The sequence below is a fragment of the Heloderma suspectum genome, chromosome 7 (genome assembly GCF_057233095.1).
Source record: "Heloderma suspectum isolate Gila_16-S chromosome 7, 16-S_ref, whole genome shotgun sequence".
NCBI classification, from domain to species: domain Eukaryota; kingdom Metazoa; phylum Chordata; class Lepidosauria; order Squamata; family Helodermatidae; genus Heloderma; species Heloderma suspectum.
The window spans coordinates 69,364,068-69,435,910 of NC_139464.1; the positions used below are offsets into that span (position 1 = coordinate 69,364,068).

A 71,843-nucleotide genomic window follows, 5' to 3' on the forward strand; every position below is an offset into this window, starting at 1 on the left:
CCTGAAAAGGGGAAATTGTTGTCAACATCAGCAGGGGGAAACTAGGTGGTTGACATATTACCATCAAGGCATATTAAGGAAACCCAGCTGGTGTCCAGTAAGCTACCTGGACAGGTGAGATGGTTGAAATGGAGCCTCAAGGACCTGGTGTTAAAATATCCAGTGCAGGATGCTAGTGCGGTAATCTAGTATTTCACTGTGCCAAATGCATATAAGGAATATCACTATGCTATTAGAAAAGACCCTCAGGTCTTTAATGTCTGTATTATGCAATCACCTGACACTATACCTTAACATGTCATGCAATCGACACTGTCAAAGTCTACTATGCACAGCCAGAATGCAGTGTAAATACAGTATTCAGTTCTACATACTGGTGGTGACTTATAGTTGATTCACACACCCAGGCACAATACTTGATCACTTATCACTTGATTTACAGTTGAACAATTGAACTGCCTCCATTGAAAAAGTGTTTGAAGCGTTTGTCAGGTAATATGAAAGCTGTCTGTGACATGTGGTGTCTCTTACACCTGTAATGGTGTTCCAGTTTATCAAGTGATGAATATGCTTGTGTGAACACTCCCTTAAGGTCATGGCAGAAAGTTTGCCTGAACTGCTTACTGAGTTCTGTGGACATTATGGCGGGCTGCATCATGGAAGAATTTGTCTATTTGCTCCATTACACAGACTGAAAATCTTTACTTTGATGCTGAAAATATTCATTTTTGGTGAAATGGCCATCAAACATGCATACTTGTGACACACAGAGAAAACAGCTAATAAAAAAGATCTAGTTATGATACTTATGTTGCAATTCCCAGAAGGCCATATAATACCAGCAAACCATTTTAACAGTGGATTGTACTTTGTAGTTTCGCTATAAAGAACTGAAATGTAGGAAATAAAATAGGTACCTTAAATACGTTATACCTTGATGCAATATTCTTTGAACTTGTTCTAGATCAGTTTTTAACGTCGGTACTGAATATATATATATACACACACACATATACATACATACATATATACATACATATATATACACATACATACATATATACATACAGGTTTATTTTAAACCATATAGCACAATGTATTGTATTGATAGCCTGCCACCTACTGGCAACAGTTCATATTCTGTTTATTGTGCTGATTTAAATTGATCAATAGCAGTTCCTCACTTTGGAGGAAGACGGGAAAGCAAAGTTCGTTTGAAGACTAGGTAAAACTCCTGTGCACTAATTTCAATAGGAACATCCAAGACATACATAGGAATTATGCAAGCATGATGTACTTCCAACACTTTTCATAGACTTGAAGGTTATACAGGGTGTTTCAAAAAGATGGATCCGATTTGAAATCGCTATATCTCTGCAACCACGAACTGCCCATGAATGAAACTCTTACCACTTGAAAGGGTGGGGCAGAGAGTTTCAAATGATCACCGCTAGATGCCTCTCTCAGCACACAAACTGCCCCTAGCCTCAGTCATTCGCAAGATGGCAACCCCTCAATACAAGGTGTTTTGCGTTCTGCAGTTCAGCAAGACTGAATCCGCAATTGCGGTGCAGCGTGTGTTTCAACAGCATTTTGGCATTGATCCGCCAATGCCAAAGAGCATTCGTCATTGGTACTGACAATTTGAGGAAACAGGCTGGTTATGTAAGGGGAAGAGCACAGGGCGACCACGCACTTCAGAGGAAAACGTGAGAAGAATTCAAGAGAGTTTTCAGCGTAGCCCGCACAAGTCTACTTGTTGTGCCATCCGAGAACTTGTGATCTCTCATACGACTGTCTGGCGTGTGTTAAGACAACGTTTAATCATGAGGCCATACCGGTTGCAATTGATACAGGCCCTTCGTGCAGCTGACAAAGGAAAGCATGTAGAATTTAGTGATGCGATGTTACAGAACATGGAGGATGACAGCTTCTTACTGCTTTTGATTTTTGATGAAGCAACGTTTCATCTAAGCGGTAAAGTTAACCGTCACAATGTGCGCATATGGGGATAACAGAATCCACACGAAACGATAGAGAATGAGCGTAATTCCCTGAAAGTGGACGTGTTTTGTGCTGTTTCTCAAAAAAAGGTTTATGTCCCTTTCTTTTTCACGGGAAACACAGTTACGGGGCAAACGTATCTCGAAATGCTGCAGAACTGGCTCTTTCCACAACTTAATGAAGATTCCGATGACTTCATTTTTCAGCAAGACGGAGCACCGCCACATTGGCGCCTGCCGGTTCGACGTTTTCTAAATGACACACTGCCTCAACGTTGGATAGACTGCACGGGACCCCAAGACTTGGCGCTACACTCTTGGCCCCCAAGATCTCCAGACATTACACCCTGTGACTTTTTCTTGTGGGGATACGTCAAAGAACGTGTTTTTGTGCCACCATTAGTGGCTAACCTGGATGACCTCAAAAACAGAATCATGGCAGCAGTGACTTCAGTGGAAGAAGACACTTTGAGAGACGTTTGGGATGAATTCAACTATCGTCTCGATATTGTCTGTACAGAGGGAGGGCACATAGAGCATTTATAAAATGGTTAGTAAAACTTGATAACTCATTAAACCATTTGTAACTTTTGGTGTAATTGTAACATGTTGCCATTGTGAAATATACTGTTTTGAAATTGGGTCCATCATTTTGAAACACCCTGTATTGGAACAAGCCCCCAAAGGAAGAAAATTTTACTCCTTTTCAAATTCCTAGTAATTTTCATGTGGCAAGGTCACGAGATAGCAGTTCATACTCTAAACATTAATAGTTATTTCTTAATATTTATTTTAATGTACACAGTTTCATTTACACTAGGGCTGTCATGTGACTGAAGAAATCTTAATTAATTGTATGAGTTTTAGAGCACAATCCCCACTGAAATTAATAAGGCTTACTCACAGGTAAGTGGTATAGGATTACACCCTAAGTTGAATAGTTAATTGATGGATGGAGCAATCCTACTGGGATAGGCGGCCACCTCCAAATTCGGGGACGACTGCCTATCCAATGCAGGGCGCCCTGCATTTGCGGTATGACAGCCGATTTCGGCTGTCTAGCTGCAGGAAGTTGAAGCATGAGAAGTGGCTGCCGGATGACATGTTGGATGTGTTGTACCAGATTTCCGAGTTCCCTGCCCTGGCACACTCCCAGGAACGCTCTGTTTTCACCGCTCCGCACTCCTCTTCCAAGCACAGGGCCATTCCGCGCTGCCTATGAGGCAGTGCCAGAGGGGGTGAAGGTTGGTTCTCAGAGAACCAACCTATCCTATGGCTGTCTAGCTGCTAACCAGCGGTGATAGGATCACGCCCTTAGTGTGAAATCCTATGCATGTTAAGACAGAAAAAAAGTCCTACAACTTACGGCATGCCCCAGCCAGCCATACTAGCTGGGGCATGCTGGGAGTTGTAGGACTTTTTGTGTGTGTCTAAACTTGCATAGGATTGCTATGGCCACAGGAGTAGAAATCCACTATGTCCTATGGCCCTGGGGCTGTTCTCCCAGTGTCTTTGCAATTGCTGTGCCTATTGGCCTATGTTAAACATTACAGTTCAAGCAAGAACCTTTATTTTTTGACAATGCATGTATCATAGCAAGCATCATCTGAGAAGAGGCATTCCCTCTCTGTGTGAAACAAGAGGGAATGCCTTGTTTAAGATAGTGCTTATTCAAATTTTGCAATAACTACTGGTATTAATAATATATTTTTAAAAGATCTGCTGTTGGATTAATCAAGAGGCTTGTTCTGTTTGTTTGTTTATTTATTTATTTCCAGTATTACAATACTGCCTTTCAGGGCATACAGCTTAACACATTTTAAATCAGTTGATATAACCAACTAATTGATCAAATGCTGCAGCCCTAATTTAAACTCATATGTCATAATAGTCCTATGATATCTTATATTCCACAGCCATGGGAACTGCACAGATTACAGTCATGGTATTTGCCATGGATTGCAGCCATGATATTTCTGTTATTGATACAATAAATGCAATGACGTAATAACTAGTGAATACAGAGGTGGGGAAACGTTTCCCACCTAAAGGGCTGCATTTCCTCAAGGGAAAGTGGTCAGGGCCTGCCTACTGGTGGCGGTGGGTGGTATCAAAACAAAAAGTGGATTGGATTAAAACATAAACATCCCCAATATACACACACACTCCTACATATGCACACAGCCCACTTACACATACATCACATTCTCTTTCTCTGTCTCTCCACCACAATCATTCATTTTCTCTCACACTCACTAGCCACAGATGGATGGCACTGCAGACTCTAATCAAACATTCCTTCCAATGCACCAAATGCACTTAGAATTCCACATCCTGTCTGATGTGGCCACCATCACACACGCCTTAGTTACATCCTGCTTGCGCTACTGTAATGCATACTATGTGGGGCTGTCTCCAAAAACTGTTCAGAAACTTTAGCTGGTCTAGAATACTGCGACCAGGCTATTGACCGGGGCCTGTTACAGAGTGGATGTGATTCTTTTCTTACCAGTCTGCTTCTGGGCACAATTTAAAGTTGTGGTTACGATCTATACAGCCCTATATGACTTGGGACCAGGCTAGTTGAAAGACTGCCTTCTCCCATATAAGCCTGCCTGGATCTTATGATCTTCAGAAAACGCCCTTCTTTTGGTACTGCTGTCTTCAGAGGCATGTTTGGTGGCAAAACAAGAGAAGGCCTTCTTGGTGGCTGCTCCTAGGCTGTGGAATTCCCCATTGAGGGAGGCTAAGTTAGCTTCTTCTTAGCTGTCTTTCCATCAGCAGGCAAAGATCTTTCTATTCATGCAGGACTTTGGCATGTAAGCAGATCTGCTGGGCTGGGTGCTGCTTTTATTATTATTGTTGTGTTTTTACTTGTGTTTTAATGTATTTGTTTTGTTACTGTTTTAAGCAAGTTTTATTTATCTATGAATGTAAGCCACCTTGAGTGCTATTTTCTTGGTAGACAGGCAGGGTACAAATCAAATGGATGAAATTAAAAATGTTTGGCTTCTGTGCTGTGTGATGAGAAGGGGAGTCCCTTCCTCACTTTGTAGCTCAGAAGCAATGCAATCTGCCCACAGAGATTACTTGCCTTCTGTGCTGTGTGGTGTAGTGAGGAGCCCCCTTACCACCACTAGCACAGAAATGTAACAAGCTCCCTCTTTCTGGCTGCTACAGCAAAGAGGGAATTGCTCTGTTGGGAGCCCCTGTCTCAAGCATTCTTGGTGCCTTAAGGAGGTTGCTCCCAATGCAGCAGGCTTCCCTCATTCCTTGCCTTACCTGTTGGGAAAGGAGAGAGATGAGGGAAGCCTTCTTGAACGAGTGTCTGGAGGCTGTTTGGGATAGATGAGGGTGAACAAGCTGAAACTTAATACAGACAAGATGGAGGTACCGTGGGTTGGGAAACCAACTACTTTGGATGGAGGTTTACAACTGGCCTTAGATGGGGTTGCATTCCCCCTGAAAGACCAAGTGCGCAGTTTGGGAGTCCTCCTGGACTCTGAACTAAATGGGGAAGCCTAGGTGGCTGCGGTGTCCAGGAGTGCTTTTTACTAGCTTAGGCTGGTACACCAACTGCAGCTGTATCTGGAGAGGACGGACCTCACCTCAGTTATCCATGCATGAGTCACATCCAGACTGGACTACTGTAATGTGCTGTACGTGGGGCTGCCTTTGAAGACGGTTCAGAAACTCCAGCTTGTGCAGAATACGGCCGCCCGAGTATTGGTGGGGGCGAGGCGATTTGATCATATAACGCCTATACTGCATCAGCCGCACTGGTTACCAGAGCGTTTCCAAGCTCAATTCAAAGTGCTGGTTTTGACCTTTAAAGCCTTAAATGGTTTGGGACCAAGTGTCAGGATTCCCTTAGCCCCTAGTTCACTTCAGTGCCCAAACATACACAGAGAAGCTTCAGTCTACAGCTTTTAATTCATTACTTCACAGGGTCATACAGATGCAAATTCCCTGAGAACTCTCGTCTACAAAGGAATGCCTTCAGGGGAGCCGTTTGAAGAGGGAGGCAATCTCGCTAGCCTAACTTAAGCAGGGGGAGGTCCCTCCCTTGTCGTGAGGCCTCTAAGCGTAGCTTTTCACACAAGGCCAATCGGGTAGACCATCTAAGTTCCACCCCTGCCTTCTCTCTCTTTGCTCTACGCCTGGCATCTATTAGGTCAACCTCCTGTTCACTGCCTCTCAGAGGGCGGGGTGAGGAAGGACCCTCAAGCTCAGCCATCTGTACATTTGTAACCTGAGAAGCAGGCTTTCTCATATCTGGACTAGCCTGGGAAAACACCTCCCCCATGTCTGATGGTTCTCCCTCAGAATCTGCACTGCTATCCCACTCCCTGCACTCAGAAACACCCCTGACATCAAGTTACTTGAAGGACCACCTTCACCCATATCAGCCTTCCCACACTTTATCAGAAAGAGAGGCCCTTCTCATTTGCCCACCCGTGAGAGCAGTCAGGTGGGTGAACACACATGAGAGAGCCTTCTCCGCAGTGGCCCCACAGCTTTGGAACAAACTGCCATTGGAGGTCTGCCATGCTCCGTCACTGCAGACTTTTAAGAAGACCTTGAAAACATATTATTTTACCTTGGCCTTCTATTGATATGACTCCTGGTGTTGCTGCTGTTAATATCATTGTTGGTTTTATTGTTGGTTTTAATTGTTGGTTTTTAGCATTTTTAATATTTTAACTGTTTTTATGTATTTTATTGTTGTAAGCTGCCTTAGGAGGGCTTCTGCTCTGAAAGGCGGACAAGAAATATTTTAAATAAATAAATAAATAAATAAACTGCTGCTTGAAGGTGCTCCAGTCTTCTTGAGGAACAGTTCCCAACTGAGCCAGCTTCCCTCTCCCCTTGCCTTTCCTGAGGGGGAGGCTTCAGCGAGGGGTGGGGTCTTGACCGAGTCTTGGCAGGCTATATGGGGTGGCCTGGTGGGCCATTTCCAGCCTATGGGCAGGAGATTCCCCACTGCTGATCTAAAGTTTTAAATTCAAAACTATACCACTTTTTTTTTTTTGGACAAGTTGAAATTGTTTGATCAGAGCTGGATAGTTTTTCTGATTAGGTAAAAACATCATTGCTCAAAATCTATTATAAAATTTAGGCTGCAATCACATACTCACCTGGGATTGTTGTTGTTCAGTCATTCAGTCATGTCCGACTCTTCGTGACCCCATGGACCATAGCACGCCAGGCCTTCCTGTCCTGCACTCTCTCCCAGAGCGTGCTCAAGTTCATATTCATTGCATCGGTGATGCTATCTAGCCATCTCATCCTCTGCCGTCCCCTTCTCCTTTTGCCTTCAGTCTTTCCCAGCATCAGGGTATTTTCCAGTGACGTTTCTCTTCGCATTAGGTGGCCAAAATATTTGAGCTTCAGCTTCAGTATCTGTCCTTCCAATGAGCAATCAGGGTTGATGTCCTTTAGGATGGACTGATTTGACCTCCTTGCAGTCCAGGGGACTCGTAAGAGTCTTCTCCAGCACCACAGTTCGAAGGCATCAATTCTTTGGCGCTCAGCCTTCCTTATAGTCCAGCTCTCACAGCCATACATTACTACTGGGAAAACCATAGCTTTGATTAGACGGACCTTTGTCGGCAAGGTGATGTCTCTGCTTCTTACTATGCTGTCTAGGTTTGCCATAGCTTTCCTCCCAAGGAGCAAGCGTCTTTTAATTTCATGGCTGCAGTCAATGTCTGCGGTGATCTTGGAGCCCAAGAAAATAAAATCTGTCACAGCTTCCATTGCTTCCCCTTCTATATGCCAGGAAGTGAGGGGGCCAGATGCCATGATCTTAGTTTTTTTAATGTTGAGTTTCAAACCAGCTTTTGCACTCTCCACTTTCACCTTCAATAAGAGGCTCTTTAGATCCTCTTTGCTTTCTGCCATTAGGGTGGTGTCATCTGCGTATCTGAGGTTGTTGATAATTCTCCCAGCAATCTTAATTCCGACCTCTGATTCATCCAACCCGGCGTTTCTCATGATGTACTCTGCATATAAGTTAAATAAGCAGGGCGACAATATGCAGCCTTGTCGTACTCCTTTCCCAATTTTGAACCAATCGGTTGTTCCATGTCTGGTTCTTACTGTTGCTTCTTGTCCCTTGTACAGGTTTCTCAGGAGACAGGTAAGGTGGTCTGGTACTCCCATCACTTTAAGAATTTGCCACAGTTTGTTGTGATCCACACAATCAAAGGCTTTAGCGTAGTTAATGAAGCAGAAATAGACGTTTTTCTGGAATTCTCTTGCTTTCTCCATGATCCAGCGAATGTTGGCGATTTGATCTCTCGTTCCTCTGCCTCTTCAAAACCCAACTTGTACTTCCGGTAGTTCTCGGTTTGCATACTGCTGAAGCCTAGCTTGTAGGATTTTGAGCATCACCTTGCTGGCATGTGAAATGAGCGCAATTGTGCGGTAGTTTGAACACTCTTTGGCGTTGCCCTTCTTTGGAACTGGAATGTAAACCGACCTTTTCCAGTCTTGTGGCCAATGCTGAGTGTTCCAAATTTGTTGGCATATTGAGCGCAGCACTTTGACAGCATCATCTTTTAGGATTTTAAATAGCTCAGCTGGAATACTGTCATCTCCGCTAGCTTTGTTGTTAGTAATGCTTCCTAAGGCCCACTTGACTTCACTCTCGAGGATGTCCGGCTCAAGTTCTGTGACCGCACTGTCATGGCTATCAGGGACATTAAGATCTTTCCTGTATAGTTCTTCTGTGTATTCTTGCCACCTCTTCTTAATCTCATCTGCTTCTCTTAGGTCCTTGCCTTCTTTGTCCTTTATCATGCCTGTCTTTGCACAAAATGTTCCCTTGAGATCTCCGATTTTCTTGAAGAGATCTCTAGTCTTTCCCATTCTGTTGTTTCCCTCGATTTCTTGGCATTGTTCATTTAAGAAGGCCTTCTTGTCTCTCCTTGCTATTCTCTAGAACTCTGCATTCAGTTGGATATATCTTCCCCTTTCTCCCTTCCTTTTCGCTTCCCTTCTTTCCTCAGCTACTTGTAAAGCCTCATCAGACAGCCACTTGGCTTTCTTGCATTTCTTTTTCTTTGGGATGGATTTAGTTGCTGCCTCCTGAACAATGTTACGGACCTCCGTCCATAGTTCCTCAGGCACTCTGTCTATCAGGTCTAATCCCTGAAATCTATTCCTCACCTCCACTGTATATTCATAAGGGATATGATTTAGGTCATACCTGAATGGTTTAGTGGCTTTCCCTATGTTCTTCAATTTAAGCCGAAATTTTGCAACAAGATGCTCATGATCTGAGCCACAGTCAGCTCCAGGTCTTGTTTTGACTGACTGTATGGAGCTTCTCCATCTTTGGCTGCAAAGGACATAATCAATCTGATTTCGATATTGACCATCTGGTGATGTCCATGTGTAGAGTCGTCTCTTGTGCTGTTGGAAAAGAGTGTTTGCTATGATCAGTGTGTTCTCTTGGCAAAACTCTATTAGCTTTTGTCCTGCTTCATTTTGTACACCAAGGCCATGCCTGCCTGTTATCCCGGTGATTTCTTGACTTCCTACTTTAGCATTCCAATCCCCTATGATGAAGAGGACATATTTTTTTGCTGTTAGTTCTAGAAGGTGTTGTAGGTCTTCATAGAACCGATCAACCTCAGCTTCTTCAGCCTCAGTGGTTGGGGCATAGACTTGAATTACTATGATGTTGAATGGTTTGCCTTGGATTCGTACTGAGATCATTCTATCGTTTTTAAGATTGTACCCCAGTACTGCTTTTCCCACCCTTTTGTTGACTATGAGTGCTGCTCCATTTCTTCTAAGGGATTCTTGCCCACAGTAGTAGATATAATGGTCACCTGAATTAAATTCGCCCATGCCTGTCCATTTTAGTTCACTGATTCCCAAGATGTCGATGTTCAGTCTTGCCATCTCATGTTTGATCACCTCCAGCTTACCTTGATTCATTGATCTGACATTCCAGGTTCCTAAACAATATTGTTCTTTACAGCATCGGATTTTCTTTTCACCACCAGACACACCCACAGCTGAGTGTCCTTTCGGCTTTGGCCCAGCCGCTTCACTCTTTCTGGCGCTCCTTGGAAATACCCTCTGCTCTTCCCCAGTAGTATATTGGACACCTTCCGACCTGAGGGGCTCATCTTCCAGCGTCATCTCTTTTATCCTTGTGATACGTTCCATGGGGTTTTCTTGGCAAGAATACTGGAGTGGGTTGCCATTCCTTCTCCAGTGGACCACATTTTGTCAGAACTCTCTGGCATGACCTGTCCGTCTTGGGTGGCCCTGCACGGCATAGCTTATGGCTTCACTGAGTTACACAAGCCCCTTCGCCACAACAAGGCGGTGATCCATGAAGGGGATTAAGTCCCATTAAATTTAATGGGGCTTACTTCTAAGAAGACATGTATCAGATTGCACTGTACATGACTAAATCCTCACTATTGAATACTTATTCCAGACAGAATGCCCAAACCCCTTTCCCTGACTTATGAGCTATGTATAGACAATTTGTTTGCAAGGAGGAACATTCAATAATGAATCGGAAGTATTATAGTTCCCCACTGTTTGCAAGCCATTCTGGATATTTATTGGTAGATGAGCAGACCCACAGAAATAAATCATGACTAACTTAACTCCCATTGATTTCAGTGGGTCTACTCTACATATTATTGGTCTGCACCCAAACCAATAATGATGATGATAAGAATAATAATGTGAACCTCCTCCTGCAAACTGATATAATGGAGCCCAAACACAGGTTTACAATCTCAGAGAGAATGGGGCAAATGTTCATAATACCTTGTGTGTGTATTATATATGTTTGTGTGTGCATTCCATCTCCCACACTTGTGCAGGGCTTAATTGTGACAGGCCTCCTGGTTTTGTTCTCTTGTTATAATGTTCCCACTTGGATGGAGCAAAAGCTTGCCAACATCACTTAACAGTCTCAGAACTTGTCATAACCTGTTATTTGTGGCAACCCTCAGTAATTTTACTATTGTGGGTAAAATTGACTTATTTTATTTAAAAGATTATAATTACATTATGAGGCATCCTGTGAATAGGTAATGGGAGAGCATGCAGGGCTGTGTGAATAGTATAATTTAATAACCGAGACCCCTGACCAGAGCAGTGATTGCATATTTACAGCTACAAATTGTATATATACTTATTGAATAAATGGCAAGCAGCTGCTGTTTTGCTGCAGCCCAGAAGCAAACGTTAACACAATAAATGGCTCATCATTTTTGTTCTGCTCAATTTTACTTCTCTTCTTGAGTAATTTGAAATGCAGCCAGATACTAGCTCCTTTCTATAGAGACATACTGTACTCTAAATTTGACTGATACATTATTGAATAACAGTAAATGATCATAATTCCTAAAAGAGTTGAAGTAAAACATGGAAAGGCATTGCTATCCCTCATATTTCTTCAGTAGTTCCAGTTTAATACTTATGTTTATCAGTGTTCTTTTTGATTCAGTAGCTGGTTGACTGAAAAGCGATTGCCAACAGAAAAATGTTCCAAAGAAAAGAGATACACCAAGGTCTGCTGTTTCTAGGAAGTGGTAGGAGAGGTTACAGAATTGAGAGAAGAGAACAGCCAACAAAGGTGAAAGACTTCACAAAAGTATGTAATTTTTTCCTTTTGACCACCAGCCTGTTTCCTAGTAGGGTTGCAGCCATATGCTCACTTACTTAGAAGCAAGTCCTATTAATTCAGAACTAGTTTCTGAGTAAACATGCAGACGTCAGGCTGCAAGTTTTCTTAGAATTGCAGCTGAAGGTTACAATCCTATGCAGCCTGACTTGGGTGTAGGCCCCACTGAGAAAATCAGTATCCATAGTGGCTCTGCTGGACTATGACTAGGGAGATACAGGGAAGCATCCAAAGGAGCACTCCCACAATTGCCATTGTGCTAGTGGAAACCAATGCTTGCACAACATCAATAGCGCTTGTGGAAACGCACCATTGGATCTTTCCCCCAGGTTTAAATCCATGGTAGCCATGAAGCTTACTGGGTAATCATGGGCCAGTCACCATCTCTCAATCTAACGTAGCTCACAAGGTTGTTCTAAGGATAAACGTTCATCACCATGAGCTCTTTTGAGTCAGGGTGGGATAAATTTAATAAACACTGAATTCCGTGGGGCTTACTTTGACATAAACATGCGTAGGACTGCGCTGCAAGTGTTGCTTAGAATCTTTGTACATTTTTCCCCTGTGTCCCACAAGAGCTAGTGACACATCTTCCAACAGCTGTAGGCAGTGAGGAAAGGCAAGGTATTTATTACATGTCTACCCTCTCCCTCCTCCTCCAAAGAGCACAGGCAGACGTACGTAGCCCCCCCCCCGGGGGGGGCAGGTTTGGCTGAGTGAGTATGACTAGCCCAAGTTCATCCAGTGAACTCCACGGCTGAGCAGGGATTTGATTTGGACCTGGGTACAAACACGGCCCCCCGCAACTCCGGCCAAACCTTAACTCCAGCCGTTGCAACATCCTCCCCACGCCGCAGGAACGGCGGAGGATTAAAATCATCCCTGCACGAAGGAGAGAGAAGAACCCCTTTTCCTCCCTCTCGGTTCCGCCGGCCCGCAGGCCGAGAGACGCAGCCGCAGGCGGGCCAGCTGCACGTAGACGAGCGCCTGTTTCCCCCCGAAGCTTCGGCAGCGGCGAAGGGAAGCTGGGGGGAACGAGGCGAGCACCTCACACGCCCCCCGCCCTGAGGGCGAGGGGGAGAGCCGAGGGGCCGGAGAGCGGGAGGCAAGCCCGCCCGCAGGCTGTGATTGGGTGGCTCCTCGCGCAGGCGTGGGAGGAGGCGAAGCCAGAAAGCCAGGCCCCGGCTGCGCGCGTGTATTTTCGTCAAGGAGACGGGGAGTGTTTACAGCTACCGCGTCCTCCATACTGCCCCCATCCCAGCCCCGTAACCGTCCAGGAGAACATCGCTGCCCGGGTCCAGCTCCAGCTAGGCGGGGAGTCATGCCCGTGCGCTGGAAGGTGAGATGGAGGGGCCGCCGCCGCCGCCGCCGCCGCCGCCGCCGCCTTCCCCTCAACCAGCGACTTCTCCCCTCATCCCCTCAGAGGCTTCTAGCTAGGACAAGCGCTCGACTTCCGTTCGTACTCCCCCCCCCCCCCGCGCCCCAGTCGTTGGTTCTGTCTGTTGTGGCTCCAGCAGTTTCAAGGGGAGAGCCCATTGTAGTCACCTCAGGGGTCCACCGCGGGCAGCCAATCGGGTCCTGCTGCTGGCTGTCACTCAAACGGTGCCCCAGCCCAGCCTGGGATTAGGGGATGAGGGGCGCTGGGAGAGCCCCAAAGGAACTGGGATGGCAATATGCCCATTTGGGGCTCTGAATTAGTATGTGGGCACCCGTTGGGATGAGCTGGCACGGGAAGTTGGGACTGGGGGTAAGTGTTGGGACTGGTGTTTCTTTCACAGCCAGGGCTTCAGTATCTTTAATAGCTGTGTGCCAGGTAAAAATTCATCAGGCAGTGCTCTACCTAGGATAGAGATGGATTAATGGATAGTGAAAGTTCCACCCATTGAAAATGTGTCTGTAAAGCAGCATTTAAAGGTATCAGAGCCATCCAGGGGGAAAAAGAAATACTGTATAAGGAAGGCCTCGGGCAGGAGAATCATGGGTGGGCAACTTGTGGCCCTCCATCTGTTTTAGCCTTCAACTCCCATTAACTCTAGCCAGCATAGGCAATGGTGAGGGATGATGGGAGTTGTAGGCCAAAACATCTGGAGAGCCACAAGTTGCAGCAGATTTTAGGAACCACTCGGAGTGGTTGATGGGAGTTGTAGGCCAAAACATCTGGAGAGCCACAAGTTGCAGTAGATTTTAGGAACCATTCAGAGTGGAAGATAGACATTTCTGGATGCAATCCACTGGAAAGTTCTTCTGTGCAAGCCTCACTGAAATAAACTGTGTAAGTGTAAGGGTGCAATCCAATCCAGATAGGCGGCCGCCTCTGAACTCGGAGCCAACTGCCTATCCAAAGCAGGGCAGGGGAAGCATGGAGGGGATAATTCCGTCCACGCTTCTCCTGCCCTGCATTTTTGGCTAGACAATGAAGATGGCAGTTCAGAGTGTACCCATTATGAGAGGTACATGATAAAGATAAATTAGGATATATACTCGGGACTGCAGCGGTTCAGACAAATGATGACATGTGCTATTAAATCAAGAAAGTGTAAAGTGAAAACAGGGTATCTTTTAGGAAGTAGTAGAAAAATAAATGTTCAGACCAATGAAGTATATCTGTATTGCTGTTGTATTTTCTCTTTGACGGCTGCTTCATACACTGTTAAAATCCTGCATAGGAGATATTTGCCATCTCATGTAGGAATTAGTGTGTAGCCTGCATGTAGATTATTCATGTTTGATTATTTTATGCATGAGGTTTTCATTCCCGCTGGTAGCAGTCAATTGTGGCTTCTCAGCGCGTGTATTACGTGTGTAAAATAATCAGGCATGTCCACCTATGTGTAGGTTTCATAGTTCCTGCCTAGAAGTATCTTCCTTGTCTGAATATCATAATATGTGAAGTAATCCCTATCTTCTCAAAAATTAAGGGGAGCTTCTTTCAAAAGTATGATCTAAAGACTTGGATCTTGCAGTCCTGGGATTCAACTTCCTTCCTACTGGTGACTTACTGTGTGGCCTTGGGCAAGTCATTATTTCTGTTAGTTTGCTATCAGTAAAACGGAAATAACGGTGGTCCAGCACATAGGATTGTTGTGAAGGCAATGTACAAAGACTGCAAAGCACTTTATAAACAAAAAATGCTCTTTGTGCCATCGTACTTCAGCCTTATATTTAAGTATTAGCCTGGTAGCTATAGGCTACTAGGAACTCTGTTGTAGTGTTGGATTGGGACTTGGGAGACCTAGACTCTAGCCCCCACTTGGCCATGAAGCTCACTGAGTGACTTTGGGCCAGTCACTGACTCTAAGCCTAACCTACCTCACATGGTTGTTGTGAGGATAAAATGGGGAGGAGGATCATGTAGTCCACCTTGGGCTCATTGGAGGAAAGGTGGGATAGAAACATAACAAATACATGCAGATGAGTGAGCAGGCTGATGGAGATGGAGCACTCTGTCCCTTGGCACTCTGTACCAAGCAGGCTGTGAGAAGAAAAAAGTTGCCCCCACCCCCTGCACCCAGCATAGAAATGTAGCTCCTTCCCTCCTCTGCCATTCTCCACCAGCCTAGTAGCATTTTTGTAGAGTAGTAATTTTGGGTGGTGATGGCATATTTACAAGACTGTTCTACTTGATGGTCCTTTGTTCTTCAGCTGGGAAGTAAAACAGGGCTTTCTGCAGACAAAGGCTCCCAAGTAGGCATAAAAATATAGGGCTGTAAATTAGAGAAAAGAAGAAAAAAGGGGGATAGCAAAACAGCTGAGGAGAACTGAGCATGCTGATTGGCTTCCAGGAACTGTTGCATGTTGAGAGCAGTTGGGTGTCAGTTGAAGAGTGATCTTTCGGGGTAGATACTAATATCCAAAACTGAGTTAGGAACAGACTTTTGCAGGAATCTCAAAGAGAATCAAATTTTATTTCCAAGAGAAGAATGCGTTATTACAACATAGACATTTCAAAGTCTTTGAGTGGAATGAGGACAACGATTTGGAGAAAGATGCAAGAAGTCACCACCGCAAACTCCCATGCATGAAAATTGAATATTAGAAAGAAAATAGGATGAGGCAAAGGAGGGAACTGGACTAGTATTCAGATCCCAGACAGCTTATAGTATTCTGGAGGGAGGTGCACACCTGTTAGGGGCTGGGAATAGACCACATCTTGTTGAGTAACCCCTTTGTTATATATAAAGCCAGTTCCCAACTTTCTAGCCTGTCTTTACAATGGTATTCTGGCCCTTAGTAGTATCCATCAAACAATTTATCTTTAAAACGACTATAGTTCCCTTCAGTTAAAAAAATTCAGGACAGTTTATAACAATAGGGGTTTTACTCTCTCCCCCTGCCCTTTTCCTTAAAAGTGATAATGAAGTGCTTTGAAATCTGAAGGAAGGGTTTTACAGCCTCAGAATTGTTGTGAAGATAAGTCCCATGAGGACTGTGCTGAAATATGGCATCAATCACTGTTGCACATTTTGTCTTGCTGTAGGGATTGAGTGAGTACAAGAGGAACTTCAAATGGAGAAAATCAAATCAGTCTAAGCTTTGTAGCCCTACACGTGAGCAAAAATGCCAGTGGGCTGGACTTCGATCAGATGAACTTGGTAAGCCAAGCTAAGTCTTCTGTCATTTTCTAACTCTGCAGTGCTTTAGAAAATAGTTACTATGGTTATTGATTTTATGTATTAATTATACAGAGTTTAGTGATAAGGGGTAAACACAATTTCTTTTTTCATAGTCTTGGTGCATGTTTCATATGGCAATAAGATTATGATAGTTACTGCTTCCTTCAATTAAAAAATACTTTCAGAATTTATGATGGGAAGTGCAGAGTCGCAGGGTGAAGTTCAGCGATTAAAGGGAAGTGTATATGGGCATGAAAGAGGATACAGTGATGGAAATGGGAGGATCAGAAGAACTGAGAGAGACAGAACCCGAGAGGCAGAGCAATCCTATAATCCCTGCTATGACCTTGGGAGGGGAAAATCCAAATGGGGTCCCCCCCCGCAGCCTCCAAGGAAAGCGCCATGTCAGCTCTTCTTCCGAGGTTGCTGTTGTGACCACGAAGATGGTCAAAGAGGGAGAAAAGCAGGCGGGACAGTATGGGGGTGGGGGAAGGGGAGACGTGAATGCACTTGATCCACATGCCTCTCATTCGCCATCCACTGAGAGGTAAGGAAGGTGGATGGGCTTAGAGCTCCACCTAGCTTAAATTGCATTTAAGGTGGAACAGGAGGCTGTAAAAGCCTCCATCATTCCACCCACGCTGACTACCCCTTGCTAGCAGGGCACTGGATGAGCAGAGGGTTCTGAAGTGGCAGTCCTTTAGGACTGTGCTCCTAATTGGTTTTGAAATACTAACTTTCAGTATGGAACAAATGGTATTTATGAACACTTGTAAAGGGTGATCTGTTCGTACTAAGCTTGAAAACTCTTAAGTTATATAATGATTCTAAATACATGGTTAATCCTGTATAGCAATTAAACTCTTGGTCAGCATATTTAATGATCACCCCATATTAGATGTGCTGTTGCTTCTACTGTGTGTATGATTGCATTGTGTGTATGTACAGGGTTCTGCTGTACAGCTGCAGTCCTATGCACATGTATTTGGGAGCAAGGGCACATTCCTATATATGTTTAGACAGGAAAATGTCCTACAACTCCCAGCATTCCCCAACTAGCCATGGTGGCTGGGCAATGCTAGGAGTTGTAGGTCTTTTTTCTGTCTAAGTATGCTTAGGATTGTGCCCTACACTCCATTCAATCTAGTAAACTTACTTCCAAGGAACATGCATAGGATTGTTCTGTAAGCAAACACGCTGGGTCAAATACTGTGGTTATTATTACCCTCCATTTTCTTACATATGTTTGGCAATAGAAAGCTTTTTTCTCTGTGAGTTTCAACAATACAAAACAAAGTGATATTAATAGGTGTTCTTAGCATTTGGGTGTTTCCTAAATAAAAAAGGCATTGATTTTATGAAATGTCCATTTGCACTTCCTTTTTTCCTGTGCTGCTGCATAGAAAAAACTGAAAATTTTGAGAATGAGACCTTTGAAGAATTTTTAGGATGCACAGATTTGATGTTGCATGTCTTACAGGAATCTCCAAAGAACCAAATTTTATTTCCAAGAGAAGAGTACCTTATTACAACACACAGGTTTCAAAGTCCTTTGAGTGGAATGGGGACAATGATTCAGAAAAAGATACATCATCAGAACTTGAACTTCACCAGCCACTGGAGTTGCACATAAATGACAGCAAAGATGATATAAATCAGGAAAGAATTAAAACGCCAGATGCGCCCAGGCTACTTGAGAAAATGCATTCCAACTCTGCAGGTTCTAGGCCTGAATCAACTGTAGCTCTTGCAGAAAGGAAGAAATCACCACCCAGAACTTCAGTGCCTGAGAATAAAATATTAGCATCTGCCAAAAAGGACGTAGGAAAAATAGACAATCGGGTAGGGAACTACTGCAATTGATTTGGTTTGATGATGCAAGTAAAAGCCAAGGCTCAAATAATAATAGTAGTTCAACTGAATTCCTGTGTGTAATAATTTAAAAAACGCTTTTCATTGAAACTGTTTATAATATAATGCGCAAGGGATTTGGTTGTAGTGGTGTTGAAGGTCATGGCAGAGATTTGGCCTAATGTTACAGAGTATTAACAGTGGCAGAAGGATCTTTGGCTGCCATTGGCTGAGCTGCTTGGATTCTAATAAGGGGCAAGGCTGCAAAAGAACCTGGTGAAGGATGGGGTGAAAGCGGGTAGGGACATTTATAGAAGGTGGACTGCAAGAGTGAGTGTTCTAGATGAATTTGGAGAAGAGGAGAAGACCAAAGGGAGGCGTGAGAAAGGGAATAATAGTCCAATTCTCTACATGTCTGCTCAGAAGTTAGTCCCATACAGTTCAATAGGGCTTACTCTCAGGTAAGTAGGAATAGCATTGCAGTATGGTATACTGAGATAAATACTCAGCATGCATAAAGAAGGCTAAAGTTTTGCATATTGATTTGAAATAAACCACCTGGTATTAGATGAAATTTACAATTTCATGATCCTGCTGAGCAAACTAGTGGCAATTTTATATTGGTACTAACAGGAGCAATATTTAATTGAAAACATCATAGGTTTCAGAGACGCTTACGGAGTGTAATAGTATACCTTGCCTTCATCCAAGTAAATATCCATACTAATACTGCTTATTTAAGATTCAAACATTTCTAGATAAAAAAGTGACATCTTCCTGAGTTCTTTGTCAATATCTATTGGCAGCTTAATAGAGTTCTGCAGAGGAAAGCAGGCATGAATATTTCACGATCAAGTAGCTTCCCCAGAAGTTCCGAGTATCAAAGGCAGTTTGTTTGGAAAACACCTCAAAAACTCTCTCCAGTACTTGCAGCAGATCAGGTAACCTTCAAGGCATTTAAAATGTAATTGTATTTTTTTTTGTAAAGCTGGTCCCGTACATGTTTACTTAAAAATAAGCCCAGCTGGGTTCAGTGGGGCTTTCTCCAGAGTACATTTGTATAGGAATTAAGCCTTCATGAAGTAATTTTGCTATACATTCCGGTGCAATCCTGTGCAGGTTTACCTGGAATATAAGAGAAGCTTACTCCCAGTTAAGTCTGCATAGGTTTGCAGTCTTGGCACATTAAACTGTGGTGCGCAAAATATTATGCTTGTAGTATGTATATCATATAAAAAAGTGTTATTGTTGTGTTCAAGTATAATATATTTTACTAGGTGGAATCCCAGAGATATCCAGTTACGTTTTGAAGAACATCAGCTACATCAGTCTATAACACCTGATTAAGGGGAGGATCCAGTGGTGCACTCCTGCTAGTGCTATTAATGTTGTGCTAGCATAAACAGATGCTTGTGCAACGTAACTAGCGCAACAGGGGAAAACGTCAATGTGTTGCTGACATCTGGCAGTGCCACTTTTCCCTGTTGCACAAGTCACGTTGTGTACAAGCATAGTTTATGCTAGTACAACGTCATTAGTGCTCGTACTGGGACTTCCTTGGATACTACCCTGTGACTTTTCTGAACAGTGGAGGCTTCTCAATTCACAGGAAATCACTATTATAATTTGAGCAAAGCTAAGCACAGTCAAGTCCCATTGTTTTCAGTGGGAAATTTAATTTAGCTTTAAAAATCACCAAGTTAACATGTTTTCTGAACCAAAGTTGATTCACAGTGCAAGTCAGTCAATTCCACCCTTTAAGTCTCCTGTCATCATTCCTGAAACTGAATATGAAAGGAGTTTCAAACCTTCACCCCCTGTGAAAGAATGGAAAGAGAGATGCCGTTTGGAAGAGACAGAGCGTCCTGGATCTGAGCCTGTGGAAATCTCTGCAGAAAAGGTATTACAGTTTTATATTTAACTAATTTTTAAAGATTTGTTTATTTTTTCACTTAGTAATTTTGATATAGGAAATGTTAAACCTCACATGGTCACCTCAGATTCTCATCCTGGTAACTGTGATTATATTGTGGTGGGCAGAGCGGGGGAGGCTGTATTTTTTTAAACAAATCAAAGTTTTTATATAATACAGCATGGATTTTATTAGAGACATTGTCCTGTTCATTCTCTTTCTTTCAAAAACAAATGTGTATGGGGCATTACTGTTGCTACAGAGGTTCAATTCAAACATCACTCCAAACCATATTTAAAGGAAACATAACTATGGTTTGGGATGATATCCAAACTGGGCATCATGCCAGGAAGCGAAAGTCATGATTTGAAGTAGGTTTTCAGTTCATGATGTGCAAATGAATTGACTTGGTATGATGTCTGAATTGAGAAATGGTTATGTCTGCTGCACTGCACAGAATGGAAGTGAATTTGCAAACTTATGAAGCTGAGTGGCAGGAAGACGAAAAACAGACAAGCCGTTCTCAACCATGGTTTGCCTGTTTTACATTTGGAAGCTCAAATCATGGTTTGGTGTGATATGGGAATTGAGCCATTTGGGTTTGGTTGGCTAGCAGCAGTTCAGAATAATCTCCTAAGCAATTTTCTAAGCCGCTGTGGAATGATAAAATTTGGGAGACCATGATAATGTACAGACTTGGCAAGTGTAACGATCAATCTTATTGTGTGAGTGAGAATCTGTGGTGGAGCAACCGCGACGTCCAAAGCCCTACCAACTCACTATGACCAGGGCAGGAGGTAAGGGAGCAGATTTTTTTTATTTTCCCTCCCATTTGGGCCCTCTTGGGGAGCATGTCAGGGGACCTACGAGCTTAGGATCCCATAGATACGTGGTCATCTCTGACACAACACCCTGTTTCAGCCCCCGGCGCTGGTGGGGCATCTATTCCTGCAGAACTTTCCACAAGTCTACTAGGGAGCCTCTGATGGTGTAAGAGCTGTTCCACCAGTGGACCTTCCTCTCCACTTCCAACAGCTCCTCAGCTGGCCGCTGTACCCTAAGTGTGCTTAATTAAACGTTTTTACCTGATCAGATATTTCAGGTCAAATAGTTTTGACTATTAGAAGAATTCTGACATATATATATATATATATACACACACACACACACACACACACACACACACACAGTCAGGACCAGAAATATTGGAACAAGGAGAAGTGTTTTGGTAGTTGGCCTCTGTACACCACCACATTGAATTTGAAAGGAAACACACCCAGATGGGAGCGAAGTCAGGACTTTCAGCTGTAATTCAAGGGGTATGACAAAAGTGGGGCACTAACTATTCAGGAAGTACAGCCAGTGGCATAAACCCCCCCACCATCATTGGGGGCTCATAAGTAATGGAACAAACCAACGTCATTTCAAACTTAAGGATCACCTTTAATACCTGGATGAAAATCCTTTGCAGTCAATGACTGCCTAAAGTCTGGAACCCATGGACATGACCAAATGCTGAGTTTCCTCCCTCAAGATGCTTTGCCAGGCCTTGACTGCAGCTGCCTTCAGCTGCTGCTTGTTTGTGGGTCTTTCTGCCCTCAGTCTTGTCTTCAGTAAGTGAAAACTGCTCTATTGGGCTGAGATCAGGTGACTGACTTGACCATTGAAGAACATCCCACTTCTTTGCCTTGAGAAACTCTTGGGTAGCTTTTGCTGTATGTTTTGGCTCATTATCCATCTGCAATATGAAGCGGCGTCCTATCAGTTTGGCAGCATTCGGCTGAATCTCAGCAGAAAGTATAGCCCTATACACTTCAGAATTCGTCCTGCTGCTTTTATCAGCAGTCAGGTCATCAATAAACAACAGTGACCCGGTGCCATTGGCAGGCATACATGCCCATGCCATAACACTGCCTCTACCATGTTTGACAGATGATGTGGTATGCTTTGGATCATGAGCTGTTCCTTTACTTCTCCATACCTTTCTCTTCCCATCATTCTGGCACAAGTTAATCTTGGTTTCATCAGTCCACAGAATCTTATTTCAGAACTGGGCAGGCTTTTTTAGGTGTTTGCTGGCAAAGGCTAATCCGGCCTTTCGGTTCTTGAGTGTTACCAGTGGTTTGCACCTTGTTGTGAAGCCTCTGTATTTACATTCATAAAGCTGTCTCTTGACTGTAGATGTTGACAATGACTTGCCTACCTCCTCAAGAGCATTCTTGACCTGGCTAGATGTTGTGAAAGGGTTGCTCTTCACCATGAGCAGAATTCTGCGGTCATCCACTTTAGTTGTCTTCCGTCGTCTTCCAGGCCTTTTGCTGTTGCTGAGCTTGCCAGTTAATTCCTTCTTTTTCAGGATGTTCCAAACCGTTGTGTTGGCCACTTCCACTGTTTTTGCTATCTCTCTGATGGGTTTACGTTGTTTCCTCAGCCTAATGATGGCTTCTTTCACTCGCATGGACACCTCTTTGGACCTCATGTTGGGGGTTCCAGTGGACACCTACCAAATGCAAATGTAACACTCAGAACCACCTCCAGGACTGTTCTCTACTTGATTGATCATGGGGCACCCAGGAAACAGGCCCCACCTGGCCGTGCAGCTGCTTGTCAGCCATTCGTTCCATTACTTATGAGCCACCAACGATGGTGTGTGTGTGTATGCCACTGGCTGTCCTTCCTGAATGGTTAGTGCCCCACTTTTGTCAAACCCCTTGAATTACAGCTGAAAGTCCTGACTTCGTTCCCATCTGGGTGTGTTTCCTTTCAACTTCAATGTGGTGGTATACAGAGGCCAACTGCCAAAACAGTTATCCATGTTCCAATATTTCTGGCCCTGACTGTATATATGTCAGGAAAATTAAAGTTTTATTTGCTAAACATGTCCAATAAGCATTCTAAATTACATTTTCTATTAAGGATAATAGAAAGTTGCTCAATACAAAATTTTCCAGAAAACCCACATCACTGGTTGTCAGTATATTTAGAAATGTTCAGACTGAAGATCAGTATGTTATAGAAATGTAGCTTCTAAAAAGTTAATATGGTGTTTCTGTAATTATTTTTGCCTCAGAATGAGCAGAAGGAAACATTTCTGAAGACAACAAAAAATCCATCAAAGCAAAGCAAATCGGAAGCAAAAAAGAAACACTGCAAACAAAAACATAAGCCACTATGTTTGCATAGAAGTTTTAGGTAAGCAAAGTACATCTTAGAATGTAATATATCTTTCATTCAGTTCTCTTTGTGTTTTGAAATTGTACATATAAAACACTTGCCTACTCTTAAAAGGCACTCATGCCACCTTTATGGCTGTGCTTGGCAATGTGTTCAGTGAATGTTTAACCATCCCCTAAGTTGCTTGCCCAGCCTGAATGCTTCTCCTCCCCACACCCACACCCCGCCACCCCTGGCTTCCCAGTGCTCTGAGAGTGTGGCTTGCCTAAGTCACGTTATGAGTTCACAGCAGAAGTGAGATTTGAACCAGAGACTTTCTGGTTCATAACTCAGCCTCTTAGCGCTACATTACAGCAGTGAGAAAAAGTTTGTGAACCCTAATGATAATTATGGAAAATCCATAGTTTTACTATGATAGCCTTTGTGAATCAAAACCAGTCCTTTCCTAAATATCCAATAGGGTTTATATTAACCTAGTCTGTATCTTGTGCAATAAAATGATGTATAAATTAGGCAAACAATAAATACTTAAGAGTCAGGGTATGTGCAAAAGTAAGTGAACCTCTGGTTGTATCAGCTTAATTAAAAGGAATAATTAGAATTGGGTGTTTAAGTAATTAGGTAGACCTTCATGGGTGAGTTTGGGAGGCCCCACCCTATAAAAGGATCAGAAACTTGTGAATGTGGTCTTCACCATACAGTTGTATGGAAACACATCATGCCATGATCAAAAGACATCTCTAAAGACCTCAGAAAAGCAGCTATTGCTGCCCATCAGTCTAGAAAGGGTTACAGAACCTTTTCTAAGGATTTAGAGCTCCACCAATCCACTGTCAGACAGATAGTCTACAAATGGAGAAGGTTCAAGACCACAGTCACTCTTCCCAGGAGCAGTTGTCCTACCCAAATCTCTCCAGGAACAAACTGATGCATCATCCAGGAAGTCAAAAAGAACCCCAGAGTAACATCCAAGGATCTGCAGGCCACTCTCACCTTGGCTAATGTGAATTTCTTGACTCAACAGTCAGAAAAAGACTGCACAAGAATGGTGTTCATGGGAGGATAGCCAGGAGAAAGCCACTGCTGTCTAAAAAGAACATTGCTGCCTGTCTGAAGTTCACTAAAGATCACATAGATGATCCCCAAGGCTTCTGGAGCAATGTTCTCTGGACAGACAAGTCAAAGGTAGAACTTTTTGGCCTCATTAAGGGAGATAGATAAAACTTTATTACGGTCAAAGACCAGCCCAAAATAGATAGATGAATTTAAAAAAGAAGTACATTAAAATTATCTGTCATATATCCCCAATCAAATTAATAAACACTTCAGCACAGTGTAGTACTAATGTAATGCATATCAGCCATATTGGGTGGATGGCATTACTCCCCAGACTTTATCTTTCATCCAGCTAGGTAAATCCAAGCTCCCTCAGCATCCTCCTTCAAACATCTATCGTGGCCGCAAAGAATTTGGCGACGCTATATGTAAATATCAAATTAGTGCCAGACAACAATATATAGGTATATTGTTGTCCTGTACAACCAGGAAAGTGATTCATCAATGGGGAGATGAGTGCAGCACGAATGTCTCTATAAAATATACACAACAAAACGTGCTCTGTAGTTTCTATCTGTTCCATGCCACAGGGGCAAAGGCACTCTGACCAGGGGATCTTTTTGTACCGTCCCTCCAAAACTGCCAAGGGGAGTCCATTGAGGCGGGCCAAGGTAAATGCTCTTCTGTGTTTGTACAGCTCCAGTTGTTCAAGATTGGGTGCAGCTATTACGATGTATCTGTAATCCTCCCTAAGATAGAATTCTGGGGCACTATTGAGGTCACTTTGTCTCTCAATGTCTCACTAAGAAATGTTACATTTGGTGAAAAACAAACACTGAGTTTGAACCGAAGAACCTCATCCCAACTGTCAAGCATGGTGGTGAGAATGTGATGGTTTGGGGCTGCTTTGCTGCCTCAGGACCTGGATGGCTTGGCATCATTGACACAACCATGAATTCTGCAGTGTATCAGAAGATTCTAGAAGAGAATGTTGGGCCATCCATCCGTGAGCTGAAGCTGAAACAAAAGTGAGTCATGCAGCAAGACAATGATCCTAAACGTACAAGCAGATCTAAAAAAGAATGGCTGCGGAAAAAAAAAATCTGTGTTTTAGAATGGCTTAGTCAAAGTCTGGACCTAAACCCCATTGAAATATTGTGGCAGGACCTGAAGAAAACTGTTCATGCAAGGAAGCCCTCAAATGTCATTGAGTTGAAGCAGTTCTGTAATGGGCCAAAATTCCTCAAAACCGATGTGCGACACTGACCAACAGTTACAGGAAATGATTACTTGAAGTCATTGCTGCTCAAGAGGGTGCCACCAGGAACTGAATCTAAAGGTTCACATACTTTTTCACACATGAATATTGAATGTTGAATCAGTTGGAGATAAATAAATTTTGAAAAAGCATCGTGTTTGTGTGTCATTTGTTTAATCAGGTTATCTGTGGTTCTTTATCTAGGGTTATGGGGTTAGATTATGATCTAATAACATTTTAGGTTGGAAATATGTGGCAATCCTAAGGGGCTCACAAACTTTCTCACCATTGTACATCAGCTCATTATGTTAAATTGAAGACTGATTGTTGAGTTGTACAACAGAAATTCAAGGAGTTCATTTCATCCAGCATCCTGCAGGGGGAAACTAGATTTATCCTCAAACTGAGAATACAAGAGATTTTATATTTTTCTATAGAGTGGAGGGTAATGGTTCTTTTAATCTATCTGAAATAACTGGGAAATGTGCAAACATGCAGGAGAGACTGCGGTTCATTATGCCCACAGGAGCTTCTTCCATGGCTTAATTGAGCCAGAGCTCACAGGAGGTCATCCATGGATCCTGTATTTATTGCCAGAGCTCCGCTTTCGAATATATAAAGCAGTATAATAAACAGAGGTATCCAAAGACATTTTTCTGCCTGAGGTGGACCACCCAGTGACATCCCCACCCCTCCCCAAGTCAAGGTACATAGTATTCAAGGCCAGACAAATTTTTTTGGTGCCTGAGGCAGAAAATTTCACAGGTGCCTCTCCCCCTCCCATTAAATTGTTGTCGTCATCATCATCATCAATTTAATACCTAATGATTTGCTGCCCTTTCAAGACATCTCAAAATCATCTGCCTGAGGTGGCTGCCTTACTCTACCTAATGGTAGTGCCAGCCTTGATAATAAAGGTGAGTGCATCTTAGAAAGTGCTGAGTATGGTTTGTTCTGCTGAGTGAAGCCAACCCCCACACATTTGAAATTAGTTGGAGGGGCTTCCAGTGGGGATGATTTGACTTCCTAGTGGGTTTGAGGCCCAGTGTTTCTGTCTTTAAAAATTAATCCCTGTCAGTGGTTTGGTTTCTTTCATCTGATGTTCGTTTCCCATTACGGAAGTGATAAGTTTCCTAGATAATTACAAAATAATCTTTGTCTCTCCCTACCCTGCCAACTTTCTTTTCCTAGGAAAATGAACACGGAATACAGATCAAATTTCTTGTCTCCAGCTCAGTACACATACAAAGATGGAACTTGGTTGCGTATCAGGAGAAATGTACCTGATCAAGTGAGCAGGCATTTAAATTGTTCTAATACTATTTGTTTGAATGTTCTAATGTTGCTGTACTTTTTAAGGGAATTGAGTCCTTCAGATCCATATTGTGGGAAGGTAGTTCAGCTTGTAATTGCTTTAATATTCGCTACCGCATATTTTATAAAATGATGCTACAAGAGACTGAAGTATAGAACAAACAAACTTTGCTAAAAATGGTACAACTCTTATTACAGCTACTGATGGCTGCTGTCTGAGGTTTCCGGTCTCTGGTGATGTTCCCCAGCACTGCTTCTCTACATGCATCCACTCATAGAACACTTTGGTTCTGTTATCATTACATTTTGAATAAAACAGAAACTAAAACAACAGCTGAATGGCATTCTCAGTGGAGCTCCCCCCACCCCAACACTTGACACAAGGGTGACTGAGCTTCAGCCCCAAAGAGACTTTTCTCCAAAGGCTGACAATGTGAGAATGTATGGTTATGATGCAGTCCCAATGCAGCGGCTGTCTGAAAGCAATTTTGTCAAAAACTATAAAGCCTATTGTAAAGTGTTTTTTTTCTTTAGTTCTAGTATAAATTCACATTAAATTAGACTCCTGAAAAATTAATGTTGGGACAGTTCATAATCACAGTAGGAGCTTATTAAGCCTATGTCCTGCTGGGATAAATGCTGCTTCCTGCTTCATTGAAGAAACTTGGGGGTTCTTTGTGCTTCTCCATAATTCACTGCAGGCATTCTCAGAATCCATTTCCTCCTCCTAAGGTGTCTAGTTGCTGTGCCCATATATCTCTTCTGCTAGAGTTTGTTGCTTTTCATTATTAATTTTCACATACAAAATAATGGCATATGTTTTTAAAGTTGCAAATTTCCAGATCTTTGTTTTAAAACAGAGAGCATTGTCTATTCTGTGTTTTGCTCTATTGCATTAATATGCAATTGGCTGTATGCTTTAATTATGCCATTGTCTTGTATAGGGTCACATACATCTATCAGAGTAAGATTTTGTCATCCAGCATAGGTTAGGGATTTATAGAATTAAATAGGAACGTCCCCTGCAAGTGTTTAGATACAAGGGAAAAACCTCATTTATTTGGACTTCTGTTGTAGGAGGGGATCTCTTTCTTCAATGCCAACCATGTGAGATTCAGGAAACTTCAACTATTTGAGTGGCAATCAGTGCACCCTGAATATATGACATTGACTTTGCTGTTCATTTAGATTACATATAAGCTGAAATTCCTGAATAGTTCAAACCTAGTGAGACTTGAAAGACATTTTGAAGCTGGAGTAGCAGGTAGAGAAAATACTTCTATGACTTCCTTATGTTATTCACTTCAGCCATCTATGCCACACATGTTTTACATCTCTCCCTATACAGTATATACAGCATGTGTGTGATGTGCATGACTTCAGCGAAAATAGGGGCTGCCTTTTCTCTCCAACTACATGCATGCACAATCAGTTCCTGGTATTGCAGAGAAGGCGGCAGCAGCCCCTACTCGCACTCAGCTCTGTGTGCATGATAAAGCCCTAGCCGGGACACTGGGTGGAGGTAGGGTATTGGTGTCCTCCTCTGTTATAGAGAAATCACGATGCCATCAAATGCTCCGATAACTGGAGTTCTTGCTAGGTGTAAATTTTAAATGCAAAGTGCCTTTCTCATTCTTCATTTATGTCAAGTCACAAGCAGCAGGCTGTGCTGCAAATACAGGTATCATATTCACTGAAATAAATAAATACAATAGTTTTCAGTGTCCCACTTCAAACCTTATTTTGGCTGATGAATATGTTTCTGTACTAAGATTCCAATTTCTTAAGACTTGGTGAATTAGTTTAGAATAATAAAAGATGATAGAATATTACTTAAAAGTGAAAGCTATATCATGCCTTACTATTTCTGGTTATTAACACAGTACTAACAGTTTGAATTCTTTGATCCTACCAAAGCTGGTGCTGTAGAAATGATGATGCACCTGTAAAAATGGGGATCTGTTGTTTGGAGTCACTAACTACACAAAATATACATGTAAGATTTGAATCCTGCAAATATCAGAGTCAGTATTAAAACTGATCGATCCAAGGAGGGTTTTTCATTAGGGATGTCTTGTTTCAAAACAAGGTTAAAGGAAATTAAGGTACATTTTTGTAATCTGAACTCTAGGAGGCAGAATAACACTATAATCCCAATAGAAGGAAATGGATCATTATGTGCTTTGACTGAATCAAATTTATAGTAACATTATTTCTCAATAAATAAATGTTCTGTATTCTTCTCCTTAGGGTTCTCAAAACACCCTAAATGCCATGTGGTATATGGAGGTTGGTTGCATCTAAGTTCTTCCTGCCTGGAGTAATTACAGAATTTATAAACCTTCAAAAAGAAATGCCATGCAGTACTAAGCAGATGTATAGCTGGTGCACTTTTCATGCTTGCTGAATAATTTATTGACAACTGTGCTTCGGCTTGACTGCTTGAAACACATGCTTTCTTTTAAAAAATGTGTGTGTACTCTTTCCCTTGAGTATTGCTTCTTGTAGTACTGGTGCTGTGACTAGTCATGCACTGCCTGTGACATGCTACTCTGTGCTGTTAATTGTGGCTATTCATTGACTAATAGCTTACACAAAAAACAAATGCAACAATCCTGTCAAATGTTCATACCCAGGTGAAAGAACTTCGAGAGAAAGCAGAGGCTTACAGGCAAAGAATACGGGGAACTCACTTCTCCAGAGATCATTTAAATCAGATTCTGTCAGATAACAACAGGCTTTGGGATTTGTCCTCGGATTCCAGTGCAGAAGAAACCATGAGCAACAACGTCAGAGCTCTAGATCTAGCAGGGTAAGGATTCTGTGTGGAAAATAAAAACTTGTTTCATACATTTCCCTTTCTAAATATTACATATTAAGAGTGCTTTGTGGTTAAAGCCTCTAATCTTCTAATCACATAGCCTTGGTTTCAGATGGGGCTGCTCCTATGGTGGTCATGTGTCCTTTTATTTATTTTTTTTTACAGAGGGCAGTCCTCCATTTGAAGGGCTGTCCTGTCCCATTCCAGTTTAAAGATAAAAAACCATCAGAACTGTTGTCCATAACAGTTGGCACCTCAACAGCAGCTTGAACAGGCAGGTGCACAGGTCACCTGATCACAGTCTTCTGCATTATGGTGTAATTTACTGTATTTTCTTTTTAAATTATAAGACTTATTTCTAAATTTGCATATATACATATAAACTAACACTTGCAAATTTTATGCAAGTTTGTGTCTTCTTCTTTGGTGATGCATTTCATCTTTTGGGGCAAGTTATAAGTCACCACCCTAACTGCTGCAGAAAAGATGTGTTAAAACGTTCAGCCTTGGTATGAAATTCTCCTCTTCTTCTTATTTCTCTTCCATAGCATTAGTGCTGAAACAAGCATAGTAAGAAAAATCTGTTTCTATTGACTGTTGTATTATTTCTGTGTATTAAAATTTTTCTGTGTATTAAAATAATTCTGAAGAGTGTTTAAGATCAAAAAAGAAAATCAAATACAAGGGGTTATTGTATATTGTTATTTTACAGTTTTCTATCCCACATTTCAGGGTATCTATCCTCATAAGGTGTCTTATATATGCAATAGAAAAATACAACAAATACAATAACAAAAAATCTAAATTAATAAAATAATAATAACATAGCACAAACCATCAGTGTTAAAAAGTAACAGCAGCAGATAGATGCAAAAACATAGCTCCAAAAATATCAAAATAAAAATGTATTTAAGGATCTCCTAAAAACCAACAATGAAGGAGCTATATATTTCCCCAGGTAGGTTATGTGATTAGTTATGTTTACTCAGAAGTAAAGCCCTTTTATTTCAGTGAAACCTGCTCCTATGTAAATGTGTATAGGATTGCAGCCTAACTACTGTTGATTTGAATGGGATTTAAGTGCTTACGTCTCAGTGTTGCACTCAAACTCTGGGTGTGAGTTTTCTGATGGCAGCTCTGTTGTACTTGCTACAAAGAAACATGCTGCATGACGTAAGAAGTGAAAATATATCCAGCAATGGAGTGTCCCTATAGGGATCCTCAAATGCCTAAACGTCTGTACTAGGCATGTTTGTATATGTGGGGTTAGGTGACATGCAGTAGGCTTCTGTTGCACTTGAGGCCTACATCTGCAATCATACACCTTGGTGCATACATACATGCACAGAGGCTGGGATGGTAAGAATTACTTTAGAAGTTTCATCAAAATATTTGGGCATGCCCGGTGGGCTTTTTGACTTTTTTCTTTAACGAAGAGGCCCCTGTGCCATTTTGCAAACTTTATTTGAAAGTGACCTCAGTTTCATAAGCGTCTAACGATGTGGTATGGAGCCCTGCTGTTTGCATTTTTCAAGGCCAAAACCCCTTTGGCCACACAGAACTAATTGTACAGTTCTTTGGATATTGGCCGTATACACTTAGTTTACTAGATATAGCAGATTGACTGCAAGCAAAATTATGAATATGTTTGAAATATAAATCTATCAAATTTGATTTGACATAGATACCATTAACTATATGTTTGAGTTGAGTCAATATGCTTCTAGAATCTAGATACATAGATACCACAGATAGATAAGGGGAAATCTTGAGTTTAATGAACTGCTTGCTACTCTTTATGCAGGATCCCTGAGAAAAAGCTCTCTCCAGGTCCTAAGATCTTGCCGCCACCTGAACTGTCAGAGCAGTTCCAACAGAACAACACTGGGAAATTAGGCTTGTCGGATGTTGCCACTGTTCCGGTCAAGCGGCGTCTAGTTTGGGGTGAACCACGCAATGATCAACAACTGGAAAGTCAGGCACCAGCATTAGGGGAAGGAGAGGAAAAAGGAAATAAACAGGAATTGGAAGAGGTTGAAGAACTGGAAGAAAATTATAAGGATGCCAATACAGACAACCAGCAAGAGTAAATGCTTAAAAGTCTTTTTTCCTTTTCAAACCCACACTGCTGTTCAATTATGATAATTACATGCAACGTCTGTTAAGTAGGGCAATACCAGTTCCCATACGTAATGGGGAAATCTAATCAATTGACATGAGTGAGGTTAGAATTTACTATGTCAGGTAGCTTGAGCTGGAATTTGTGTATTACTAATTAGTCACAGGATAAATTTCAAACAGAGCTATTCATTCAGAAACTGCCAGTTGGCTCTAGTTTCCAATCCGGATTTGCATGGCTTGCGTAAGCCATAGTTTTCCAATTTGGATGCAGTGATGAGCAATGATTTGCTGAAAACTAGGAAGTTACTAAATCAAACGGAGCATGCCATATGTGTGGGTGGGGTGGGGTGGGGTGGGATGGCAGGGAAGAGTGTGAGCACAAGGCTTGTTCACGTAGTGCTCTACCATGTTTTGGCGTTATATTCGCACTAACCCAACATTATTAAATAGATGTTAGTCGTGCTATATAGTAAACTTAAACATACAAAGAATGAATAACCCTCCCCTCACATATGTCCTTTGAGATTAATTTGAAGTACAATTCTGTGCATATTTAGACAGAAAAAAAGTCCTGCAACTGCCAGCATTCCTGCAGCTAGTCATGCAGGCTGGGGCGTGCTGGAAAGTATAGGACCTTTTTCTGTCTAAACATGCATAGGATTGTGCCCATAATGTATTTTATGTATTATTGTTTTGAAAATTGCAAGCTACTCTATAAACCATGCTGAAAGTCACTTTCCATTTTAGCTTTTCCTTCTTATGGTCTTTAGATGTATGTAGGGAAACAGCTGGAAAATGTCTGAAGATACATATCTTGGAACTATAGGAATGATAAGGTATGGCTCTGAGATGTGCCTGGTGAAACTCTTGAAAGCATATTTAATATGAACACATTGCATTACAAAATGTGTCAGTGGCCATTCTAAGATATGTCTAAACACCAGAAGTGGGGAAAGTTGACGAAATAAGCTCGACTCCTTATGCTACCTGACACACCTGAGTAGGATCATATTGATGATCTGTGGTGATACTAACATGGGAAGCATTCTTAATAAGAAAAGAATAGGTAATTTAGACAGATACCTGTATTACCAGAGATTGATGTTACACTATACACAAGGGCATAAGTAATCATTATTATGATGATTACATTTATATCCTGCCTTTTTTCCTCTTGCAAGGACAAGGTGGCTTACATGGTCTTCCTCCTCTCCATTTCATCCTCACAACAACCCTGTGAGGTAGATTAGGTAATGGTGAAGGGGAGTAAGCAATTTAGAAATCAATAGGACCAGTGGATAATGGTTGCAGGGGAACCATTAATCATTTAGGTTAAGTACAAGAATGATTCTGTTATATTAGAGGTGTGAAATTCCGAAATAGTCTTCTTTGAACAGATGTGGGAACCAGAACCACACAAAATTCAAGGTACAGCTGAATAATATTTTGAAAGAGCTCTTGTGATTTTTATACTACCTTGCTTGTGGCCCAAGTATAAAATTTTCCTTTTATGGTGGGAGCAGCCAAGATAGGTTGCAAATTTTAGTAATTGGCAATTATGGGCACCACTAAATAAGATAGTAATTACTTTTTTATCATGTATATTTTTGTATGCTGTGTCATATTTTTCAGAGAAAATACAAATTCTCCAGGTGATATGACAGATTCTTCTTCAGGGTCCTCAAGAGGAGGTGGAAGGCTTCCTACTCCACAACTAAGAGCACTTGGTGGAGCCCAAAGAACACATCATGACCTTACAACACCAACTGCTGGTAAAAATTTAATAGTTCATTAAAAATAGTCTCAAAACACATGCACACCATGAATGTATATATTTCTGAAAATTTAGCATTAACAAAGGTATGTTGTGCTCTTTGTTATTTTAGGAGGAGCTGTTTTAGTATCTCCGCCTAAAGTGAAATCTTCATCGTCAGTGCAAGTCAAGAAGGGGTCTTCAGAAAAGCATGCCATGACCAGTAATCCAGTCTCAAGAGAAGATTTAAAAAGAAAATCTAACAAGGTAAAACACAACAAGCCTAAGAAAACTATGTATCAAGAGCTCCAGATATGTTTTAACAGTACAGTTTGTTTTAAACTTCTACGTTTTTAGGTCCACAGAATAAAAAAGGCTAATTAACTAGGCTTACCTTTTAAAGAGATTGAAGAATTAGCTCTGGAGAAATCACAAATGGTTTCTGTGGTGTCTGTAATAGTTATATAACGCTTGTTTTACGTTTCTGTTAGTTTACCAGAATTTGTGGTACCATACAGAAGAGTGGTATACATGTGTGTGAAAAGTTGCAGCAATCACTCTCTCCAATAGTGAACCCTAATAGCCAAACGGGGGGCCACTGACAAACAAGAGAGAAATGTCACTATGGTTCAGGGAAACCCAATGTATGCATGTATGTATGTAAGAGTTCAAAAGAATTCTTGAGGCTGGGGGAACTAAGGAGGCAAATCCAGAAAAAAAATATCCATTGAGATCTGAGCATACTCAGTAGCCACGGAATGTGGAGCATCTGTTGTGGGAGTGCGGGGCGGGGAGAGAGCATGGCCATAAATGGGCATGTCACTTATAGTACAGAAGTGCTTGCAGGATTTCTGAAGCTTCTCTGTAAGAGATCAGTTGCCATGAGCTGCTTCAAACTAGATAGTTGGGTTAGGGGCGGGGTGGGGGAACCTCCAAAGGGTTGTGTGAATCAGACAAAACCAAGAAACTTGGCTGGTCACTTTCACTTTTATGCATATACTAAGCCATTTTGAGGTGGTCATATGTGGAAGTTGTCATTGTAATGTGACATTTATTTAAAATGACTTTATTTTATACTGTAGTCAGACATAGCCAACTAGCTCAAAAAGGGACCATAGAATGTTTTGGGAAACAAGAAGGTATCAAATGTTGTGTGAACAACAGTATAACACTGCTCAGTATAACACTGCAAACAAAGCATTCTTTACAGTGTGACCATCTCTTTTTCCATCGGCATTTCAGGATGAAGGAGAAACTATATCGCTGGGTCATTCCTCAGCTGCCGGACTAAAAACCTTGGACCCTTTGCCTGTAAGGAATGATCAATGGCCTAGTGGAGAGACCTCTGGTGTAAGAGTCCATCCAACTTCAGTGCATTCAGACAAGACATCAACTGTTCCTGGCCTAAACTTGACCAAGGACCCGGCTCTACCTTATTGGAATCCATTACGTCGCATTCAAGGAACTCTCAGAAATCCAGAGTTTCAACATAATGGTTGGTTTCCTTTCCATGCAACCTTCACCCTCGTTACAGATGGGCATCCATTTTATTTAAATAGCCATTTCTCTTTTTCAAAGACAGAAACAACTGATACTTTAATTACACTGAATGTGTGCATTGAAAAATGCCTTAGTGTATCTTATTACTCCACAGTTTGGCTCCACATTGGAAAAACAACAAACGGGCAGAATGTTGCTTGCTTAGACATGCAGAAATTTGCTGCTCGATTTGGGATTGAAATGAAGGCAGTGATAAATCCTGACCCTGTAGGTCAGGGGCTTTGAACCTCAGGCCTGGGGGCCAAATCCAGCCTTCTGGGGTTCCCCAGATGGCCACGCCCCTTTCCCCTGACCACCAATCATTTGGTGGTTTCCCAGTTTTTATGCCATCTCCCCCCATTCTAAAAGGTCGAAATGCCTCTGCCAAGGCTCAGTTACTGGCAGCAAGAGCTTTAAGCTAAAATACGCTGGCATTTTTGGCCCTGCCCCTTTTGCCTTCGGCCCCGCCCACCACTGGAATGCAGCCCCCGAGAACTTCCCCAGAATGGAACTTGGCCCTTGGGCTAAGAGAGATTCAGCACCCTTGCTATAGGTGAACTATTCTGGATAACTATGGCGGCATTCTCTTCCAACAATTTATTCTGAGAGAATATTGTACAATATGCTTGTTCTTCTTCATCCCAACACTAATATTAGGAGTTAATGTATTGGGGAAATGCTCTGTTGGGATCAAAATTAGCTTTAAAAATGTATGTTGGCCATTTTATGTTTAATAGTAGAATTTCCCCCTTCCCCCTGCTAGGAGATAAATTTTTTGTAGTCTGGTGAAGTGCAATGAGCATATGCTGTTTCTTTTAGGCAATGTTGCAAGTCCACAAAGGAGCTGGCTGCAATTACCACTTCAGGAAAGGAACTATAATGATGAAGGTATTGTTTGCTTTATCAGTGTTAAATATAACTAAATCAGTTGGTGAATTTCTTACACTTCATAAGTGATAAATACTACTACTGTTTCATATTTGAGTATCTCAGATACAAAAGCGATTGTAAAAATAGATACGTGATACCTACTCGTGCTAATAGAAACTTCTGACACAGTGATGCTGTATATCCTTTCTGTGTGCTTTTGGTATAGTTAAAATTGAAATTTTGCTTCTACAAAGCCTTCCAAAGTCTTAGATAGATATAAACTTGTGTGGTTACTGTCAAGCTATGTGGTACATGAGAAAAGGGAAAGTGAATGGCCTATTTAGCATAGATGGGAAAAAATGGGAGGGAAGCAGGATAACGGTTTTCAAACAATAAAACATAAGGAAGATGAAAAGTTGTTTTCTGCCATCAGTGAAAAGAGGGCAAAAGGAAATGGCTTTAAATAGTAGCCATGTATATTTATTTTGAATTCATACATACACACACACGATTGTTGTAACCTCATGGCTTGAATTTGTGGCTGGGTTCACACGATACACTAAGCAACTCTGTGAATAAACTATGGTGGGTTGGTTGTTCACAGAATAACCCATGGTACGCCTGACAGACGATCGGGTTTGCCGTGGCTTGTTCTCTCCCTCCTTCCCCCTCAGTCCTCTAGCCAGTTCTGGCATGTATCCCAGGAGCCTTTGTAGGAAAACCCGTCTTGTCTCCTTGTCCTGGCGCCTTACCTGCTCCGTTCCCTGTCCCTTTTCATTCAAAGTGGAGTAGTTAACATACAAGGAAATTGACAAGGCGAGCCTGCAGATAGGCTGATTTGTGCACAGTTGCCAAGGTCCAGGGGGAAAATAATACTAAGGGAGAGGAGGAACCCATTTGCGCAATTGAGAAGCACTGAAAAAGGGGGAAAATGCAAGAGCAGTAGGTGCACCAAAATTGGAGTGGGGACAATATCTCCCACTTAGCAATGAAACCCTCTTGCTATTAAATGTTGAACTGACGCCTGTCAGTGTCCTCCTCCCATTCAACACTTCGTCGAGTCTTCAGCAAGTCCAGAAAAGGGAGATACTGGTTCCCCCTGCTTTTTGTGGCTCCTTGGAGCGCTTACTGCTGTACTTCAGGGGGTGAGGGGAGCCAATATCCTAAACTATGGTCAGTCTTAACTGTGGTTGGCAAGCTGTGATTGGCAAGCAGTGGTTAATCTAAAACTGAAGCAAAACTTCTGAACTCCTCTTTGCAGCCACCCCGGAGGAGCAGGGGGAGCGCATGAGTCCGAGGCTTGCTGTGGATATTTCTTGTAACCCTAAACCGTGTTTTAGCGTTATGTTAAAATGAGCACATTGTGTAGACTTCATGATAGTGGCATCAGGAGCTCTACCATTTCCAGATCATAAGTACATGAGGGAAGCATGCTGCAGTGTGTTCCAACTTACTAATACCATTGTGACTTAAAGACTACAAATCGTAACGCCATCTCTGCTACCTGTAGTAGTCCCTTAACATGAAACTGATCAAACAGCTACTTCCTTACCATCTCTTCTCTGCAGATTGCATTTTGGAAGTGGGTTTGGGTACTATTCAGTTTTGAACCATTGTCCGCTATTGCATTGTTCATTTGATCAACATTTCGATCAACATTTTTCAGCCTGAGTAGCTTCCCTAAATTCACCTTTTAGATTCGAAGTGGAAATAAGGTCAAACAGGCAGACAACTTGAATGATTATGCTATCCATTCAGGGCCCAGAAGAGGGAAAGTGCAGAGCCATTTTGTTGTTGTTGTTCAGTCGTTCAGTCGTGTCCGACTCTTCGTGACCCCATGGACCATAGCACGCCAGGCCTTCCTGTCCTGCGCTCTCTCCCGGAGCGTGCTCAAGTTCATATTCATTGCATCGGTGATGCTATTTAGCCATCTCATCCTCTGCCGTCCCCTTCTCCTTTTGCCTTCAGTCTTTCCCAGCATCAGGGTCTTTTCCAGGGAGTTTTCTCTTTGCATTAGGTGGCCAAAATATTGGAGCTTCAGCTTCATTATCTGTCCTTCCAATGAGCACTCAGGGTTGATTTCCTTTAGGATGGACTGATTTGACCTCCTTGCAGTCCAGGGGACTCGTAAGAGTCTTCTCCAGCACCACAGTTCGAAAGCATCGATTCTTCGGCGCTCAGCCTTCCATATAGTCCAGCTCTCACAGCCATACATTACTACTGGGAAAACCATAGCTTTGATTAGACGGACCTTTGTCGGCAGGGTGATGTCTCTGCTTCTTACTATGCTGTCTAGGTTTGCCATAGCTTTCCTCCCAAGGAGCAAGTGTCTTTTAATTTCATGGCTACAGTCATCATCTGCGGTGACCTTGGAGCCCAAGAAAGTAAAATCTGTCACTGCTTCCATTTCTTCCCCTTCTATATGCCAGGAAGTGATAGGGCCAGATGACATGATCTTAGTTTTTTTAATGTTGAGTTTCAAACCAGCTTTTGCACTCTCCTCTTTCACCCTCAACAAGAGGCTCTTGAGATCCTCTTCGCTTTCTGCCATTAGGGTGGTATCGTCTGCATATCGGAGGTTGTTGATAATTCTCCCGGCAATCTTAATTCCGACCTCTGATTCATCCAATCCGGCATGTCTCATGATGTACTCTGCATATAAGTAAAATAAGCAGGGTGACAATATGCAGCCTTGTCGTACTCCTTTCCCAATTTTGAACCAATCGGTTGTTCCATGTCTGGTTCTTACTGTTGCTTCTTGACCCTTGTACAGGTTTCTCAGGAGACAGGTAAGGTGGTCTGGTACTCCCATCACTTTAAGAACTTGCCACAGTTTGTTGTGATCCACACAATCAAAGGCTTTAGCGTAGTCAATGAAGCAGAAATAGACGTTTTTCTGGAATTCTCTTGCTTTCTCCATGATGCAGCGAATGTTGGCGATTTAATCTCTAGTTCCTCTGCCTCTTCTAAACCCAGCTTGTACTTCCGGTAGTTCTCGGTTCGCATACTGCTGAAGCCTAGCTTGTAGGATTTTGAGCATCACCTTGCTGGCATGTGAAATGAGCGCAATTGTGCGGTAGTTTGAACACTCTTTGGCGTTGCCCTTCTTTGGAATTGGAATGTAAACTGACCTTTTCCAGTCTTGTGGCCACTGTTGAGTGTTCCAGATTTGTTGGCATATTGAATGCAGCACTTTAACAGCATCATCTTTTAGGATTTTAAATAGCTCGGCTGGAATACTGTCATCTCCGCTAGCTTTGTTGTTAGTAATGCTTCCTAAGGCCCACTTGACTTCACTCTCGAGGATGTCCGGCTCAAGTTCAGTGGCCGCACTATCATGGCTATCAGGGACATTCAGATCTTTCCTGTATAGTTCTTCTGTGTATTCTTGCCACCTCTTCTTAATCTCATCCGCTTCTGTTAGGTCCCTGCCTTCTTTGTCCTTTATCATGCCCGTCTTTGCACAAAACGTTCCCTTGAGATCTCCGATTTTCTTGAAGAGATCTCTAGTCTTTCCCATTCTGTTGTTTTCCTCGATTTCTTTGCATTGTTCATTTAAGAAGGCCTTCTTGTCTCTCCTTGCTATTCTCTGGAACTCTGCATTCAGTTGGGTATATCTTCCCCTTTCTCCCTTGCTTTTCGCTTCCCTTCTTTCGTGACCTACTTGTAAAGCCTCATCAGACAGCCACTTGGCTTTCTTGCATTTCTTTTTCTTTGGGACAGATTTCGTTGCTGCCTCCTGAACAATGTTACGGACCTCCGTCCATAGTTCCTCAGGCACTCTGTCTATCAGGTCTAATCCCTGAAATCTATTTCTCACCTCCACTGTATATTCATCAGGGAAATGATTTAGGTCATACCTGAACGGTTTAGTGGTTTTCCCGACGTTCTTCAATTTAAGCCGAAATTTTGCAAGAAGCAGCTCATGATCTGAGCCACAGTCAGCTCCAGGTCTTGTTTTTACTGACTGTATGGAGCTTCTCCATCTTTGGCTGCAAAGGACATAATCAATCTGATTTCGATATTGACCATCTGGTGACGTCCATGTGTAGAGTCGCCTCTTGTGCTGTTGGAAAAGAGTGTTTGCTATGATCAGCATGTTCTCTTGGCAAAACTCTATTAGCTTTTGTCCTGCTTCATTTTGTACACCAAGGCCATGCCTGCCTGTTATCCCGGTGATTTCTTGACTTCCTACTTTAGCATTCCAATCCCCTATGATGAAGAGGACATATTTTTTTGGTGTTAGTTCTAGAAGGTGTTGTAGGTCTTCATAGAACCGATCAACCTCAGCTTCTTCGGCCTCAGTGGTTGGGGCATAGACTTGAATTACTGTGATGTTGAATGGTTTGCCTTGGATTCGTACGGAGATCATTCTATCATTTTTAAGATTGTACCCCAGTACTGCTTTTCCCACCCTTTTGTTGACTATGAGTGCTACTCCATTTCTTCTAAGGGATTCTTGCCCACAATAGTAGATATGACGGTCACCTGAATTAAATTCGCCCATGCCTGTCCATTTTAGTTCGCTGATTCCCAAGATGTCGATGTTCAGCCATTTAGGTCCCCACAAAATTCTTAAGGCTCACGAGATACAAAATTCCAGGCAAACAAAAAGTGGAAAAATAGGGACTGAGGCAGAAATCACATTTCAGAGATAATAGAACTGGTACATACTGACAATACATTATTTTCATATGGGGAGGTGTTGGTGAGACACAGCCCTTGTGTTAACCGCATAAGAGGAAATACTTCAAATGTAGTTTTCTTTCATACTTGGTAACTTGGCCAGTTTTCATGTAGGGTCACGGGTTCTTGCATGAAAATGAGGTGGTAAAGTCAGTGTTTGTGGGTTTTAGCATTTCAGGGCTAACTGTGTGAATCATCATTAAACATAAATAGGCTCACTGTACCCCATGGCACTAACTGAGGAGGGGGAAATTTGACACTTCTTACCGGGATTTAATCCATACATATGTAAAACACATAGAAAGGGTTGCACTTCCTTTGACACCTTCATGCACCTCCTAAGAAATGCCCACCTAACAATTAACCATTTTAGCAGCTTGCCATAACTGCCAGGACCGAAGAATGTGTGGGCTGTGCAAGTTTCTCAGCAAAGCAACCATAAATGTTTACAGAAAGCATTTCAAATCACTGGGTCTTCATCAATGCGCTCCAATCTCACCACATTTTTGAGATGACAGATATTGCTCCTCTGTTACTAAAAAACAAATCATTAGCAGCGGGAAAGCAAGTATCTGAAGTTGCATCCAGTGATGTCTCTTTTAAATGCTCATATTTACTTTGCAAGACTTCAGTGGTGAACCTTGACACCTAAGTGCATGTCTGCCCTTAGTAGTTTATAATTTTTATCGCATATGCACCATAAGTTCTTTTTAGTATATTGGGGCCAAGATCTTTTAAGAACATAAGACAAATATTAAGACACACTACAAAACTGGCAGAAATATGAAACAAGATAGCTCTCCTTTCAACAATATTCCTGTTTTGTTTTGATATTTTGCTAGAGGGTTATTGTTTACACTTACAGTAGACACAGCAAGCTCTTTTTATGGCTTATTACAAAAACAATACCTCGGTGGAAACACTGGATTTTGATCAAACTGAACTAAAGTAGACTTGCACAACATATGACATATGGGCTTATGGTTCGTGGATAAATGTATGCCCATCTGTCAGTTTTTGCAACCTGCAGTGAGATTACTTTACGCTCAGTGTGTGCAGCCCATCAATTATATGGTAGCCAGGGGGTGCAGCCTGCTGAGCAGAACACTCACAGTGCTCATTGTAAATGGTGCATGAATCAGGAGTGCACCCCATAATCCTGAGCAGTGGTCCAGGAGATGCCAAAGCATGCCTCTGGGCCCATGTCTTGGTTTGCTGGAATGAGCGCACAGAGTGTTGCCCTGCAGAATCTCCAGTAGCTTCACGCTCTCGGTGTATGCTGCTATGTTTTTCTCTTTTACAATTAAGTGTACCACATACAAGCTGTGTTCATCCGACGGTATGGCCAAAGTGTGGCTCATGTTAATTATCAGTGTTAATAAAATGGGCCTTGCAGTGGCCCATTTGCAATGTTAATAAAATGGGCCTTGCAGTGGCCCTGAGTTTTGCATTCCTGAACTAAAACTCCTTGCAAGCAGAAATCCTTGGTTGTGTTAATTTGGACCTTTCTAAAATACAGTACAGTACCTCTAGCTTCAATGCTAATAGATTGTTTTTAAAAAGTCAAATTAGGATCTTTAAATACCATACAGTCAGGAAACCACTTCAAAGGCGTGCCTTGTAAATACAGTCAGCCCCCTGAAAATGTTCTTTGATCCCTGGCCTCGATGTCTGCATAATTGTCCGTCCAACTTCCAAGGGTAGAAAATTATTATACTTTTTGTTGGTAAGTTGGCATTATCCTTTTGACCTCCAAGCCGTGTAACTTTTGTACTTGGAAAGTCTTTAAGTATGTTTTGGTTATATTTCATATTGACAGTGAAACTCATTGGGTTGTTCTTCCATGTTATAATTACAGATGATGATGACCGATTGTCTCAGCTATCTGCTCGATCTGCTGCTTCTAGTTCCCTTGCATCTCAGGTTCTAGAACGAGCTCAGAGGAGAAAAGAGAACTTCTGGGGCAAAATGTGATTGTGTTTTGCTATATTTGCGAACTATTTTGTATTTGGGTATTTTAGTATCAATTTATGAAAATTATTTTGGGATGACTTCTGGTGGTTTGCACCTGTCAGTTTAGTAAAAGGGTCTGACTATAAGAAATACTGGGTATTCACTATTCATTTTGTGTATTGGATAGAATCTGGGAATACGCAGCCTGTCTTGGAATTGAGCTGCACCTCACTATATTGCAAAAGCATTTAAAAAATGTTTTTAAGCTATAGCTAAAAATGTTTCCATTTCATATACAATTTAAGAGATTTTAAAAGATTTTAAAAAACAATATAGCAGAGAAATGGCACCAGACTGCAGTGTGTTCCACCAACTGTAGATTCAGCACAGCCATGGAGTAAGAGTAAAAAGTAAAGAAAGTCCAAATGTCCTTTTAAAAAGTTCCAAAATAAGGTAAGGCTGGAATAGGTACAGGCTGCCTGCAACCTTCATTATTTTCTCAACGACTTTAGGTTTATTTCATCTATTATCTTAATACTCATCAAGCTCAAAGATCTCCTAATACCACCGAGGATGTTTACATAAAACTTCCACTTTCCTTACATTGGACTCATTTTTATTAATCCTTTTGCTCCAGTACAGTCTTGGTGCTTCCTTCAGTCTACCAGGCTGTGGCTCTGTTGATGGTCTTAATATGCTTTTGTCTTGGGTTTGATTGCTTAGGTTCCAACAATAATGGCATTGATGTGGCTGCTGTGACCCTGTCTGGTTGATGCTAAATTATCTTGGTTTCCATTACGAAATTACCATGTAAAATATATTCGATGTTATTGTCATGACCTAGCACTACAACAAGCTGGTTGGCTGTTCTACAATCTACTGTGGCAATGTCCTCAGTGTACATTCAAAGACATCCCCACTCCTTTATCCCTTAGCACTATAATGACCAAGTTAAATTTCAGTCCATTGTACTCTAGATTTGAGTATCTTACAGGAGTTTGGTGTAACAAAGCACATGAGTAGCATCTGAACTTCTTATCTAAGTGTTCTTCAGCATTTCACAGAATAATGGGCTATTGACAATCTATTTTAAATTACTCTGTCAAGATAAGTTTGGATTTTGTGCACGTGATCACAGTTAGCCTTGTTAGAAATATCTATATTAATGGCAGGTTCAGTTTGAAATCTTACCTTTAGATGCTACTACCATCTTCACACTTGTTTCTTCTTAAGACTCAGGTAATTTGAAAGGACTGAACACTAAAAATGCAGTGTTGTCTTGATGTGCTATTTTAATTCTCATTTCTAGTTTACTGTTTCTGGATGACTGGCATTACTGTAAAATTTTTTTAAAGCTAGAATAGATTGTAGTTTATGGTGAACACCGAGGAGATGGTGTTCTTTCCTCCCACTGATCACCCATAACATTTTAACATTAAGCAGATGTGGTTTGTAAAGAAGTGATGGAATTTTTATTGATGTTTTAAAAAAATATGTTTTGTATGATGAAAAAATGAGTTTTGTATGTGTTTTACAATAAAAACCAAGTTGTGTTTTTGTGTATAATGAATCCTTAATTAGAAATAGCCTATTTTAATTAGGGATAGGTGAATCTGTCTCCTTCCATGGCACTTTCATGTGTTTTTACCCGTAATTCCATTCTGTATTTAAATCTGTGTTTTCTCTCAAAGTACATATTTAAATGTTCGAAAACCCATATTGCTGTAACACCTTCTTCATCAGGCCAACCAAAAGATCACAAAAAATGTGCAAGCTTTGGAGATCGCTTCATCAAGCAAGAAGTTACAAAAAGCTGGTTTATGCTTTCGAACTGTGGTGCTGGAGAAGACTCTTACGAGTCCCCTGGACTGCAAGAAGGCCCAATCAGTCAGTCCTAAAGGAAATCAACCCTGACTGCTCATTGGAAGGACAGATACTGAAGCTGAAGCTCAAATATTTTGGTTACCTAATGCGAAGAGAAAATTCCCTGGAAAAGACCCTGATGCTGGGAAAGATTGAAGGCAAAAGGAGAAGGGGACGGCAGAGGATGAGATGGCTAGATAGCATCACCAATGCAATGAATATGAACTTGAGCACACTCTGGGAGAGAGTGGAGGACAGGAAGGCCTGGCGTGCTATGGTCCATGGGGTCACGAAGAGTCGGACACGTCTTAACGACTGAACAGCAACAACAACAATGGGGTGGGTGGGGGGTCAGGGATGGGGAGAAAGGAAAAAAACCCAACCCTAACTTAATGGTGAAGTCACAGTGCCTGCATGTTCAGAGTCCCAAGATGAATTGGGGAGGAGCTGTCCTTAGGGTTGCTGGGAACCAAAAAGATAAAAATATTGGATTGCCACATTTTGGAAATATAAAATCCTACTGTTACTTGGACACGTAGTATTTAAATGTGCATCTTCTCTCAAAATATTTATTTAAATGTGTATTTTGGTATATTAAATTGCCAAGAATTTTATTGCACCATTCAGGGAAGTGCCAAATGTGGGTGGGTAGCAAAGTGTCAATCCGTAAGTTGCCCGAGGACAAATTGACAGCACTGCAGACCAAAATTGAATGTTCCCTCCAGTGCAGCAAATGGATCCTGACAGAATTGCAGGTCTTATTGGGCCATCTCAATTTTCATTGTAAAGTATTCTCCCCTGGGAGTGCCTTCTGTGCTTGGCTTGCCAGAGCCATGGCAAGAGTTCCCTTCACCCATAATCGGCCCATGATAACACAGGACATGAAGAACGACCTGAAGGTCTGCCTTTCTTTCTTAGCCAAACTTAATAGCATCTCTTTTTTAGTCCCCACTCGGCCATGGAAGCTCACTGGGTGACTTTGGGCCAGTCACAGACTCTCAGCCCAACCTACTTCACAGGGTTGTTGTTGTGAGGATAAAATGGAGAGGAGGAGGATAATGTAAGCTGCCTTGGGTTCCTTGCAAGAGGAAAAAGGGCGGGGTATAAATGCAATAAATAAATAAATAAATAATTGAAGTGGACCTCCAGGTCCAATCTGATGCATCAGACAGCCTTGGTGTGGGGTCTTATTTCAGTGGTCACTGGTGTTTTGGAAGGTGGCCCAACCATTGGGTGAGCCCAGGCATCACTAGGGACCTCACCTGCCTGGATTTCTTCCCCATCTTGATGACAGCTTTCCTATGGCAGGAAGAACTCAGGAACAAGAAGGTGTGTATTTGGTGTGGCAACCAAGCTGTGGTCAGGGTCATCAACAGCCAGACCACCTGCTTGGACAGAGTCATGCAGATGGTTAAAAAAATGTGTTCTGGTTTGCTTGTTGGCTAACATTTCCTTTTCAGCACATTCTATCCCAGGAGTAGACAACAACATCGTGGATACCCTGTCTTGCTTTCAGGAGCAGCGATTCCACTCCCTGGCACTTGGGGTGAGGCTGGATTCAGATTCATTCATGGAGAAGCTCTGGGCACTTGTGAATACTCAATAATTCAGGGAATATTCCGTTTCATTTCTCAGTCCAGATTCTGCTCCTATTACATAGCAGCAGCTGCATTTTTGGCCTTGTGGAGAAGCTCCAGTGCCTGACCAGCTACTGAATCCATGGTGCTAGAGCAGTTGGCCTCCCTTAGGAAGAGGGGTCTTGCTCCTATAACAAAGATCATCCACCTAATGGCCAACTCCTTCAGTAACAGCCATGGCTTTCCAAACTCCCCTGTATTCCTTTGAAGCCAGTAAGGTGCTGGAGGGCTGGTGAAGGACCACTCTGGTTAACTTTGATCCTAGAAGGCCTATAACATTTGACTTACTTTCTGAACCGGACTGTGCAGTTTGTAAGTTTTCTGGTCCCCCTTTGAGGCCAAACCACTCAGGGTGGCACTAGCCTTGGCCTTTTGGGGGGCCATGAGAGTAGGCGAGCTCATCCCAAAGGGATGGCTTTCCCTGCACATTGGGCCTGCAGGATGTCACTCTGTATCAGGGTGAGGTTCGTCTTCCCATACAGCACTCAAAAACTGAAAAACACCATAAAACAGGAAATAGAGAAATATCACTACAACTGAACTAGCTTCTCAATAGTTGAATAAGTAGGTCATTAAATGAAATCTGCTTGATCTTAAATTTTTTTGAAAGCCATTGTACAAAGTACAGAATTCCTACACATATGACTACAGCAGCAATGTGGTCAATGAATCACCCACTTCAGGACAGGTAAAAATGAGACTATTAATATTAGCATTTACCTTCTCATTTCCTTGTGTGTTTGCTTTGCATGCATCAAAACTGATTTCTGAACTTATCAGATTGTACAGCTGCCTTACATCAAGTCAGAACATTGGTCTTTCTAGGTAAGTACTGTCTACAGCAGCCTTTCCCAAACTGATGCCCTCCAGATGTTTTGACCTACAACTTGTAGCAGCCTCAGCCAGCATGGCCAATGGTCAGGGGTAATGGGAATTGCAGTAGAAGACATCTGGAGGGCACAAGGTTGGGGAAGGCTGGTTTACCCTGACTGGCAGGTGGTCTCCAGCACTGCAGACAGGAGTCATTCCCAGCCCTACCTGGAGATGCCAGGGATTGAACCTGGGAACTTCTGGATGCACAGCATGGGCTCTGTCACTGAGGGCCAAAGTAGACATTCCCTTGATATGTAGCATGCATCTATGTATCTTGTTTTCCCCTAATTAATTGCAAGCATGGTGGGGAATTTTACTAGGAATGCAACACACAGGGAGGGAGGCTTATCTCACACTAGCATAATCAGATCTGCCCCTACCCCCTGCACCCTACACCCATGGCTAGAATGCTTTGATAAAAGCTCCCCACTGGTGCTAATGCATGCCTAGTAAGATCTTCCCCTGCAAAATGCTTGTAATTAATAGAAACCAAGGTAGGTAGCTGCACACTATGTATCAAGGGAATGTCTCATTTGGCCCTGAGCTGTGGACCCTTCCCATAATAAAGGAATGGTTTCTGTTCACAGGAACTCTGTAAGTGCATTCAGCTGAACTCACAGAGCCCTTTTCAGACCTTTGCACTCAATGCACAAAAGTCTAATGGAAAGCCAGGCATGCAGCATGCAGGGACATGGGTGGTGGGTCATATGTGTGCACCCATGCCCCCTTCCCAATTTTGCCCTACCTGCGAGCTAGTGAATTTCTATTGGCCACAGCGGCTCAGAGTGCCTTTTACCAGCTTTGGCTGGTTCTCCAACTACGGCCTCTCCTGGACAGGGATAGCTTGGCCACAGTGGTGCAGGCGCTAGTAACCTCAAGACTGGATTACTGCAATGTGTTCTATGTGGCGCTGCCCTTGAGGCTGGCCCGGAAGCTGGAGCTAGTGCAGAACGCAGCAGCTCGGCTGTTGTCAGGAGCTGCCCCTTTTCGGCGTGCAACTCCTTTGCTGAGGGAACTGCACTGGCTGCCTATTTGCTACGGGGCCAGGTTTAAGGTTTTAGTATTCGTGTTCAAAGCCCTAAACAACTTGGGACCAGGATACCTGAGATGGCGCCTTCTCCCTTCCCAACCTGCCTGGTCACTGAGGTCATCAGAGGGTTTGCTCCTGGTGGTTCCACATGGACCTATGGCCTGATGGGATGCCGCTGGAGAAGAGCCTTCGGTGTGGTGGATCCCTTCCTATGGAACTCCCTACCCCTGGAGGTTAGGCAGGCACCAATACTGTGTTGCTTCCAAAGCCTCCTGAAAACTGTTCCATTCCAGGAAGCATTCCTTAAATGACCACCCATGGTTTTTATTGGCCTTCTGTTTTTAATAATTTTAATATGGTGTTTTAATCCTTTATCTTTTTTTTTCTTTTTCTTTTTTACTATTTTACCACTTATGTTCACTGCTCCAGAATTTTTTTTTAGATGGGGAGAGGTATACAAATGTTGTAAATAAATTAAAAAAATTAATGAAAACAATATCGTAATTAGGTGTTGATCCACGTCCTATTGAAATAACGGTTGAATCTCCCACGGGTTTGAATGTCTGTGAATTGGACTTCCGGGCTGTATCTCAAATTCCAGGGCACAACTGTTTCATTTGGCAAGTGCATCTTGTTATAGCACTAATTATAAACTGTACCTACTAAAACTGTAATCAGAACTATTATTAAATGTACAAAAGTCCCATTTTATCTCCTATATTACAGTCAATCTTATCTGTAACTCCACTGCAGGGCTTTTCTTAAAGGAAAATTTGCAATCACACAGTGGTATGTAATTGTTATTCACACGAGTAGTATGCACCACTACAACACACTTGTACATTTCCCTTGTGTGCATGCACACACTTTGTCACTTAGAGTCACATTCCATGACATCTAGAACCTTCATAGAATGGAAGAAAATCCTCAGAACTGGGAATCTGACAGCACTAACGCAGGACAGTATTAAATTCAAGCTTCACACAAGGGGCATCATGAACTCCAACAAAACTTTGGCGTGAGAGAGAGAAGAAAAACTAAACAGGGTTGGGATGGGGGTGGGGGAACAGAAGAACAACAAACACAGTACAGCAGGACTGGGTTCACACCCTTCTTAGTATACAGACTATATCAGGCCCTGGAACAACCAGGAAGACAACTCTCAAATAGTAATCCTTCCACCACATATTCAATACCAGAAAGTGGAGATGTCAGAGAGAGAAATCCACAACAGATTCAAATGAGTTTGGATTTCTATGAATCCAAGTGCAGATTCTGCAGCAAACCGGCTTCTTCCAAGTTGGGTGGATTCCATGGGCCTGCAGACCAGTCTTTTACCGGGGGTGGGTGGGGGGTGCGCGTGCGCAAATTCACACTTGCACTAATGCACATTTAAAACAGTGCAGCTTTTAAAGAAACCAATTCCGTCAATGAGCGGACAACGGAGCAAAAGACGCCTGACAACCTGTGAAACACAGACAGAATAGGCTTAACAAAATCTGTACACCTTTACTACAAAGAGAAGAAAGGAGTAGTACCTTAAGCATGTGGACAGAGTTTTCCTCACTGCTGATTTCACTTGTCTCTTCCTGCATCTGATAGGCCACAAGCAACTGGACTGGAGAAGTGAACTGCCCAAAGAGCTTTGGCTGTTGGGCAGTATAGAAATAACTAAATAACTAAATAGATAAATATATTAGGGCACAATCCTATTGCCCCTAGTCAGCAGATAGATGGCCATAGGATAGGTCGGTTTCCTGAGAACTGACCTCCAGCCCCTCCTGCGCTGCCTCATAGGCAGTGCAGATTGACCCTGCACTCCACTCTCGTAAGACAGCAGGGAGCACCAAAAATGGGGCATTCCCAGGGGCGGGCCGGGTGGAAGTGCCTTTCCGATACTTCCTATGCGTCATCCAGTGACTGCCCCCTGCTCCGACTTCCCATGGCTTGACAGCCAAAATCGGCTGTCTAGCCATGAATGCAGGGTGGCTGAAGCGTGGAAGGGACAATCCCCTCCGTGCTGCTCCTGCCCTGCATTGGATAGGCAGTCGCCTCCAAGTTTGGAGGCAGCCACCTATCCTGATAGGATTGCACCATTAGTGAGGGAATTTGGGCAGACAGCTGAAAGCGTTTCTTCCTTAAGGCAGATGGCTCTCTTGTCTTGAGAGGTATAGAATAGCCTTCTAACTAGGGATGTAAGAAAGTCACTTACCTTTTCGCCAGTGTGATTTGTGGGGGGGGAGGCGCTCTGTGCCTCCCCCTGGAATCCTCCCTGGCCGGCTCTACTCCACGGCGGCTCTGTGGAGCTGCCGGCCAGGGCTGTCCACAGCTGGAGTTCCAGCCGTGGCCGGGCTGCTGCGGACGCAAATGGCGGCTGCCATAGCGGCCACCATTTGTGTCCTGCCAGGCTGCCATGATAGCTGTTTGCGCCACTGCTCTTACCGTGATAGGCTACATAAGTATTTACGTAGCCTATCACGGTAAAGGCAGCCACACAAATAGCGTAGCAGCCGCTGTTTGGGCCCCTGCTCTTTGCCGTGATAGGCTAAGTAAATGCTTAAGTAGCCTATCACGGCAGCCTGGCAGGACGCAAATGGCGGCCGCTATGGCGGCCGCCATTTGCATCCACAGCAACTGGCCGAGAGACCAGCTGCCGCCGCCACCGCCAGGACCACTGCTGGAGCTGCCGCCGGTGGAACATCTGCCTTAGGTAAGCTTCGTCCCGGAGGGGATTCCGTGGGGTGGCGGGGGGTGGGAGGCCATTCTGCCACGGGTTTCAGGGGGCTGAATGCCAGTGCATTTGGCCTCACTGAAATCCATGGCGGAATTCTCCGCCATCCCTACTTCTAACATAGTAGGACCTCTTGGGTAGTTTTTGATGTGTCTACCAAGGATGCTTGCGTGAGCTGTTCTCTTGATTAGAGGGCCAGGAGAGTAGGCAGAAAAAGCGCATATGCATGAGAACAAAATACAGTGTAGCTGGGCTTGAGACCTTAAGGAAATATACACTCTCCTGCTTCCACAAAAACATCTGATGATGCCAGTGGCTGATGTTTGATTTGTCATTTGTAAAGGGATTGAGTATGTTTCCAATCACCTTCATGGATCACTGCCTTGTTGTGGCGAAGGGGCTTGCGTAACTCAGTGAAGCCATAAGCTATGCCATGCAGGGCCACCCAAGATGGACAGGACATGGCAGAGAGTTCTGACAAAATGTGGTCCACTGGAGAAGGAAATGGCAACCCACTCCAGTATCCTTGCCAAGAAAACCCCATGGTTTTCCATGTCCCCATGGAACATATAACAAGGCTAAAAGGTATGACGCTGGAAGATGAGCCCCTCAGGTCGGAAGGTGTCCAATATACTACTGGGGAAGAGCAGAGGGTATTTCCAAGTAGCGCCAGAAAGAGTGAAGCGGCTGGGCCAAAGCTGAAAGGACACTCAGCTGTGGCTGTGTCTGGTGGTGAAAAGAAAATCCGATGCTGTAAAGAACAATATTGTTTAGGAACCTGGAATGTAAGATCAATGAATCAAGGTAAGCTAGAGGTGGTCAAACATGAGATGGCAAGATTGAACATTGACATCTTGGGAATCAGCGAACTAAAATGGACAGGCATGGGCAAATTTAATTCAGGTGACCATCATATCTACTATTGTGGGCAAGAATCCCTTAGAAGAAATGAAGTAGCACTCAGAGTCAACAAAAGGGTGGGAAAAGCAGTACTGGGGTACAATCTTAAGAACGATAGAATGATCTCAGTACGAATCCAAGGCAAACCATTCAACATCACAGTAATTCAAGTCTATGCCCCAACCACTGAGGCCGAAGAAGCTGAGGTTGATCGGTTCTGTGAAGACCTACAACACCTCTTCTATGATGAAGAGGACAAAAAAGATGTCCTCTTCATCATAGGGGATTGGAATGCTAAAGTAGGAAGTCAAGAAATCACCGGGATAACAGGCAGGCATGGCCTTGGTGCACAAAATGAAGCAGGACAAAAGCTAATAGAGTTTTGCCAGGAGAACACGCTGATCATAGCAAACACTCTTTTCCAACAGCACAAGAGGCGACTCTACACATGGACATCACCAGATGGTCAATATCGAAATCAGATTGATTATGTCCTTTGCAGTCAAAGATGGAGAAGCTCTATACAGTCAGTAAAAACAAGACCTGGAGCTGACTGTGGCTCAGATCATGAGCTTCTTGTTGCAAAATTTCAGCTTAAATTGAAGAATGTAGGGAAAACCACTAAACCATTCAGGTATGACCTAAATCATATTCCTTATGAATATACAGTGGAGGTGAGGAATAGATTTCAGGGATTAGACCTGATAGACAGAGTGCCTGAGGAAGTATGCACAGAGGTCCGTAACATTGTTCAGGAGGCAGCAACTCAATCCATCTCAAAGAAAAAGAAATGCAAGAAAGCCAAGTGGCTGTCTGATGAGGCTTTACAAGTAGCTGAAGAAAGAAAGGAAGCGAAAAGCAAGGGAGAAAGGGGAAGATATATCCAACTGAATGCAGATTTCCAGAGAATAGCAAGGAGAGACAAGAAGGCCTTCTTAAATGAACAATGCAAGGAAATCAAGGAAAACAACAGAATGGGAAAGACTAGAGATCTCTTCAAGAAAATTGGAGATCTCAAGGGAACGTTTTGTGCAAAGACGGGCATGATAAAGGACAAAGAAGGCAGGGACCTAACAGAAGCAGATGAGATTAAGAAGAGGTGGCAAGAATACACAGAAGAACTATACAGGAAAGATCTTAATGTCCCTGATAGCCATGATAGTGCGGCCACTGAACTTGAGCCGGACATCCTCGAGAGTGAAGTCAAGTGGGCCTTAGGAAGTATTACTAACAACAAAGCTAGCGGAGATGACAGTATTCCAGCCGAGCTATTTAAAATCCTAAAAGATGATGCTGTTAAAGTGCTGCATTAAATATGCCAACAAATTTGGAACACTCAACAATGGCCGCAAGACTGGAAAAGGTCAGTTTACATTCCAATTCCAAAGAAGGGCAACCCCAAAAAGTGTTCAAACTACCGCACAATTGCGCTCATTTCACATGCCAGCAAGGTGATGCTCAAAATCCTACAAGCTAGGCTTCAGCAGTATGTGAACCGAGAACTACCAGAAGTACAAGCTGGGTTTCGAAGAGGCAGAGGAACTAGAGATCAAATCGCCAACGTTCGCTGGATCATGGAGAAAGCAAGAGAAGTCCAGAAAAACGTCTATTTCTGCTTCATTGACTACGCTAAAGCCTTTGATTGTGTGGATCACAACAAACTGTGGCAAATTCTTAAAGTGATGGGAGTACCAGACCACCTTACCTGTCTCCTGAGAAACCTGTATGAGGGTCAAGAAGCAACAGTAAGAACCAGACATGGAACAACCGATTGGTTCAAAATTGGGAAAGGAGTACGACAAGGCTGCATATTGTCACCCTGCTTATTTAACTTATATGCAGAGTACATCATGAGAAACGCCGGGTTGGATAAATCGCAGGTCGGAATTAAGATTGCTGGGAGAATTATCAACAACCTTCGATATGGAGATGATACCACCCTAATGGCAGAAAGCGAAGAGGATCTCAAGAGCCTCTTGTTGGGGGTGAAAGAAGAGAGTGCAAAAGCTGGTTTGAAACTCAACATTAAAAAAACTAAGATCATGGCATCTGGCCCCATCACTTCCTGGCATATAGAAGGGGAAGAAATGGAAGCAGTGACAGATTTTACTTTCTTGGGCTCCAAGATCACCGCAGACGGTGACTGTAGCCATGAAATTAAAAGACGCTTGCTCCTTGGGAGGAAAGCTATGGCAAACCTAGACAGCATAGTAAGAAGCAGAGACATCACCTTGCCGACAAAGGTCCATCCTAAAGGAAATCAACCCGGACTGCTCATTGGAAGGACACATACTGAAGCTGAAGCTCCAATATTTTGGCCACCTAATGCGAAGAGAAAACTCTCTGGAAAAGACCCTGATGCTGGGAAAGACTGAAGGCAAAAGGAGAAGGGGATGACAGAGGATGAGATGGCTAGATAGCATCACCGATGCAATGAATATGAACTTGAGCACACTCCGGGAGAGAGCGCAGGACAGGAAGGCCTGGTGTGCTATGGTCCATGGGATCACGAAGAGTCGGACACGACTGAACAACTGAACAACAACAAATGTTTCCAATATGGAGAGGGGTTTGGGGAGAGCTGAGAAGTCATACCTCACAAGTGACTCTTTGAGGTCAATATGTGGCTGCCCTCATTACAGTGATGAATCTAAACAGAAGATTTTTCTCTTCTCAGCGCTCAATAATTTTGCCCCGAATGTTGACTTGTATTTAGTGACATCTTAAAAAAAAGCTTCACAGAGGCTTTTTTTCACTGGGAACCACTGTGGCTGCTATGTTGTGCTGAGACTTTCTGACACAAATGATTCATGTAGCTTTGCCTCAGTAAGGTCCTTATTAAGAATGTCATATTGCTGGGGTCCCCAACGTGGTACCCATGGGCACCAATGGGCCTGCAGGCACCTTTCTTGGTGCCCACAAGGCTTCCTGCTTCTCCTGGCTGTTATCTTTTTTTTTTTAACTAGGAGATTGGCATGCTGCAAAGTGAAGAGCTGCCTTCAAGCACGATCTTTATATGGGTTCAAAAAAATGATTTTGTATTTTGGAGCTCAGACTCCATCTCCGCCTTGTACTTAGTTTCTTGGACAAGCTACTTTTTTTTTTAGTCTCACATTTGCCTTCTGAGAAATGTGTGTTTTGTGACGACCTATACCCACCACTGAAACCATATTTTGAAGGGGCAGCCATTTTGTAACAGTGCCCACAACACACTGTCGACATTCCAAATTTGCCCACTGACCACAAAAAGTTGGGGACCCCTGTCATATTGGATATTTTCTGACATCACCACCCATATCATAACATTGACAGCTTCACATGACTTGGCAGGAAAGGGGTCCCTATGTTACAGAATAATTTCTTTCTCTTTGAAACAATGGTTACTATTACAGTACATACTGCTCATCCGGGATGAACATGTAGCAGAACTTTTCAAAGACAGTCAGATCTTTGCATGTAGTTTTTCAGAACATGATTCAACCCAAATCCCAAAGTTTGAAAATTTTGGTGGCTAGCCTACTTAGCATATGGAGCTGGTCCCAAAAAATATTTTACTGTTTTACAGTTTAAAACATCTTTGAAATTAAAGAACAACTCCATTTCTAGAATTCATGATTCAACTCAATTAACAGAACTTGAGTAAGTGACTAAAGATTGCAGTCCTAGTTAATAACAGTAACTGTAGTAGTGGGAGAGTGTGCCAACTGCAGCACATTGAACAGGTGTGTGCTCAAAAAATAGGTAATGCTACTGGAATACCTCCACTATCTATCTGTCTGTCTGTCTATCTATCTATCTATCTATCTATCTATCTATCTATCTATCTATCTATCTATCTATCTAATCAGAGTTGGAAAATCTCATCCAAGAGTCTGAAATATGTCAGATTCATGTTACTATAATCATTTATCAACCAATCATACAAATCAATGTTAATCTTTAAGTGCAAACAGAAGTATGCATGTTCTCAGAGAAATAAACCAAAGAACTATATGGTTAGTCTGCACAGAACGTTGAAATCAAGGCGGAAGTGTTTTGTGGCTTCTGATGAACCTGTTATTCTTCCACTTTGAATCCTCTTTATTTTATATGGGTCAGTTGTTGAAAATATCAAACCACTCTGACTTACTAGTCAGAGGGGGAAACTCAATATGTAATTGTGGTTTGAAGTGTCGCCCCAGAGCCTGTGAGTGGGAAAAGGCTAATTTCTGAGACATTACTGGAAAGAAAGAAAGAAAAAAAAAGGGAAACCCCTAAATGGGGATTGCCTCTTGAGCAATGTTTTATTATTAAGCAATGTTCTTTCTTTGTTTCTTTCTTTCAACAGTTTGAAGCAAGTGGAACTTAATGTTATTGTTATAATTCTTCACCAATGAACTCTACATTATTTTTGTTTTACATTATTTTAGATTCAATTAAAAATGTGCAGAGATACAAAATTAAATTTAATAGAAAATCCCTTCTTTGGTTATCACACTGGACTTTGTGGTAAAGCTTCCATGGACATAGACCTTAATAATAAACATGAATCATAAACATGCAGACATATGTGTAAGTTCATGGAAAGAAAATGGATATATCTGTATAGAAAAGTGCTGGGGACTAGATCATGATCTGGGATGTGCCTCCTGGAGCATCCTGTCACAATGAAAAACCATCCATTTAAATTGGATCACCATGTCATCACTGCATCAAAAAGGCTTGTGAACTGGCACATGAATGATTATTGGACTAGTCCTCTCTTCCATGTCTAGAGCAAGAGTTAAGGATGAATGAAGTAGCCACATTGTGTTTAGGAAGATCCAGGAGGTTCTGGATGTTATGAAATTCCTACAGGTTTAACCCTTCTTTGAAGGGGCCGTTCTTTGAGATCCTCCATCAAATGAGCTACAGAAGGTGGATACCAGTGAAAGGACCTTTTCAGTAGTTGCATCCCAGCTGTTTGATGCAAATCATCACTGTAACCTGTTAGAGCATTACATTTCACAGTTTAAAGGCTTCTGTTCTGAAATTCACAACAAAATGTGCCACCGTTCATGCTATTATTTATTATTTATTTATTATTTATTGTATTTATATCCCACCTTTTCCCCTCTTGCAAGGAACCCAAGGTAGCTTACATTATCCTCCTCCTCTCCATTTTATCCTCACAACCCTGTGAGGTAGGTTGGGCTGAGAGTCTGTGACTGGCCCAAAGTCACCCAGTGAGCTTCCATGGCTGAGTGGGGACTACAACCCAGATCTCCCGACTCCCAGTCCAACACTCTCACCACTACACCACATTGGCTCCACACTGGTTCATATTAGTATGAACTGCCTACTCGATAGCCCACTGTGACCAATTTGTGTGACACTTTGCAGATAAAAACAATAGTATCCGTGCTGACTTGGGTGCCATAGTTGACACAGGTCTGGTGGATGTAACTTTGACTCCTGCTTGTCCAGTAACAAGCCTGAGACAGGATCTTTGGAGAGATGAGGCCTACCACTTGTGTGCTGGACCTTTGCCCTTCCTGACTTATAAAAGTGGGGGGTGGTTGAGTGGCTGAGTGGGTAAGGATAATGGTGAACATCTCTTTATAGCAAGGTGTGATTCCGTCTTGTCTAAAGGAGGCAGTGGTGAGAACTTTGTTTAAAAAAACCCTTCCTGAAGCCCATGGTATTGAGTAATTTCTGGCTGGTCTCCAGTATTCCATTTCTGGGAAAGGTACTGTAGCATGTGGTAGCTTCTCAGCTCCAGGGATTTCTGGATCAGATGGATTATCTAGATCCATTTCAATCTGTCTTCAGGCCTGGTTATGAGACTGCTTTGGTCACCTTGGTAGATGATCTATACCAGGAACTGGACAGGGGGAGTGTGTCCCTGTTAGTTCTGCTGGACCATTTGGTGGCTTTTCATACTATCGACCATAGTATCCTTCTGAAGTGTCTGTCTGAGGGGGGACTGGGAGGCATTATTATATGGTTGCTCTGGTCCTTCTTGGGGGGGCGATCTCAGAAGGTGGTGCTGGGGGATTCTGTTGGCCTGTGTTGTCCCTCAGGGTTCCATCTTACCCCCCATGCAATTTTAACACACACACACACACACACACACACACACACACACACACATATATATATATATATATATATATATATGAAACCAATGGGAGAGATTATCTGTTATCTGGAGTTTTGGGGTTTGGTGCCACTGGTATGTTAATGTCACCCAACTTTATCTCTCCTTTCCTTCTAAATCCAAGGAAGCTGTTCTGGTTCTAAATCGGTGCCTGATGTCAGTAATGAACAGGATGAGAGCAAACAAATTGAAGCTTAATCCAGACAAGGAAGAGGTACTTTTGATCAGTTGAAAGTCAGATCAGGGAATAGGGATTCAACCTGTGCTGGATGGGATTACACTCCCCCTGAAGACTCAATTTGGGTTGCCAGGAGTGCATTTGCATAGCTGATGCTGGTATGCCAACTGCATCCGTTTCCTAAAGATGTCTGATCTGGCCATGGTCACACATGCCTTAGTTATATTCTGTTTGGACTACTGAAACACAGTCTATGTGGAGCTGCCTTTGAAAATTGTTCAGAAACTTCAGCTGGTCCAGAATGCTGTGGCCAGGCTGTGGACCAGGGCCTGTTACAGGTGGCTCCCCTGTTATAGCAGCTTCCTGGCTACAGATCTGTTTCCAGGCAGAATTCAAAGTGCTGGTTATGACCTATAAAGCCCTATACGGCTTGGAACCAGGCTACCTGAAAGACTGCCTTGTCCTATAAGAGGCTGCCTGATTCTTAAGAAGTTCTGGAGAGGCCCTTCTTTTGAGAATGCCACCTTCAGAGGTGTGTTTGGTGGCAATCTGACAGAGGGCCTTTTCAATGACCACTGCCAGGATGTGGAACTCCCTCCCAAGGGAGGGAGGTTTGCTCCCTCTCAGCTGTCCTTCCGCCAGCAGGCAAAGGCAGTTTTAGTCAAGAAGGCTTTTGGTCTGTAATGGCACAATCCTACCTGGATGCCTGTCACACTCTGAACTTGGAGGCTGATGGGAATCCTATGCAGAGCGGGAGGAGAGTGGAGGCAATCTTCGCCTCTGTGCTTCCCGCGCTTTGCGTTTTTGCTAGACAGGTGTTTTTGCCCATCTTAGGGCACTGCAGAGGGGAGGGAAGGAGTTTGTATCCCCACTTCCCCAGTCTCCTACCCGCCCATAGAACCACCTCCTTCCCCTCCTCTCTGAGGTCACTTTTGCGAACGTAGAGAGGCAGCTGGCCTGGTTCTCTCCACGCTGGCTGCAAGGGGGAGCGGGTGGGGAGCTTGGACTCCTGGGTCCAAGGCCGGAGTGCTGTCTCCAGCCTCAAGTCCAGGAATCCGAATTATCCTATGAACCCCCCAGACACTGTGTAGGAGCCATAGGATTGCTCTCTGAGTGGATTTGATTAATTGGCTGCTATTTGTTATTTGTTATTTTGTAATTGTTATCTTTTTATTGTATTTTAATGAATTGTTTTATAATTTTAATCCATTTTAATTGTGTCTGTAAGCCCCTTGAGTGCCATTTTTTCATAGAAAGGCAGGGTATAAATTAAACCAATAAATAATAAATAAAATGTATTGATCTTTAAGTGTAAATAGCAGCCCTGGGACTGAAGTCTGGATCAGAACCCTGGTGGGCTAAGGAGGTGGCTTTAATTTTTTGCCCCCTGCTGTGGTCCTCATCCAGATCACCCCCACCTGCTCTTTACACTTAAAAACCTACTGAAAGTGATTGCTAAGTGTGTGAGTAGGGTCACACTTAGTCTGACCCTAAGCTGAAACTGTTAAAGTAACCCAAAACCCCCTTCCCCCCCCCAGCATTATCAATGGGACCACTTGATAAGAAATTAAACAGTAGAACGCCTGCAAGGTTGTCTTTTGTGGCTTAAAAAAAAAATACAGTGGTTAGTAAATTCTCAGAAGCGATGGTGGAAAGTAAGAGACTTAATGATGTCATTTAAACATCACTAACGATCTCCTGAACGATGTGGCGAGAGGTATAAAAGAGAACCCTCAACTCCTTCATGATACAGCCAGAAATTACAAGTAAGTAATTATATGTTAGATATATAAAATCCATTTTATATTATTAGGATGCAATCCTATGCTTCTTAGACAGAAAAAAAGTCCTACAACTCCCAGCATTCCACAGTCAGCATTGCTGGCTGTGGAACGCTGGAAGTTCTAGGACTTTTTGCTGTCTAAATATTTATAGGATTGCACCCTAACTGTATTATATTTTTTCTCTGTCATCATTGGGTAATTCTCCTTCTCTCTTTCCCTTAAAGGTTCAAAGGCAGTTGCTGTGACTTGGCTGAAATTATTGCCTTTTGCTCTGGAGCAATGAATCCACGGCAGAACTGGATGGGGAGCTTTCTGGTGTGGATGTCCTGCTGTTGTTGCCTGCCTCTCCTCTTCTTTGCAAGCCCTTTGCCCCTGAAGGAAGCAGAGACTCCTACTAATCACTCCTGCACGCTCAGCAAAAACAATTTCCAGAGAACCTACATCAAGAACCGTACATACACCTTGGCCAAGCAGGTAAACCCATTTGCCTGTGCACTACATTACTGTTTTATCTGCATGACGTGTCTCCGGTGTGTTGTATAGGATTATCGCCCCATATTCCATTTTTTTTCCTGCCATTCTTCCTTTCTGTAAGGACACTGACTTGTGCTATTTTATGACTATAGACTCTACAGTGCAGAGGCAGGTATACTTATTTGTACGGTATACTGTAAGTATGTATAGAGTTTTAGGAAACCACAACCCACTAGAACATATCCAGCTGTTAATGTAAGCTTACCCTGTAGTGCTCAGTCATATAACCCACACATTTAACACATTATAAGCCACATCAGCCACTCAGTGTTATCTTCTTCGTACAGTTCTTGCAAGTGTGGAATTTTAAATTTGACATTTTGTTTGATGTTCACTATTAGTTGTGCTTTTCACATCACCTCCACCAGGAAACTACTTGGACCTTCTTACCTTAGAGGCCTCTGGGATCACCATTTCAACACATAGATTATACCTTTCCTTGTCCCCTTTTCTGCATCTCCACCCAAATCTTTATTATTCTCCTTCAACTCTATTGTGGAATTGGAGTGCTGCAGGGTTACAGGGCGTTGATCTGCTGCAATGTTGAGCTTGTTTAAAACTGGAGTCTCGTCTTTCTGCCACACACTCATCCTGACTCTCTTTTTAGGCAAGGCTTTTTGATAAGGACACAGATAACAGGTTTGTTGGGCAGCATCTGTACATAAACATCAAGGTGAGATTTCCACTTTCCACATGCATAATTAATTTTTTTTATTCTCTCTGTGTAAGTTCCTGTTCTCTTGTGGTTCAGCTGATACAGTTTCATTTATCTTGTTTTGCAGGAGAATGATCGCTGCTACCTAATGAAGAGAGTAACAGATATCATGGTGGCAAACGCCCTGTCTGAGCTAAAGAATCAATCTCCCAGTGTCCAGGAAGTGGCAAATTTCTTGGCCCATTTGAATGTGGAACTCAGTCACTGTGTAAGCATCACATATAGCTGTAATCTCGCTCTGTTTCCCGTCCTTTGTCCCCAGCATTGTTTAAATCTCACCTCTTTTTTTCTTTTGTTTTTTTCCTCTGGGAGGGCTGCCAGTTTGTAAAGATGGGTTGGTACTTGACAATATATGTCTAGAAAAGGCCAAGTGTCAAATCACTGGTGCTGATACAAAAGGAGGAAACCTCAAATCAAAGCATCCAAGCTTTCTCAAGTCAAGTACAAGTCAAGAGATAGGTGTGAAATGAAAGCCACATTTGTCAGATTTTTCTTCTGTCCTTTTCAGAAACCATTGGGAGATAAAGAACATATTGAAAACAACCTGAAACGAATGAAAGACAAATTGGACCAGGTACACTGATGTTTAAAAATATTAATAGAAGAGTAAAGTAACCCAACTTTTCCCCTCACAACACAACTGAGTTTTGATTGAATGACCTGGTTCACACAACATGACAGCCCACCATGGCTTAATTTATAAGCGGAGGCTGTCACATTGTGCCAAGTGCCCATGGGCACCATTTTTACATGGCACTTGTAGGCGCCAGGTTTGCCATGGGTTATTGAAGGTTGTCTAACCCTCAAACAACCCCTGCCACTTGGGTTCACACAAGACAACAAGCCACAGAAAGCTGGGCGCCTGCAGGCATGATGCAAAAATGGTGCCCGCTGGCACTTGGCCTGAAATAACAGCTCTCACAGGTACATTAAGCCACAGTGGGCTGTCATGTAGTGCGAACCAGTTCCTTGTTTAGAAGAGGGATGTTTGTACAGCCATCATGTATGTCCTCAGAATATATGCAGGGAAATAATGTGTGAATACAATCCATGTTAAATAAAGGTGGTGCTAGAGTAGCCATGTATCCTACTTTATAGAGGATGGTTCTCTATTTGAAGGTCTGTCAGAGGACAGTGCTCTATTGGAGGGTGTCTTTTATTTGAAGGGCTCTCTGGTCCAAATCCAGATGAAATATATTTAAAGATCCATGAGAAGGAAGAGTCCGGGGGCCTTGAAGGTGCCCGACTATGCTTAGCGCCTGGGCAGCAGACTGAGCAGGCACACAGGTCACCTGGTCACAGTCTTTCCCACTGTGGTGAGATGTCTTGTATTTCTCTTTAAATTATAGCAATGATCGCTAAAATCACATCTATACATATAAGCTAGCATGCACAAATGTTGTGCAAATCTGTGTCCTCTTTTTGATGATGCCTTTCCTCTTTTTTGTCAATGTGCAAGTGGCCACCCCAGAAGCATAGCATATGGCACTGTGTAGCTGGATTTGCTTTATTTGCATTTATTCCTTGTTACCTTCCCACGACTACCCCTTGTCCTATTGTCGTCCCCCCCCGCGCTCCACCCTTTGACCTCTCTCTGTTGCTTATGTGACTTTGCAAAGCTCTATGTCCACCAGGGAGTGGACAGAACGTAAATCAGGATCTACCAGTTCGGGATGTACAGATTTTGTTAAACCTGTTCTGTCTGTGTTTTGTGGATGGTCAGGCATCTTCTGTCATCGGCTCATTGATGGAATTGGGTTTTGTTAGGGATGTATGAGAATTTCGTTTCACTTGTGCAAGTGCACATTAGCGTGGGTGTGCATTGGTATTAATGCACATTAGCACAAGTGCACACTTGTGTTAGTGCACGCTTGCACTAATGAGCATTAGCACAAGTAGGAATTTGGGTAAATCCCCCCCCCCAAAGTGAAAAAATGGGTCCACAAGTCCACCGAATTGTGCAACTTGGAAAAAGCTGGTCCGCTGCAGAATTTGTAGGCAGGATTCATAGAAATTCTAACTGATTTGAATCCATTCCAGATTTATCTGACATCCCTACTACCAGTAGATCTCTGGGTGATTTGCAGGAGATCACCAAGGGTTCTGATTCCCAAGTGCTTAACAACAGCAACAAAAAGTCTCCCACCAATTCTAAAATAGGCTGCTGAGATGAAAGACAGTTTGAACCAGGAATTGCTTTTTGGGTTGTATCTAACATTAGTCCTACTTAAAGTGGAACCATTGAAATGAATAGGGCTTTCCTTATGATAGCCTAATGGTCCAATGATAAAAATATAAAGAATAATAATAGCAGCAGCAGCAACTTCCCTGAAGTACTAACTTTTCAAATGGTAGGAGGTATTTTTTGGTTTCTTTTGTGTGTGTGTAACATGAGAGTAGAAAATCAAGTATGGAGTCCTTTTACATTTCTTTGAGAGGTGGGATTTTTATTATTATATTTTTTTTAATGAATGATTCCACCATGTTACTGGTTGAACAATTTGTTATATTTTCAGATATACTAAACATGGAGAAGTCAGTGCTTAGCATTATAGCAATGTCATTGCTTAGCTAGAATTTTGATTTTATGCTTCTCCAGGCTTTATGGACTCTGGAAATAGAAACCTAGGAATTTGCCTTACACCAGGTCATTTGTCTATCTGGTCTGGTATTATCAACTCTCTGGTTGGTGGTGGCTCTTCAGTTTCTGGGCAGTAAGAGTTCTTTCACATCACCTGCCTGATCCTTTGAATAAGTAATTGTGCAAAATATAGGTGAAGCCTCATTAGAAACAAACAGAACTCCCTGGAAAAGCAAAGTGGGCAGGACTAGATCTACAGTACTATGGATCTAATGTATTCAGATTGTTTAATATACATGAACATTCTTACTTTGGACGTCATGGTCTTCTTTCGTCTCAGGCCACATATGTGAGATGTCAGAGTTATTCCAATTTTACCATTGAGGCTCATAGATGGCAGCAGGATCAGGATGGTCAGGGTGGGAATACCTGAGCAGGAGTTGATCTTATTCTTTGTGCCTTCTACTTGCTGGACCACACAGTGGATCCAGCTGCATAAAAGACAAAAAGACCTATGGCGTGTTAAGAATTAACCCATCGCATTTCCGCACAGTAAATTATGGGTGCGACGATCTGGGGAATTTCTCCTGTTCAAGTGCCATTAAAATGAATAAGAGTTTCTACCTCTTGTGCAGCTCACATTTGACTGTGCTCCTGCGTAGTTCCCAGTCAGTTCAATGGGGCTTATGTAGAAAAACGTCCCATGGCTTTGTGATCTAATTTTAAAGGTACCACATTACTGCTTGTCTATTATTTTATTTTGGCCTCAGAAAACAAATATAGCTTCTCTCTTGTAATCTACATCCTTCATTCTACTCAAGAACTTGTTTTTGCTTTGATTCTGCAGTTGGGAGAGAATGGAAAGAACAAAGCAGTCGGTGAGCTCGATTTGCTGTTTGACTACCTGGAAAATGCATGCACCAAAGCACCCAAGAAAATGCATGGCAGCCAGAGGGGCAACAAAAAGCATTGAATGGGGAGACTAACAGGATTGCTAGAGCGTTGCCTGAATGTGGCTGCTGTGGGAGAACGACAAATATAATGGGTCAACTTTAAAGACAGTATGCCTTTGGCTCATATGGAACTCAACAAAAAGTTTACCAATTTGCTTTGAAGCTACACATTTGTAAAGGATTTTGGCAGCATCTCTCAAATTGCTTTAGCCTGCATCTCTCAAATTGTTTACTTCTCTTCAGAGAACAACAAGATTAACTTTTTGGAAAACATTTTAGCAGATGTTACTTTTTCATGATAATTTATTTAGGGCACAGTCTTATGCATGCTGGCTGGGGAATGTTGGGTGTTGTAGGACTTTCTTCTGTCTAAACATGCATAGGATTGTACCATTAAAGTTATCTTTTTACTTGATGGGCATAATTTATGTGAGTGAAGGTTTATCTGCATGGAACCTCTTTGAAGTAAGTGAGTTGAGGTCTAGCTGATCACTGTGATGCAAAACAAATTTACTTGAAAGTAAGGGCCAGTACAGAGATGTGGCAACCCCTCAGGGCCCATCCATAAAATATGTCACGTGGGGGTCTAGCTATATTATGAAAATGGGGGATTTAGGATTGATTAAGGTTGGGGAAAATGTGAGGAGGGGGAATTAAGGAAGCCTTTAAAAACGGGGTTCTGCTGGGCTTGCATGGAGATACCATTTTGTGTGGGCTGGGGACTCCATTCAACTGGTCTGCCTGCAAACACCCCAGTGCCTGGGTCCATAGAAGAGGCACTTATTGAGCCAGCACCATCATGGGAACTAGGAGCTGATGTACAGGCCAAGGGTGGGGATGTATCAGTCTTCAGGTATTGTTGGACCCCAACTTCCATCAGCCCCAGATAGCATGGGCAATGGTTAGGGAGGATGAAAATCGTTGCCCAAGGACATCCAGAGCATCACAGGCTCCTCAGTCCTGGTACAGACAAGCCACATGGAGGATCTCTTCATCCTGGACCTCCGTATGGGCTTGATAGCCCTGCAGCTCACTGAAGCTCTTGCTCTGGGGTCTGTTGCTAAGCCAGCCCTAAGGTTTCAGTGGAACTCACTTCCAAGTAAATGAGTTTAGGAAATAGGTGCCAAGCATGAATTCTATCACCAAAAGTTAAGTTCTTTTTAAAGAACAGAGCAGCCTTCCCCAACCTGGTGCCCTTCAGATATGTTGGACTACAAATCCCATCATTCCCAGCCAGCATAGCCATTTCTAGTCAACGAGCATTTAGACAATCTTCTGAGGAAGCTTTGCCTCTTCTGTTTACTTCTCTCCAGATAACAGCTATATCATCTTATTTTTTTTTTATATATATATATATATATATATACACACACACACACACACACACACACATACATATATATATATATATTTAGCAGATTATACTATTTAATGATAATTTATTTAAAGTTATATTTTTGCATGATGGATTTAATTTATATTAGCAAAGGTTTATTTATAGCAATATTCTAGGATGTTGTATGATTTACCTTTATTGGTTGCTTTCCAGCAGTAATGATGTATTGTCTTAGATGAAGCAGTGTCTACATTCTATTTATTCTAACAAATATGTATTTTTAATTGTTTCACACATGTAAGTATTCATTACAATTATTATTATTACTATTACTATTATTATTATCATCATCATCATTATAATAAAAACAAGTTCAACAATAGCTCTGTCTAGCCTCTGATAATTACATAGACAGGACGCCAATAATTTACTATACAGAATTTTCTTATCCTGATTTCATCATATGTAAATTCAGTATGGGACAGTAGGGTATGTTAGTGTGGTGTACTGGTCAAATGTTGCTGTAAAAAAGTCTAGAAATCTCAGAGCTAACAGAGTCACTTGTCTGCTACCCTGCTGTGTCTCATGAAATAAGTATCACAATACTTCCATATATCTCCTAGACATGTGAGAGTGATGGTATTGCTATTGAAAAAACCAGTTTATTACCAAATAACACACGTCTCGATTCATGGAATAGCTTAGGAGCCTACCCCCACACTATTGCAATACTTAATATGGGACTTCAGAAAAGTTGCAGGTTGTTATTATGCTTATTCTTAAAAAAAGGGTGTTAGTATAATTGAGGGTGTGGGGAATGGAATGGTGTGTGATGGGATATGGATTGTTTCATTGATGGCTTTGGAGGTACTGTACACATTCCAATAATTGCTTTAGGAAATACATATGCTTAAAGCTACTCACTTAGTCAGCTTCAGCACCAGTATGTAAAAGTGTCATAGGACGCATGGCCCCTTTCCTCCGTTCTTATACTGTTAAGTCCATTGCCCATGCCAGTATCCTCTAGAAGCATGTGAACACATACATCAGTGACAAAATCTGTTCTGTAGAAGGAAGTTCCCCAAGGCTCCCTTGTAAAATGTGGAAAATAATGTCATGCTGAGAATATTACGAGGTTATTGTGTTCTGATCTAGGGTCCATTCACACATGTCTTTCCTATTGTGTGATGATTCCCAGAGCAGGATTTCCCACCTGAATATGCTGGGGGACTGCTTTAGATGAGGGGTGGGCAGACTGCAGGCTTGTGGGGGCTATTTTGTTTTTCACTAGAACCCCAGGGCCTACTAATCAGAGGGAGGTGCAAAATACTGAGAGGAGCAGTTGAGTCAATTACTTACTGCTTCCCATGAAGCACATACTGTATACTCAAATACAAACCTACATCTGAATTACTGAAGAGCAGGGATGCTAGCAAAGCAGCAACAACAGAAATCAAAGTGGCCAGGTGGGCTGCATAAAAGCCTAATCAAAGGTGACCGATTAATATGCATATTTTACAGATGAGGAACACTGAGGCTAAGAGATGGACAATTGGGGCTGTGCACACAACACACTAACTGGTTGAGTGTGGGCTGTTGTTGAACCATGGGTTGTTCATTGAACTGTGGCTCAGCATGTTGTCTGAACCCAGGACATTTTTATGTAGGGTGGCTTGTTAACCACCCTGAACAACCAACAACAAACCATGGGTTCTCAAGGTGGCTTGTTCAAGAAAACTAAGCTAACCCACAGTTCAACAAACCACTTATGGTTCAACAACAACCCACACTCAACCTCTAAACCATGCATTAGTTGTACGAACCCAGTCACTATCACAAGGCTAGTCAAGCCAGAGGCTGGTATTTCTTTTTTCTTTACTTGTGATTTTCCTTACTATTGTTAAATGATTGGCAATCACTAAGCCTGGCTTACAGAGATCTACCAGTAGATCCCAATCTACCTTCAGTCTACCACTGCTTTAGATGGAGCAACTTCAAGCTCGTGTATTCTAATTCTTTGGTGGGATGGTGGCAGAACATGCTCTGTGATGGGAACGACATGTTTTGCGTAGGTCTTCCTTCCTGCTGAGCCTTCTTCTCCCCTTCTTGCAGTAATAAGGAGAGGAACAACAGACTTCTTTCTAAAAGGCATCTATGGTGGATAACTTTGAAAAGACTGAACTTTATGTTGCACAGGGTGTAAAGACCAATGTGTAGAACAGGAATCCCACATCCTGCTGAGTAGGTGGCAGCATAAGTAAATAAATAAATATAGTTATTTAGACATGATGGAACCAGAATTTCTTCATTATGACATTTGTGAGGCTATCAAGTGATGCAGAATCCTTCCAGGCTCTGACAGTTCTAGATTGTGCTTCAGCTACTAGAAGTTTTGAGAATATTTAGGGCTGATTTATATATTTAGAAGATTTAAGGTGGAATCCTATGCATGTTTAGACAGAAAAAAGTCCTACAACTCCCAGCATTCCCCATGCTAGTTGGGGAATGCTGGGAGTTGTAGGACATATTTTTGTCTAAACATGTGTAGGACTGCACCCTTATTTGCCCCCCTGGATTTGCTCTTCCTCTTCACCCTTGCAACCTGTTCGTTCACCTGTCTCTTGCTCTGGCCCAGACAACGGTGGTGGTGGTGGGAAGAAGGAGTAGGAGCATACCAAAAGAGTAATGCGTTGCTTGGCCACCTAAAATGCAACAGGGAGGAAGCAAGGGATGCAGATCCCTAGGGATGAAGTTTAACCATGTTGCTGCCACCATCATTGAAAGGGGCCTACTCTGTGTTGCCATTCACTGTATATTAGGCAGAATGCGCACACAGAGCAGTCGATTGAGGAAGTTCTTCATAAGTGGGTAGGCTCGTATGGGCCCTGTATTCTCATTAATGCATCAACTGAATATATATAACCTAAACATGTTGTTATAATAAAGGTCTGTGGCTTGTTTTTCTTTCTTCCTGCTCAGATGAAATTGTTGATCCATTTGATATGAAATCTTTGAGTTCAGCCAGGTTCTTCTACTCACAAATGGATGTATTACCCAACATATCTCTGGCATTAAACTATTCATTGTACTTACATGAGAACAGTGAGGGGAGTCCTGGACTTAAGACTTTTTAAATATTTCCCCCAAATCTCAAACACTGAGATTTTTTTTAAAGAGCTATTTTAGCCAAATCCTCATTTGACAAAGCTTCGGCTATTGGGCAATATAGAAATGAAATGAATGAATGAATGAATGAATGAATAAATAAATAAATAAATAAAAAATCAAGTGTATCCTCTAAAGAAGTGGGAAGCCCCTTCTGTTGCATTTCAGTCCTATTAGACTACTGTACCACTAGGTGGCAGGTAGGAAGAAGTATTTGTCGTTTTGGAAACTCTCTGCCTGCTTCATCTGAATAAATCCATCTTTTCATCCATCCAATTATTTTGAAAAATTTGGAGGCTAGTTTGGGTATGAATTTCCTGCTGATTCAATAGCTCGATAATGTGAAACCTGTTATGCAGGAATATAATCTGAACTCATTAAAAAACCCAAGCGTCAGTTGTAAAGTGGTTTTTTTTTTTTTTTTAAAGGATTGACATCTTCACAACATGGTTGGGCAGCTGAGAAGGTAGATTTGTGCAAATAATGCAGGCAGTGTTTCCAATAAATGAGGTGGTTCTCCTTGGTTTGTATCCAATGGTGTCATCCCGCGAGCGCAAATGATGTTGCACTGGCAGACACTAACTTCTGACTGATGTGCAAAGGGAGCACCTAACTAAAGTTCCACTTGTGCAACTGCTTGTGCAATGGGAAAAAGCAGCGGAGCTCGGCCAGCGCAGCAATTTCTTCCACTAATGGTATGTTGGATTTAGGCCCTTGACTACTAATACTGGCAAGGTCCAAGAGGGTTATACAAATTAATTATGTCAATATATTATTTTCAGTGCACGAGTTTATCATTATGTTCAGAATTGAACACATGGCTCTGTCAGTCATATGAGCATCAGAAAACCCCTCCCTTTCTGTGTATTTATAGTGGAAAGAACAATAGGCTGAAATAATGAGCCATCCACCATAAATGGCAAACTGTCACAACATTAGCGTGTCACCCTGTGTTGTACTTCTGCATAAAATTAGCCGAGACTTTAATCCTACACAGAAAATGGGAAATTTAAACTCTGTAATGACAAGGGCTGATGTTCTTGAAGAAATGACATTGACATGAACAGAATATTTTGACAAGAGGGAAAATAGATTTCCCTTCCTCACTGTAGCAATAACGATAATGTCCCAGTTCTGTGTGATGTAAATTTGTGCAGTTCAATTGACTGGAACAAAAAATGTCAATTTAGAACAGCAGAAATTTGGCACAGGTTCACAAAAGCAAGTCGAATTAGATACTTCTGTAATCTGACAGCATTTAGGGCATAATCCTACGCATGTTTAGACAGAAAAAAGTCCTACAACTCCCAGCTTTCCCCAGCCAGCCATGGCCTTTTTTTTCTGTCTAAACACACATAGGATTGTGCCCTCAGCCTGCAATCCTAAACCCACTTATCTGGGAGTAAACTGTTGCAGTTCAATCCTATACACTGTATGTCTACTCAGAAGTAAGTCCCATTGAATTCAGTGGAGCTTACTTCCAGATAAACTGGTATAGGATTGCAGTCTTAAATTTCCAAGTTTACAGTGCTAGTCTACATTTAGTCCTTGCCAACACATCTATATTTTGACAGTAGTTACAGGTAGTGATGCTGCTGAAGTTCAATAATATTTGAACTTGCAATATGTAATTCTGTTTTGAGGTGAGCTTCTTGGCCAGTGCAGATGGTCTTCTGCTCACAACTGAAACTGACACTGGTGCATTCCTGTGCTTACTGACATGATGACATGCTTCTTGTTGGTGGTGGTGCCTGCACGGCCTGCACAGGTTAGGGTGCACTAGTATCGAGATGCCCGACAGCCTTCGAACGCACTTCTGGGCTTCTCTGGCTCTGCATTTTTGCTAGATGGCCTTTTTTGCCTGACCAGCTGAGGGTCTACAAAGTGGGAGGGAAGGAGGCTGGAGAAGCTGGCCTCCCCAGTCCCCTCCACTCCCTGCCCACTGGGATGCCCCTGTTCCCTCCTCTGCGAGGTTGCCTTTGGGACCATGGAGAGGCAGCTGGCTTGGGCCTCTCCATGCCAGCTGTGAGGAGTCAGGGGCAGGGAGCTCAGACTCCTAGGTCCGAGGCTGGAGCACTGTGTCCGACCTCGGATCTAGGAATCGGAAGTACCCTGTGGCCCCCCAGATGCTGTCTAGGGGCCATCGGATCGCTCTCCTCAGCACTCAAAAAGGCAGCCGATGTGTTGACAGTCATATGGGTGCATGTTTTTCACTGAAATTGGGGGGAAAGCTTCATCTTCAGGAAGGTGAATGGGATAGCAGGTGGCAGAGGACTCTGAGTGGGTGCTGAACAATAAATTTATCCTTCTGTGCCTAGACTTCCAGTTGGGCCTGTTCGCTTTAAGTTGTTAGCTTCTTACTATTTCCCAGAGTCGGGTAGCTGTTTGAGATGGTACAGCTGGAGAGGCTATTATTTACCTTTAAATAGTAGCCCTTGGCTAGACTTCAAGATCTACCATCAAGTATTGACAGGAGTAAGGATGGACGGACTCACCGTGGTTGCTGGATGCTTGCTGTGCCACCTGCACCCACTTGCTGCGCTGCGTGAGCCCCTGGATGGCTTGCCGGATACCCGGCAAGTGCTACGGGGCTGCCTGTTGAGCTGCCATTTTTCATAAAAATGGTGGCTCTGGTTTCTCCATAAACAGTAGTGTTGCGTAAATGGTGTCCACAAAGGGCCATTTATGCAACATTACAGGCATAAATGGTCAATCTATGCCTGTAATTTTGCGTGGATGCTTCTTTACGGCTGCCATTTATGCAACATTCCTTCTTTGGAGAAACCCACGCTGCCATTTTTACACAAAGTGGCGGCTTGCTAAGGGGATGGGTGGCTGCTGGGTGCTCGCAGACTGC

At 42.6% G+C, this 71,843-nt stretch overlaps 2 protein-coding genes and 1 pseudogene across 5 annotated transcripts; all 3 read left to right on the top strand.

Moving 5' to 3' along the window:
* Window positions 1-1,502: 1,502 nt before the first annotated feature.
* LOC146339918 (uncharacterized) lies at window positions 1,503-2,605 on the top strand (annotated as a pseudogene).
* An 8,944-nt stretch (window positions 2,606-11,549) lies between these two features.
* Window positions 11,550-44,336, top strand: SAXO6 (stabilizer of axonemal microtubules 6). 4 transcript variants are annotated; one of them, XM_084810550.1, is made up of 15 exons: window positions 12,814-13,006; window positions 16,145-16,259; window positions 17,761-18,122; window positions 18,938-19,072; window positions 19,855-20,031; window positions 23,114-23,235; window positions 26,723-26,822; window positions 29,096-29,134; window positions 29,482-29,657; window positions 31,471-31,752; window positions 33,420-33,559; window positions 33,674-33,807; window positions 34,783-35,035; window positions 35,899-35,967; window positions 42,494-44,336. In XM_084810550.1, the coding sequence occupies exons 1-15, from the start codon at window positions 12,989-12,991 to the stop codon at window positions 42,607-42,609; spliced, it is 2,238 nt and encodes a 745-aa protein (XP_084666676.1). In that variant the 5' UTR covers window positions 12,814-12,988; the 3' UTR covers window positions 42,610-44,336. The 4 variants fall into 4 exon arrangements, with proteins under 4 accessions (XP_084666679.1, XP_084666676.1, XP_084666678.1 ...); XM_084810553.1 differs by lacking the exon at window positions 12,814-13,006 and adding an exon at window positions 11,550-11,637 and having other exon boundaries at window positions 16,145-18,122; XM_084810552.1 differs by lacking the exon at window positions 29,096-29,134.
* A 15,120-nt stretch (window positions 44,337-59,456) lies between these two features.
* IL22 (interleukin 22) lies at window positions 59,457-64,898 on the top strand. Its single transcript, XM_084811805.1, has 6 exons — window positions 59,457-59,684; window positions 59,927-60,176; window positions 60,844-60,909; window positions 61,019-61,159; window positions 61,460-61,525; window positions 64,380-64,898. The coding sequence occupies exons 2-6, from the start codon at window positions 59,982-59,984 to the stop codon at window positions 64,503-64,505; spliced, it is 594 nt and encodes a 197-aa protein (XP_084667931.1). The 5' UTR covers window positions 59,457-59,684; window positions 59,927-59,981; the 3' UTR covers window positions 64,506-64,898.
* Window positions 64,899-71,843: the final 6,945 nt, after the last annotated feature.

What these genes read in the sequence shown, in the direction of transcription:
- SAXO6 (XM_084810550.1), top strand. An exon ending in TGTTTGCATAGAAGTTTTAG is followed by an intron (nt 23,236 to 26,722) that starts GTAAGCAAAGTA and finishes TTCTTTTCCTAG; the next exon opens with GAAAATGAACACGGAATACA. An exon ending in CCTTACAACACCAACTGCTG is followed by an intron (nt 33,560 to 33,673) that starts GTAAAAATTTAA and finishes TTGTTATTTTAG; the next exon opens with GAGGAGCTGTTTTAGTATCT.
- IL22 (XM_084811805.1), top strand. Translation starts at nt 59,982, where the DNA reads ATGAATCCACGGCAGAACTGGATGGGGAGCTTTCTGGTGTGGATGTCC. An exon ending in ATCTGTACATAAACATCAAG is followed by an intron (nt 60,910 to 61,018) that starts GTGAGATTTCCA and finishes CTTGTTTTGCAG; the next exon opens with GAGAATGATCGCTGCTACCT. An exon ending in ATGTGGAACTCAGTCACTGT is followed by an intron (nt 61,160 to 61,459) that starts GTAAGCATCACA and finishes TGTCCTTTTCAG; the next exon opens with AAACCATTGGGAGATAAAGA.